The sequence below is a fragment of the Rana temporaria genome, chromosome 5, assembly GCF_905171775.1.
Source record: "Rana temporaria chromosome 5, aRanTem1.1, whole genome shotgun sequence".
Taxonomy (NCBI): Eukaryota; Metazoa; Chordata; class Amphibia; order Anura; family Ranidae; genus Rana; species Rana temporaria.
The window spans coordinates 188,285,942-188,358,030 of record NC_053493.1 but is presented as its reverse complement, the minus strand read 5'-3'; positions in this window follow the sequence as shown (position 1 = coordinate 188,358,030).

Sequence of the window (72,089 nt, the reverse complement as noted above, 5' to 3'; positions counted from 1 at the left end):
CCAAGGGCCAGATGATGAGGATCAAAATAAACTGTGACATACAAGAAGATTACATCATTCAATCTAACATGTTAATGGATAGATTTGAACAAAAAGCATATAGAAGACACCAACTGATTAAGACCCAACAAGAAGTAGGACAAATGGACAGGAAACAAATACTCATTCCCAAACCCAAAAAGATAAACCAATATGTCTTAACATTTTGTACTGAATTTAATCGACAATACAAACAGATAGAAAGTATTATTAAAACTCATTGGCCTATATCACTCAGATACCCGGTCCTGTCCAAAACATTACCATCACGTCCAAAATTCATCTATAGACGATCCCCTACACTAAAGGACAAAATAGTCAAAAGTGTCCCAGACCCCCCAAAAACGCATTTTTCCTTTTTTTGATCAAACAGTTTTTTTCAAATGTGGCAGATGTTTAGTTTGTAGAACATGTAAAGGTGGAAAAAGAAAGATAACCCACTTTAAATCTAAAACCACAGGACAAACTACTCACGTAACGTACCTTTTGGAGTGTGAATGTGGCCTCCAATATGTGGGGAGGACCACAAGAGAACTCAAAGTGAGATTAGGGGAACATGTCAACAATATTTAGAAGGGCTTTCGCAAACATAGTTTATCATACCATTTTCCGAGGTATCATAATAGAGATCCATCCAAACTTATGTTTTGTGGCATAGACAAGGTAGAGAAACATTGGAGAGGCACCAATTTAAAACAGGTTATATCTCAAAATGAAACCCAATGGATTTATCAGTTACAATCTCTCACGCCTAAAGGGTTAAATGTGGACCTGGACATTAAGGGCCAGATTCACAGAAAAAGTTGTGTGTAAGAGGCAGGACTCTTTAAAAGAGAGCGACAGCCTCCCATCTGACATTCTTTTTTCTGTCCTCAAACCTGCAGGATCGTGGATCACCTGCATACAGCCCTAACTATGCCACTGTCTTGGCTCAACCAGTACAGGTTCATGCTCCCCTGTGTATGAAGTCCCATTAAACTTAGGCTGCTAAAGGCGCCAGAAAAGTTGGGGAACCCGTTTTTCTCTGGGAGTCTTTTTGGGGGATCTGGAGTTCAGGTATGATTTTATTCTTGTTGTATTGGGGAAAATGTACTGCTCCATGAATAAAGGCACACTCTCACCTGTTAAAACTTGCGGTGAGTACTCCGTGGGAGGCTGGCAGCATGCATCAGGTTTTTCCTCACCATTCAGGGCTCTGCAGCGCTTCGCGCGCGGCGTCTGAGTCTGATTTATCTCCTCCACTGTCGCACAGTGATGACGTCATCGGCAGCGGCCATCTTGGTACACCGCTGCTTGTGTATTTAACAGGGCAGCTTCCACATACTCCACGCTGCTGGGAAAGGTGAACTCTACACAGACTCATGCATTTTCAACATGGAGCCAGCCCAGGGTGAGAGGCACAGCTTTCACTTCACCTTTGGTATAGTTATGCAGCTGTATATGTGATGATCTGAGGGATCTTTTTGTATCAATATGTTATTATTTTTTCTTCTGTGTTTTATGCATATACTAGCTGAATACCCGGCGTTGCCCGGTCTTCCTATCTTAACCTTTTGGGGAGGAAAATCATAGTAATATAAATATACCCATCTTTTATATAAGGGTGTAGGTAAGGGTTAATTTAACTGTCATATATTTTTATTTGGCATATAAGTAATATGTGTACCAGGTATTATTGAAATATCTCCAGGCGTACAGAATATGGGGGAACATACATTTCCCATTGATTTGCATGGGACTTTAAACAAAAACCCCGACCCTCACAAATGGGGGTAGTTAAGGGATAAATTAACTATCCTATAGTTTAAGTGGACATATAAGTAACATGTGACCAAGTGTTATCGAAATATATACAGCCGTTTGGAAGTTATGAAGTAACATGTATTTCCCATAGAGTTGAATGGGACTTTAAAGGAAAACCCCGACCATGGCAAATGGGGGTGGGTAAGGGTTAAACCACCTATCCTATGTTTGTTGCTGACATATAAGTAACATGTGTGCCAAGTTTCATGTTAATATCTTTAGCCGTTTGGACGTGATGCTGGAACATACATACACACACACGTTGAGTTTTATATATATAGATGGCATGTTTGTGTCTATGTGTGTATATATACAGTCCTGATCAAAAGTTTAAGACCACTTGAAAAATGGCAAAAAATCATATTTTACATTGTTGGATCTTAACAAGGTTCCAAGTAGAGCTTCAACATTCAACAAGAAGAAATGAGAGCAAGACAAAACATTTTTTGAGCATTTAAATAATTGAAAATAACGATTAAACTGAAACAGGCTGTTTTTCAGCTGATCAAAAGTTTAGGACCACATGCCTTTAAAAGGCCAAATCTGTGAAAAGATGTGGATTCATTGTCATTTTCTGTCAGGTAGTCAAAACTCCCTTTTTGAACGTGGTCGGGTTGCTGAACTGCATAAGCAGGGTCTCTCACAGCGCGCCATCGCTGCTGAGGTGGGACGCAGTAATTTGGAATTTCTTAAATGATCCTGAGGGTTATGGAACAAAAAAGTCAGGTGGAAGACCCCAAAATATTTCACCAGCACTGAGCCGGTGGATCCAATTGGCTGTCCGTCAAGACACTGGACGATCCTTGACCCAAATTAAGGCCCTTACTGGTGCTGACTGCAGCCCCATAACAATCAGACAGCATCTGAGAATGAAGGGCTTCAGAAACAAAAAAAGTCTTCAAAAATCTTGTCTCCTTGAACATCACAGAACTGCTCGTTTGGACTTTGCAAGAGAGCACCAAACATGGGACATTCAAAGGTGGAAGAACGTTTTATTCTCTGATGAGAAAAAATGTAACCTTGATGGTCCTGATGGTTTCCAACGTTACTGGCATGACAAGCAGATCCCACCTGAGATGTTTTCTATGCGCCACAGTGGAGGGGGCGCCATAATGGTCTGGGGTGATTTTTCCTTCAGTGGAACAATGGAGCTTCAGGAAGTGCAGGGGCGTCAAACGGCCGCTGGCTGTGTCCAGATGTTACAGAGAGCATTCCTCATGACTGAGGGCCCTCGTCTGTGTGGTAACGACTGGGTTTTTCAACAGGACAACGCTACAGTACACAATGCCCGCAGGACAAGGGACTTCTTCCAGGAGAATAACATCACTCTTTTGGCCCATCCTGCATGTTCCCCTGATCTAAATCCAATTGAGAACCTTTCAGGATGGATGGCAAGGGAAGTTTACAAAAATGGACAACAGTTCCAGACAGTAGATTGCCTTCGTGTGGCTGTCTTCACCTCTTGGAGAAATGTTCCCACTCACCTCATGGAAACACTTGCATCAAGCATGCCAAAACCAATTTTTGAAGTGATCAACAATAATGGCGGAGCTACTCATTACTGAGTTCATGTTTGGAAGTTGGATTTCTGTTTTGGGGGGGTTTAGTTTTTTTTTGGAGGTGTGGTCCTAAACTTTTGATCAGCTGAAAAACAGCCTGTTTCAGTTTATTTGTTGTTTTCATTAAACTGAATGCTCAAAAAATGTTTTGTCTCACTCTCATTTCTTCTTGTTGCATGTTGAAGCTCTACTTGGAACCTTGTTAAGATCCAACAATGTAAAATATGATTTTTTGCCATTTTTCAAGTGGTCTTAAACTTTTGATCAGGACTGTATGTATATATATATATATATATATATATATATTAGGGCTGTGGAAATTAAATATTAATTCATCGATTAATCTTACATTTTTTCGATCAATCACATTTTTTTTGATTGATCAAAATTCTTTTGATTGGTACTCACCTCTCCGCCGGCTTCCGGGCCTTCAGGGAGTTACGTCGGAGTTCCGGTGACATCACGGACACCGGCAGGGCTTGCCGTGTCCATCTGAAGGGCTCCTTTGCTGTGCCTTCATATCTGCATGCCGGCGGGACCTTACTATCTGCCACACGCAAGGGCTGTTACACTTCCCTCTATCAACCTGGGATTCTACAGCCATCCACTGGGAATTGTGATAGTTCCCTTCACGGGACCTCTACATGCCAACGTTAACCTCTCCTCATCTGGATTCAGCAGTGGCATCGTTGTACCCATTTTTATACCAGTATCATACTTAGCTACATGTTTTTATGACTGCTTTTGCTACCTTTTGGTATTACTCGCACCATTTTTACAGTTTATGTAGCTACATCGATTTTATCTCCAGTGCAATATTTATTTTGTTACCTACTTGAAAACTATAACAGTTTTAATGCTACTCCCATCGAGCGCTGCCTTCGTGTTTTTTTGCATCCTGCTATCCATTTTTCCAGTGGTTGGTAGCTGCACTGGGAATCAGCCTGCAAGGAGATCAGCTAAAAGTATTTGGATCTGTATGTGCGTTATAATTAATTGAAATTAGTCAATGAATTGATTAAAAAAAAAATCGATTAATCGAACACATACATTTTAATCAGTAACAGCCCTAATATATATATATGTATGCATCTGCATATGACAGTTCTCATGATCGTCACATATAGTGCAGGTAGTTATATATTTATATAGCTTTATTATACTGTAGTTCCTTGATTGTAAGGTTAACCCTTTTTCTGGGGTTTTCCTTTTAAAAAGCCGCCTCCCACAGTGCAGTAACACAAAAAGACTTTCACCATACCACTAGGTAAGTGGCTGCAACCACCAGGTAAATTCTAATATTTAAAAAAAAAGAAAAAAGAGCATTCGGGTGTTCAGTGAAGAAAAACAGACTCTTTCTGTTATTTCTTTTTTTTCAGCCTGCAACGCCATTCATCCCATATGGAATCACGGGATACAAGGTCTAAAAACCACAACTTGTCAAGAAGGGAAAACTCTTCTTCAGGACATACGTCTTCCAGCCGCAGGTCTTCCCCACATACGGCTAAAAACCTTCCCTCTCCACATTATTCCACCAGTCCCAGGGATAAAGCCTGCTGGGTTTGTGGAAGAGAAGCACTTCCAGGCAAACTAGTCTGTAACACATGTTTTATGGAAGCAGTTGGAGATAAAGAAAAGGAGAAACAGGAGTCCATAGCTACTATGAAAAAATTGATAAAGGAATCAATTCAGGAGCTAGCCTCATCACAGGATTTAACAACCCCTTCATCAAGCAAGGTTGCTATAGAGGCTCCCGCGCAGCATACAAGTGCAGGATTCAGTTCAGATGAAGACAATGATGCCTCAGAAAAACAATGCTCCTCCTTCGATTTTGCTTTAGTCAAACCATTCATAGCTGCGGTAAAAGACGCAATCCAATGGGAAGAGGCTCCTGAACCACCCGCCAAATTGAGGAAGTATTTTCCCCATCTGAGAAAGAAATCACCAACCTTCCTGCTTATGGAATAAATTAAAGAGGTAGTGACAGAGGAATTAAATAAAATATAAACTGTGCTGCATGAAAATAAGAGTGATATGTGACAAAAATTAATGTATCAAAATAATAATGCACATAAGTTATCACTTAAATCAATAATAGGCGTGAACCTAATAATTAGAGAAGTGATATCAAAGAAACCAGTCCAAATGAGTTGAATTAGTCCCAAAAAGGTTCAGAGAAAAGTAGAAGAGAGTGCAAACTCGTCCAAACAAGTGCTGAACAGATCCGAAGGGAATCGTGCCAACCAGCAGACAAAAATTAATGTATCAAAATAATACAAAAAATAATAATGCACATAAGTTATCACTTACATCAATAATAGGTGTGAACCTAATAATTAAAAGAGTGATATCAAAGAAACCAGTCCATATGAGTTGAATTAGTCCCAAAAAGGTTCAGAGGAAAGTAGAAGAGAGTGCAAACTCGTCCAAACAAGTGCTGAACAGATCCAAAGGGAATCGTGCCAACCAGCAAGACAGATGAGATGAGAATAGCCTCCACCACTTATGTCTTAACTGCTTTCCGGAACAAATTAATCTCGATAAGGAGATCGTTTGTGCATGTGGCCAGCAGCCCTGCTCAAGACTTCCTAGGATCCCTTATGTTTGTTTGCATTCATGTCTTGGTGTTGTCAGACATATCTCCTCAATTCAGATGACCCAGAAAGGAAAACACTAACATAGTGTAATAACATCTAGACTGTTTATTAAAGTAAAAAAGGATGCACTCACATGTTGGTAGAATTAATAGTGCGTTTGTTTAAAATTGCTGTAGCCGGTCGGCTATACTATCCGCCCGTCCTTCGGGATAGCAGCGAGGTGAACAGTGGTGACGTCAGCACTGTTTACCTCGCTGCTATCCGGAAGGACGGGCAGGTAGTATAGCCGGCCGGCTACAGCAATTTTAAACAAACGCACTATTTATTCTACCAACATGTGAGTGCATCCTTTTTTACTTTAATAAACAGTCTAGACGTTATAACCCTATGTTAGTGTTTTCCTTTCTGGGTCATCTGCATTGAGGAGATATGTCTGACAACACCAAGGACTGAATGCAAACAAACATAAGGGATCCTAGGAAGTCTTGAGCAGGGCTGCTGGCAACATGCACAAACGATCTCCTTATCGAGATCAATTTGTTCCGGTAAGCAGTTAAGACATAAGTGGTGGAGGCTATTCTCATCTCATCTGTCTTGCTGGTTGGCACAATTCCCTTTGGATCTGTTCAGCACTTGTTTGGACGAGTTTGCACTCTGTTCTACTTTCCTCTGAACCTTTTTGGGACTAATTAAACTCATATGGACTGGTTTCTTTGATATCACTCTTTTAATTATTAGGTTCACACCTATTATTGATGTAAGTGATAACTTATGTGCATTATTATTTTTTGTATTATTTTGATACATTAATTTTTGTCACATATCACTCTTATTTTCATGCAGCACAGTTTAATTCAACAGAAACTGCTCTCCATTAATGTCTGTATATTCCAAATACAGGTTCTCCAATCTGGAAAGTTTAAAAGGCTCCACCACAATGATCCACAAAAATGGAAATAGTGTGATACCGTCTTTTTATTAAGATTACTTACAGGGTAAAAACTTGGGGCCAGATTCACGTAGAAGTGTGGCGGCGTAACGTATCCTAGATACGTTACACCGCCGCAAGTTTTCATCGCAAGTGCCTGATTCACAAAGCACTTGCAATGAAAACCTACGCTGGCGGCCTCCGGCGTAAGCCCGCGTAATTCAAAGGGGCGTGTGCCATTTAAATTAGGCGCGCTCCCGCGCCGTACCTACTGCGCATGCTCCGTTTCGAAATTCCCGCCGTGCTTTGCGCGAAGTGACGTCATTTTTTCGAACGGCGACGTGCGTAGCGTATTTCCGGACGTCTTACGCAAGAAAAAAAAAATTTGAATTTCGATGCAGGAACGACGGTCATACTTGAACATGGGCTGTGTAAAGTTAGGGCAGCTAAAACGACGACTAACTTTGCGACGGGAAACTAGACTAGCAGCGATGTAGCGAACGCGAAAAACCATCGTGGATCACCGTAAGTACTAATTTGCATACCCGACGCTGGTTTATGGCGCGAACTCCCCCCAGAGGCGGCCGCGGTATTGCATCCTAAGATCCGACAGTGTAAAACAATTACACCTGTCGGATCTTAGGGCAAACTATGCGTAACTGATTCTATGAATCAGTCGCATAGTTAGGAAGCCACTAAAACAGAGATACGACGGCGTATCAGGAGATACGCTGTCGTATCTCTTTTGTGAATCTGGCCCTTGGTGTAAACAGGCAGGTATACATGCAGCTTGAAGGGAGACAGTGGTCGGGCTTGTCACTGAGAGCGATACAATCCACGGCATGCGTCTCAGCTGTTTCAATTGGAAAACATACAGCTCCAGTGTCAGACGTGCTGTGTCAATTTTCTATGCATTTTGCGATCCTCCTGTCATCAGAAAAATGGCGCCACCGTCATGACACTGAAGCTTTTATAACATCTAGAGCTAGATCATTGGCACCACTGCCATTTTGCTGTGGTCCATCACAGCCATTGATCTAGCTCTGGATGTTATAATGGCTTTGGTCTTCAGTGTCATGGCGGCAGTGCCATTTTGCTATGGACAATCACAGCCAATGATCTAGCTCTGGATGTTATAAAGGCTTTGGTCTTCAGTATCATGGCGGCGGTGCCATTTTGCTGTGGACCATCACAGCCAATGATCTAGCTCTTGATGTTATAAAGGCTTTGGTCTTCAGTATCATGGAGGCCGTGCCATTTTGCTGTGGACCATCACAGCCAATGATCTAGCTCTAGATGTTATAAAAGCTTAGTTGTCATGACGGCGGCGCCATTCTCCTGATGGCGCGAGGATCGTAAATGCATAGAAAATTGACACAGCACGTCTGACACTGGAGCTGTATTTTTTCCAGTTGAAACAGCTGAGATGCATGCCGTGGACTGTATCGCTCTCAGTGACAAGCCCGACTGCTGCCTCCCCTCAAGCTGCGTGTATACCTGTCTGTTTACAAGTTTTTACCCTGTAAGTAATCTTAATAAAAAGATGGTTTCACACTATTTCCATTTTTGTGGCTCATTGTGTTGGAGCCTTTTGAACTTTCCAGATTGGAGAACCTGTATTTGGAATATACAGACATTAATGGAGAGAAGTTTCTGTTGAATTCAACTGGGGATTGATGCTGTTCAGAGAGAGGCTGCAAGAGATAGGATCCTGTAAGGCCTCGTACACACGCTAGGTTAACCAGAGGACAACGGTCTGAAGGACCGTTGTCTTAGGTTAACCGATGAAGCTGACTGATGGTCTGATGTGCCTACACACCATCGGTTAATGAACCGATCGTGTCAGAACGCGGTGACGTAAAACACGACGACGTGCTGAAAAAACGTAGTTCATTGCTTCCAAGCATGCGTCGACTTGATTCTGAGCATGTGCAGGTTTTTAACCGATGCTTTTGCATACTAACGATCGGCTTTGACCTATCGGTTAGGCGTCCATCGGTTACATTTTAATGCAAGTTCCTATGGGGCCCACACACGATCGGTTTGACCGATGAAAACGGTCCTTCAGACCGTTGTCCTCTGGCAATCCTATCATGTGTACGAGGCCTTAATGAACCCTGTACATGCCTGATGGTCATTTATGGCCATACACATTCGGTGAGCACATTTAATTGCAACTTCTGGTATGCTTATGAAAAAATATCGTAAAGACTGAGTAGAGTGAACTTTAATGTCCAGCAATTGTTACAACACGGATCAGATATACATCCAAAATTCTGTGTGATACAAACAAAAAGTGCCACATTGTACAGTGGACACTGAAAAATATATTTTATGGGTAAATAAAATCTTATATTGCTTATGTTTTACAAAAAAAAAAAAAAAAATACTGTTTAATCTTTTGTTGTTGTTAATAATATTATGGACATGGATCCCTTAAAGGCATTATTTTATTGTTTGGTCACTGAATACTGCAAGTGGAGAGTGGTTTTGCTCTAACGAAATATAAACTAGTATGACATAAAGAAAGGGTTATGATGGTTAACTTATAGTGCAGCAAAATGTCATAGGCCTTAGCAAGGCCTTATTAGCAATAACTCAAGTCCAGTGAAAGGATATGACATTCAAAACTGATGAGCATTAATCCCCAAGGCCTACTTCGATCTAGCCACACTCAGGCCACTTGGTAACCTGAATGACCCAGGAGTCAAACAATGATAGCCCTCTTCAATTTAAATAGCTGCTTTTCCCATAAGTTTAAGTTCTGACTCTGCACAATAAATTTCCCAAAGAGCATAAAGAGCCATCTAGTGTATATCAAATCAATATCACTGTGGCTTGTAAGGATATCTAAAGCTACAGTTCACAAAATAAACTAGGCTAGGGGCTGGAATTTTGCCCTTGGCAATCAATCATACTTGCTGGCTCATAGATTTTATTGTACATTAAAACAGCTCATGTTGATGATATAATACAATACTTTCTTTTGTCTATTTTTTTTATATAACCTAAAAAAGATAAACAGTGGTGAACTTGCTAAATAAAACTGTAAAGAAAACATCATATATTTATTTTTATATGCTTTTAAAATGTTTTTTTTTTCACAAAATGTAAGTAAAATCTAAAATATTCCAGGTAATTCAACAACATTTAAGACACAGCAAGAAACGTTCAACTATTTAAAATGCATGCTCTGTTAAACAATTGCCTAAGCACCATAATTGTTTATAAAAGAACAATGCAGTTTTGACTTTGTCATAAAATTTTTGGCTTGTTTACAATCTATACATAAAATGATGTTGTTTAGTACCCTTTTCTACAATAAAAATAACAGTTCTCAAAGGGTATTCCTTAAAGTTAGTAGCTTGCAAAGGTAGTTTATTGTTAAATGGATTTATGGATTGTTAGATTATGTTAGGAAAAAAAATAGTATTTCTGTTTTCAGCTGCATGAAGCTCTCAAAGATAAATGCCTCATTGCATAAAACACGGCCATTGCTAACCACCTTAAAATATTAGTTGACTGTTTTTTTATGGTGACCCAATGGCTTCAGTACTTTGAGTCACTGATCTGAAAAGAAAAATTACTTGCATATCTAGAGAGTAGGGATGAGCTTCGTAATCGAGTCGATCGTTCGCCAAAATACTAACAAAACGGGTCGTTCGCACCAAATTCGAGTTACGTTTCACAGACCATAATTCACTGCGGCATCGCTGGCTGATGATTGGCCAAGCATGCACTATGACCCGCATGCTTGGCCAATCACAGCGCGCAAGAAACAGAGAGCCATAATTGGCCAAAGCCAGGGTGGCTTTGAGCAATTATGGCTCAGGGGGATTAGTACATGCCCCACACTATAAAAGGCTGCCTGCAGGGCGGCCTTGTGTAGTGTGTTGCGGCAGTTAACAGAGAACAGTGAGAGACAGAGAGAGTGTCATTTTTTGCAGGTAGATAGAGCAGGCAGGTAGGCTAGTCAGTTAATGTTACAGTGTGTAGAATATATATATATACATCCCAAGTGTTGTACATATATTTATACACTGTATAGTTTAGCTATATCAGTTCTTCCTAATTTTCTGGCAGGCAGGTGATTGTGCTATTTAAAGACGTTATCACAGGCATACTATAGACACCCAGCAGGTACAATATTTAAAGAATTTTTTTTTTTTTTTTATTTAAGCATCATTAAAATCACTGCTCCTGAAAAAAACGACCGTTTTTAAAACGTTTTTCCATTGATACATGTTCCCTGGGGCAGGGCCAGATTAAGAACATCATGGGCCTGGTGCTGAGGATTTTGGTGGGGCCTTTTAGGCTGCATTCACACCTCCGCGACAAGTAACGCCGCGTACGCGGCGTATTTTGCCGCGAATAGTGTAACTTTTTTTTTTACAAATCCTTCCTATTGCTTTGTATGGCCGAACGCCAATGCCGCCTGAAAAAAAGGGTCAGGGACTTTTTTTCATGCCGCAGGTGTACGGCGTCTATGAGATGTGAACCATCTCATAGACAGCAATGGGAATTCTCCCCTCCAGCGGCACGAGCGGCCGGCGTCGGGCGTTTTGTCGCGGAGGTGTGAATGGGGTGTAATAAATAATAAATAAATGCGTGGGAATGACATGAACGCAGCCCAGCCAAGGCAAGTGACCAATGGCACAGAACCCAGAAGGAAGACCGGGTGAAGATGGAAGCGCCCGGGCCCCACCTGATTCATCGCAGCACTGGAGGGCTCAGTCTGAAAATGTAAGTGTACACTAATGTGCTAATATGCTGTGCATACTTGTATGTTGTGGCATAACCTACCCCAGGGCCTCTAAAAAGTAGTAATGTCAGGAAAGTTTACTACCGCTTTATTATCACAGGATCCCAGGAGCCTCTCATGGGGCCCCCTACTGACCCGGTGGACGGTGGCCCTTGGGCAGTGCCTAAGTGCACAGTTGCCAACATTTAAAAAATATTTTCAGGGCCACTTTTTTATATAAGTGCTATATTTAGAGTAGCTGAGATCCCCGATGTTCCTCTATACATCATAGTAGTAATCACAAAATTAAATGAGTACTAATAATGGGGCAGAACAAATATGAGAACTGATATTTCCTTTAGTTGAACTAACAAAAGTGTGTCCATTCTAGAGCTGGTAACATTGAGGATATTCAGTATAATTTTAAAGAACTGTTTTTGTGGGTAAGCGACATAGGGGAGGAGTATGGACGGTATATAAGTGGGAAGTATGTGCAGGTGAGGGAGAGGAATGTGGAGGGTCTAACAGTGGGCACTATGTACAGGAGAGGAGTACAAAGGGTACGGAAAAAAGCACTATGTACAGGAGAGGAGTGTGAAGGGTATGACAATGGGCAGTATGTACAGGAAGAGTGAGGGGGTATGACAGAGGGTAGTACGTACCAGAGAGAAGTGTGGAGGGTATGATGGGGCAGTATGTACAGGAGAGGAGTGTGGAGGGTATGACAGTGGGCAGTATGTACAGGAGAGGAATGTAGACAGTATGATAATGGGCTCTATGTATAGGAGAGGAGTGTGGAGGGTATGACAGTGAACACTATGTATAGGAGAGGAGTGTGGAGGGTATAACAGTGGGCACTATGTATAGGAGAGGAGTGTGGAGGGTATGACAGTGAGCAGTATGTACAGGAGAGGAGTGTGGAGGGTGCGACAGTGGGCACTAAGTACAGGAGAGAAGTGTATGACAGCAGGCACTATGTACAGGAGAGGAGTGTGAAGGGTATGACAGTGGGCGCTATGTATAGGAGAGGAGTGTGGAGGGTATGACAGTGGGCACTATGTACAGGAGAGGAGTGTGTAGGGTATGACAGTGGGTACTATGTATAGGAGAGAAGTGTGGAGAGTATGACAGTGGGCACTATGTACAGGAGAGGAGTGTGGAGAGTATGACAGTGAGCACTATGTACAGAAGTGGAAGGATATTTAGGGACTGAGTAGTGGTTAAGCGGGTCATACATGGATTGAAATTACGCCAATTATGCAGAGACCAGCCATAGTCAACCTATGTATGGGCTAGCTGGTTTTACACAAGTCAATCTATTAATCAACTTGAGTACAACCAGCCTGTTTTTTTTTCTTAAAACAATCAGTGCTGCCAGCTAAAGTTAGCAACACTGATCATTGTACGCACTGGCAGAACACAATAACACTGCAGGAGTGATTCCCCCATCCACAGGTCAGCAGGTGAGAGGGTGCGTGGGGACAGGCTGGGGAGAGATACTAGTCAGTGGCTGGGTAGGCACTGGTAGTATCAGATCCAGATACACACAGGTTACATACGCCACGATCGTTAGAGCGAGAACAATAATTCTAGTACTAGACCTCCTCTGTAACTCTAAACATGTAACCTAAAAAAATGTAAAGCATCGCTTAGGATACCAAAAAAAATTGTGCTAACTTAACTAACTAACTGTTTTTTTAATGAATGAAACATTTTTTTCCAAAAAAACATGTTTGAAAAATTGCTGCGCAAATACTGTGCTAGAGCTGCACAATTAATCATTAAAAAAATCGTGATCTCGATTCAACCCCCCTGACGATCTTCAATGCAGAGTTTGCTGATTCTTTCATATAACAAGTGGAGAGACTTTCAGCTGTCAAAAGAAAATATCTGGGCAGTCTGCCAAGTTTTTAACAAGAAACATTGTAACTGACACTTCCTTCTTAGATCAAAGGGATACACTTCTGTGTGTAAAGAAAAAATCTGGGCAGTCTGCGAAGTTTGTAAACAAAATGAAACATTGTAACTAACTAACGTTGTAACTAAATTTAACCACTTTAAGTCCAATACTTGTTTCTTAAGTTAGAAAGCAATATTATTTGCTAGAAAATTACTTGGAACCGCCAAACATTATATATTTTTTAGCAAAGACTCTAGGGAATACAATGGCTATTGCTGCAATATGTTATGTCACACTACATTTTCCCACTTCAATGAATAATAAAAACCATAAAAACAAAACAGTGAAGTTAGCCCATTTTTTTTTTTTTGTTTGTTTTAATGTGAAAGATGATGTTACGCCGCAACAATCGTGAGAGAATCGTGATCTATCTTCTAAGCAAAAAAATTGCAATTATCATTTTAGCCAGAATCGTGCAGCTCTATACCGTGCAACATAAAAAGTGCAAAGACCACCATAGAGTCATTTTCTAGCAAAAAACAAATGATGATTTTTACATGAAGTAGAGAAGTGTCAGAATTGGCCTGGGTGGCAAGGGGTTAATTACCATGAGTAATATACAAATAATTATTATAAGCACTGTGATCCTATCAGTCTGCTGTAGTGTGTCAGCTTGTATTTATATTGGCCGCTCTGAATGTAGCTTCTGACAGGCTGTGCAAGCAGGCCTGTATCTCCGGAACCATAAATGATAGCCGTCCCATATTTTGACCAGTTGTGGGGTAGCTCTTCCCATGCCTACCCCCAAATGTGGGGTTTCTGTGACCTCTGGTCATCGAGCTACAACCCCCCAAATTCGATCTTAGAAAAAAAAAAATTCTTAAAAAAAAAAAATTTTTTTTTTTTTTTTTTTGGGGCAAATGGGCCTATCTTGAGAAAGGGGCCTGGAGCTGCAGCTCCATCAGCCCCATTGTTAATCCGGCCCTGCCCTGGGGCAAGACCCGGTTTCTCAAAGACGTTTTCACAGGCATACTATAGACACACCTGCTGTACAATATTTAAAGGAATTTTTCATTTATTTATTTATTTTATTTAAGCATCATTAAAATCACTGCTCCTGAGGGGCGCATGCGCGGCGCTGATCAAGATGGACGCCTAACAGATCTGCTCCGCACGCAGCGGGACTGATTTAGCATCCTAGGGGCTATTTGGGCACACGCACTGACTTGCTAGAGACTAAGGCCCCATACACACGATAGAATCTATCCGCAGATAAATCCCAGCAAATGGGTTTCTGCGGATAGATCCTATGGTGTGTACTCGCCAGCGGATCTGTTTCCGCGGAGAAATCTCCTCTGGGATGGATTCCAGCAGATCGGATATTTGCTGACATGCACAACAAATCCATCTGCTGGAATCCATTCCAACGGATGGATCCGCTCGTCTGTACAGACTTACCGGATCCATCCGTCCAAAGGGATTCCCCGCACGCGTCGTAATGATTTGACGCATGCGTGGAATTCCTTATATGACAGCGTCGCGCCCGTCGCCGCGTCATAATAGCGGCGACGGCGCGACACGTCATCGCCAGAGGATTTCAGCGCGGATTTCAATGCGATGGTGTGTACACGCCATCGCATAGAAATCTTCTGAAATCCTCGAGAGGATTTATCCGCGGATACGGTCCGCTGGACCGTATCTGCGGATAAATCCTTTCGTGTGTATGGGGCCTTAGAATGACAAACTTGCCCTGGCATATAACGATCTGAGCTGGGAACATCAGAATCTGTCAATCGCTTTTGCCCAACTTCAATCACAAGTCGAGGATCTCGACAATCGTAATCGCCGCCATAACCTACGCCTGCGTGGGTTCCCTGAAACAGTTACAGACTTGATTCCCGCTGTCATTCGGCTGTTCAAATACCTATTGCCCGATCGTGAGGCCGCAGCTTTTACGTGCGACAGGATTCATAGAGCCCTCAGGCCTAAGCCCCCTGCTGATAGGCCACCACGGGACATAATCCCCTGTCAAAATGATTTTCTGATTAAGGAAGAAATTTTGAGGGCTGCTAGAAACCCCACGCGGATCACCCTGGAGGATTTCACGATTCAAATCTTCCCTGATATATCCCCTGCCACACTCGACAGATGCAGAGGCATGAAGGAGGTCACTACAGCCTTGCAAACAGCCCGCATCCACTACAAATGGGGGTTTCCATTTAAGCTGGTAGTTCCCCATAATGGAGCATCATATTCTGCCACGTCTGTCTTTGAGGGTAAGGAGATTCTTGTTAAGTTGGGATTGCTTGATGCTGAAGCTATTCGTCATCCGCCCCTGACTCCCAGACCCTCTCAGATTTGGCATACACCACCAACGAGACGTGATCGGAGGAGGATTCGCTATGAAGAGGCTTTCCCTAGGATCTGACTGGCTCTGTTTTACACATCAGATTCAACAGCTGGATTTTCCAGGTTTTTTTTTTTTTTGGTTTGTTTTTGACGTTCTGTATTTTTTTGTTTTTTTTGCCATGCATCTCTGGTTCCTAGATTCGTATTGGTTGGATGTCCGTCCCCAGGCATCGCTGCATGTTCTTCCCCCCCAGCGAATCCACGGACTGCTGAAGTGAAAAATAACAGTAGTTTTTGTGGCCCTCTAGGTGGCTTCTCCGATTGTCACTGTCTTGGACTCGCTGGTTTTTGAGACGTGGAAGTCTCAGTTTTTTTTTTACCTTTTATCAGGATATATTCTGTTCCTGATCCATCTCTCAATATTTTTTCTCTCTTTTTTTCTTCATTTTTCTGCTATGTTTTATTTTTTTTATTTTTTCAGTCTCATTGGTTTGCTTTCAGGTCACTACAATTGTTTTTTTGGTGCATTTTTTTTACCTATATGACTGTGTTTTTTATACGCTACTTAATGTTTCTGTTTTTGGTCTTAAGTAGGGATGAGCTTTGTGTTCGACTCGAACGTATGTTCGACTCGAACATCATCTGTTCGTACGTTAGACGAATTTCGAACAAAACAGGTCGTTCGCGCCAAATTAGAGTGACGCGTGTCGGCCCATAATTCACTGCGGCATTGCGTGCTGATGATTGGTCAAGCATGCACCATAACCCTGCATTCTTGGCCAATCACACCGCGCAAAAAACGAAGAACCATAATTGGCCAAAGCCAGGGTGGCTTTGGCCAATTATGGCTCAGGAGGTTTAGTACACGCCCCACACTATATAAGGCCGCCTATAAGGCGGCCGCGTGTAGTGTGTTCCGGCTTTGTTAAAGAAAAGAAGTCAGTCAGACAGTTAGAGAGAAAGAGATAGATAGAGACACAGGGCCAGATTTACAAAGAGATACGACGGTGTATCTCCTGATAAGCCGTCGTATCTCTGAGTTCCGTCCATCGGATCTATGCGCCTGATTCATAGAATCAGGTTCCGCATAGATCTCCCTAAGATCCGACAGGTGTAAGTGACTTACACCGTCGGATCTTAGGCTGCAATCTCCCGCTGGCCACTAGGTGGCGCTTCCGTTTGTATACGCGACGAATATGCAAATGAGGAGATCCGCAGATTCAGAAACGAGTGACCAACCGGCGCTTTTTTTTTTTTTTTTACGTTGTTTGCGTTCGGCTTTTTCCGGCGGATAGTTACCCCTGGGTCTATGAGGCGCAGCCAATGTTAAGTATGGCCGTCGTTCCTGCGTCGCTATTTGAAAATTTTACGTCGTTTGCATAACTCGTCCGTGAATGGGGCTGGACGCCATTTACGTTCACGTTTAAACCAATGACGTCCTTGCGATGTCATTTAGCACAATGCACGTCTGGAAATTTTAGGGGCGGCGCATGCGCAGTACGTTCGGCGCGGGAACGCGCCTAATTTAAATGCTCTACGCCCCCTACCCGGCTCATTTGAATTACGCGGGCTTGCGCCGGGGGATTTACGCTACGCCGCCGCAACTTTACAGGCAAGTTATTTGAGAATAAAGCACGTGCCTATAAAACTTGCGGCGGCGTAACGTAAATGTCATACGTTACGCCGCCGCAGTTTTGCACTATTCTACGTAAATCTGGCCCACAGTGTCTTTTCTACTAGATAGATAGATAGATAGATAGATAGATAGATAGATAGATAGATAGAGCAAGAAGGCTAGTCAGTTTAGTTAAATTTACAGTGTGTAGAGGATATATATACATCCTAGCGTTGTACATATATTTATACACTGTATAGCTTAGCTAGATCAGCTATTCCTATTGTTAGGCAGTATATTGTGCTAGATGCAGTGCTCTAACGTGTTGTATTGCCTGCGATGGGCCAGATTCTCAAAGGCGTTACGACGGCGCAACACCATTAGCGCCGTCGTAACACCTCATCTGGCCCCGGGTATCTATGCGACTGATTCTCAGAATCAGTTGCGCATAGGTACCCATTAGATCTGACAAGCGTAAGGCTGTTACGCTGTCAGATCTTAAAAGTAATTTTTTTTCCCGCCGCTAGGTGTCGCATCGTCGCTTTTCCCCGTCGTCTATGCAAATGAGGTAAGTACGGCGATTCCCGAACATACGCGAGGTCGACGCAGCAAATTAACGTCGTTTGCGTAGCGTACCCGACGCGTAAGGTTGCCCCTGCTAATTAGCAGGCGCAACCAATGTTAACTATGGCCGTCGTTCCTGCGTCGAATTGAATAAAAATTACGTCGTTTGCGTAAGACGTCCGTGAATGGCGCTGGACGCCATTTACATATACATCTAGGCAAATGACGTCGGGGCGACGTCATTTAGCGCAATGCACGTCGGGTAATTTACCCGACGGAGCATGCGCAGTACGCTCGGCGCGGGAGCGCGCCTAATTTAAATGGTGCCCGCCCCATTTGAATTGGGCGGGCTTGCGCCGAGCAATCTAACGCTACAACGCCGCAAGTTTACAGGTAAGTGTTCTGAGAATCAGGATTTAAACCTGTAGACCTGCGGCGGTGAAACGTAGAGCTCATACATTACGCTGCCCAGGAGCAACGCTAATGTATGAGAATCTGGGCCATAGTGTTTAGTTTACACCTAAACATAGTACTCAGTGTTAGTGGACATGTACTATTTAATTGCACATACACGCAGTTGCTGTTACTGCACGTGTGCTATATAATTGCACATAAACGCATTAGCTGTTACTGCACGTGTGCTATTTATTTGCACATAAACACAGTCGCTGTTAATGCACGTGGGCTATTTAATTGCACATAAACGCAGTCGCTCTTACTGCACGTGTGCTGTTTTTTAGCCCATGAACGCAGTCGCTCTTACTGCACGTTTGCTGTGTTTTGCCAATAAACGCAGTTGCTGTTAGTGCACGTTTGCTGTGTTTTTGCCCATAAACACAGTCGATCTTACTGCACGTTTGCTGTGTTTTTGCCCATAAACGCAGTCGATCTTACTGCACGTTTGCTGTGTTTTTGCCCATAAACGCAGTCGATCTTACTGCATGGTTGCTGTGTTTTTGCCCATAAACGCAGTCGATCTTACTGCACGTTTCCTGTGTTTTTGCCCATAAACGCAGTCGATCTTACTGCACAGTTGCTGTGTTTTTGCCCATAAACACAGTCGATCTTACTGCACGTTTGCTGTGTTTTTGCCCATAAACGCAGTCGCTCTTACTGGACAGGTGCTGTTTATTTCTGATTTTGTCCTGTGCAGGCTATTAAAATGTCTGGAAGGACAACAAAGAAAGGCAGAGAGTCACGAGGGCAAGCAGGCTCTGCATCTAGAGGCAACGCTGGTGGTGGACACGGTGCATCCTCTTCAGCACGTGGCCGTCTGACATGCTCGTCCTTCTTTTCGGGAGCTGGCCGTGTTGAGCCTCAACATGCAGAGAAATTAGTAGAGTGGATGACCAAGCCGTCCTTATCCTCCTCATCCTCTCTCACCCAGGCTGAGCTTAGTTTATCTGGCAAAGCAGCTGCCAAGGCGTCCTCTTCCCTCTGCACAATGGCATCACACAATCCTTCCCTAGTCCCACCACGTCCTCCTGAGGAGTCCCCCGAACTGTTTCAACACAGTGTTGGGTACATGCTACATGAAGATGCGCAGCGTTTTGAAGGCTCCGATGACGGAACACAGATAGAGGAAGGCATTGATGTGAGCCCAGTGTGAGCGGGTTCCCGAGAGGGACAGCAATCTGGCAGTCATGTTCCCCCAGCTGCAGCATACTGCCAGGTTTTCGACAGTGATGAGGAGGGAGGGGATGATGAGGTCACTGACTCTACGTGGGTGCCTGATAGGAGAGAGGAGGAGCAAGAGGAGGAGGAGGAGGAGGAAGGGGCACAGGCACATCTCCAAAGAGGCAGGATTCCCTCCAGGGGACAGCTTAAGGGCAGCACACCAACTGCATTACATCGCAGAGCTACGCCTGTGCAGGGCACTGCTGTGTTTCAACGGTACTGCAAAAGTTCTTTGGTGTGGGCCTTTTTTGAGACATGTGCATCAGATCGCACCGTTGCTATTTGCAACATATGTCTCAAGCGTATCTCGTGTGGCCAAAACAGCACCTGCGTGGGCACCACATGCTTGACCAGACATATGTTGACCTGCCATGCAGTTTGTTGGCAAGCATACCTGAAAGACCCACACCAAAGAACAAAGCGGACCTCCCCTTGCCCCTCATCAGCTGGGAGCTCCAACCCCACTAGACCCTCAGTCCTCTCTGAAGCCTGCACTGATAGGACTGAAGGTGTAGAAATAGGTGTGTCACAACCTAGTAGTACATGCGGGAAATCTACTGATGGTAGCAGACAAATTTCCCTGCCCCAGCTGCTGCAGCGCCGAAAGAAGTACTATCCCAGCCATCCACATGCCCAGCGGTTGAATGCTAGCTTAGCGAAATTGCTAGCACTTCAACTGCTGCCTTTTCAGTTGGTAGATTCTGCCCCCTTCTGTGAGTTTGTGGAATGTGCGGTACCTCAGTGGCAAGTACCCAAACGCCACTTTTTCTCATGGAAGGCGATTCCCGCTCTCTACCTGCATGTGGAAGACAATGTCCATGCCTCGCTGGACAGGGCAGTCAGTGGTAAGGTGCATCTTACCGCTGACTCATGGTCCAGCAGGCATGGACAGGGACGTTACCTCTCTTTCACGGCACATTGGGTGACTCTGCTGGCAGCTGGGAAGGACGCAGGGCAAGGTACAGTAGTGTTGGAGGTTGTTCCACCACCATGCCTCCAAAACACTACTACTGGTTGTGACACACCTCTCTCCTCCACCCCCTCCTCTTCTTCTTCCTCTTCCTGTGCTGATGTTTCCTCTGAATCAACTGTGCTCAGTAGGCGTACGAGGGGCTATGCAGGAATGCAGGCCAAGAGATTCCATGCGGTGCTAGAGCTGGTGTGCTTGGGAGACAGGAGCCACACTGGGGCAGAGGTTCTGTCAGCTCTACAGGGGCAGGCTCAGAGGTGGTTGACGCCATGCCAGCTTAAGCCAGGAATGGTGGTTAGCGACAATGGCACCAACCTCCTCTCTGCCCTGCACAGGAAAAACTGACCCATGTGCCCTGTTTTGCTCATGTTTCTCAACTTGGTGGTGCAGTGGTTCTTGGGCAGGTACCGGGTTTACAGGATGTCCTGAAGCAGGCCAGGAAAGTCTGTGTGCATTTCCGAAGGTCATACAATGCCACTGCTCGGCTGACAGACCTCCAAAGGGAATACAACCTGCCCAAGAACCGCCTAATCTGTGACATGCCCACCAGATGGAACTCTACATTGGCCATGCTGCAGCGGCTGCACACGCAGCAGAGGGCCATCAATGAGTACCTGTGCCAATATGGCATCAGAACTGGGTCAGAGGAGCTTGGGTTTTTTCCCCACGCCAGTGGACCTTCAGGGATCAGGGATGCATGCACTGTCCTGTCACCATTTGAGGAGGCCACGAGGATGGTGAGCAGTGACAGTGCATGCATCAGTGAGACTGTCCCTCTTATTTACCTGTTGGAGCACACACTACGTGGAATAATGGACAGGGCCCTTGAGGCAGAACAGAGGGAGGAAGAGGAGGAATTCCTTACCTCTCAAGGCCCCCTTTATCCAGACAGTGGTCCTGCATGCCCGCCTAGCACACAGGAAGAGGACGAGGTGGAGGAGGAGGATGGCGGTGGAGCCTAGCACTCAGCATCAGCAGTCTTCAAGGGATCACTAAGAGTCCCAAGGAACCCGTGGACTGTTACGTGGCTGGGATGAGGTGGCTGCGGATCTTGTCGTCCTCAGTGACCCAGAGGACTGTGCCCCGAATGCCTCAGCAAACCTACGCTGCATGGCCTCCCTGATCCTGCAAAGCCTGCGTAAGGATCCTCGTGTTCGTGGTATCAAGGAGAGGGATCATTACTGGCTGGCAACTCTTCTTGATCCACGTTACAAGAGTAAGGTTGCAGAGTTTATCTTGCCATCGCAGAGGGAGCAGAAGATGAAACATCTTCGGGAGGCATTGCAGAAGGGTCTGTGCAACATGTTCCCAGAACCTGGGGGATTACCAAATCCTGTTCCTGGACAACGTGTTGCTGAGGCTTCGGTGAGTCACAGAAGGAGCGGTGGAGAAGGTGGCCGTCTGACCGATGCGTTCAGACAATTTTTTAGTCCGCAGCCCCAAGGTATGACCGGTTCCAGCAACCATCGTCAGCGTTTGGTTTACATGGTGCGTGAATACCTAGGGGCAAGATCAGACTTGGACACCTTCCCCAACGAAAATCCTCTGGCTTACTGGGTGTTGAGGATGGATCACTGGCCAGAGCTTGCACAGTACGCAATTGAGCTACTGGCTTGCCCTGCATCCAGCGTTCTTTCAGAACGCACATTCAGTGCTGGTGGAGGCTTTGTGACCGATCACAGGGTGCGCCTCTCCACCGACTCCGTCGATCAACTGACCTTCATAAAAATGAATCAGGCTTGGATCAACACCAGCTACCAAGCACCTGATGCAGATGTAACTGAATAATTGTTTTGAAATGCCAGATCCCTTGGAGACTGCCTATGCTGATGCTGAGTGACTGTCCGGTTATGCTGCTGACTGAATATCATTTTCCTCCTCACTGATCTTGCTGATAGCTAGTAAGAAAGTTTTTGTTTCTGGGCTCTGCCACCAGTGCCTAAGGCCCAATTTTTATGCCCCTATTTAACAGGGGCGTCTATTAACAATTTTCAATGCAATACTTTGCATGTGGCTCTTTGCTGCGCTCCAATTACAGTATCTGAGGGGTTGCAGTGTTGTGTTGTGCCTAAGGCTCACTTTTTATGTCCCTGTTTAACAGGGGCATCTAATAACAATTTTTGATGCCATACTTTGCATGTGGCTCTTTGCTGTGCTCCAATTACAGTATCTGAGGGGTTGCAGTGTTGTGTTGTGCCTAATGCCGCGTACAGACGGTCGTTTTTTGTGATGAAAAAAAACAGCGTTTTTGAAAACGTCATTTAAAATGACAGTGTGTGGGGAAAACGTTGTTTTATGTCTTCTGAAAAACGACAAAAAAAAAAAATTCGAACATGCTCGAATTTTTTGTGTCGTTTTTTGTGTCAATGAAAATGATAGTGTGTGGGCAAAACGGCGTTTCAAAACAACGTTTTTAAACCCGCGCATGCTCAGAAGCAAGTTATGAAGCTAGCTTCAATGGAAAAGAGTGCCGTCGTACGTGCTGAACGTAACCGCGCTTTGCTAGAGCATTTTAAAAAACGATGGTGTGTAGGCAACATCGTTTTTGAAAATGAAGTTTCAAAAACGTCGTTTTATTTCATGATTCAAAACGTCGGTTTTTTTTATCACAAAAAACGACCGTCTGTACGCGGCATAAGGCCCAATTTTTATGTCCCTGTTTAACAGGGGCATCTAATAACAATTTTTGATGCAATACTTTGCATGTGGCTCTTTGCTGCGCTCCAATTACAGTATCTGAGGGGTTGCAGTGTTGTGTTGTGCCTAAGGCCCAAGTTTTCTGTCCCTGTTTAACAGGGGCATCTAATAACAATTTTTGATGCAATACTTTGCATGTGGCTCTTTGCTGCGCTCCAATTACAGTATCTGAGGGGTTGCAGTGTTGTGTTCTGCCTAAGGCCCAAGTTTTCTGCCCCTGTTTAACAGGGGCATCTAATAACAATTTTTGATGCAATACTTTGCATGTGGCTCTTTGCTGCGCTCCAATTACAGTATCTGAGGGGTTGCAGTGTTGTGTTGTGCCTAAGGCCCAAGTTTTCTGCCCCTGTTTAACAGGGGCGTCTAATAACAATTTTCGATGCAATATTTTGCATGTGGCTCTTTGCTGCGCTCCAATTACAGTATCTGATGGGTTGCAGTGTTGTGTTGTGCCTAAGACCCATTTGTTTTGCCCCTGTTCTAGTACTGTCTAGTACTTTGTTTGATTCTTTTCTAATTTGAGTTCATTCTAGCTTTCTGCTACATTATCATAGTGTCATGTTTATTTTCCTGTACTAAATACTCATCATTGTCAATGTAAACACCACAAATCTAGATTTGTTCTTTTAGGCAGCATTGATATAATAAGAAGCCACACGTTGTTGAGTATCCAAAAATATTTATTGTATCACACTTAAAATGTGTAATTTTCATTTTTTCAAAAAATATCTTAATAGAATTTGTTTATTTTTTTATTTTTTGTCAAGATATATATTTTTGCTTTTAAATACTTGTCTACATCTATTTTTTTTTAAACCCTACCCAGCACATCAATCAGATTCTTGAGGTTTTGGTCCTCCTTTCGGTTGTTCTTTATGATCTTCTCGAGGATGAGGTTTGTGTCCTCTATTTCTGCCCTGCAGGGCATGATCTCCCCAATTAGCACCTGGGCACTGTAGGTGTCTAATCCGCCCCCACTAGCTCGAACACCTCCTGAAATTTGGAAAAAAAAAACATGTATTAAAATTATTCAGGCCTACATGTATTACCTGAAGCTGTGCTGTATGACACTGACCTGATGTGGTGGCATTTTGCACTTCCTGCACATCCGGCGAGGGTGGGGCTTGGCTCTGTGTGGAGTTGGTCGGCTCCACTGCTGCAGCTTGATTGCGGCCTATGAGATTGTAAAAAAAGGGATAGATGAATCAAAAAGATTAGAGGCCTGAAAGAGGAATATCAATCATTCTTTTTAAAAAGTGTGGTACAATTGTCTGTTTTTACAATCCTTCTAAGCTTAACACAGGATTTTACCCATTACCAAAGCTGCTGCATTTCTCTATCTTTGGCCAAGTTTCCTACTTGGAAAAACAACAAGTATACACTGGATCACCTCTGTGTGACACCCTAACTAGGTTGTTCTTGTGACCAACACTCGGTGCCGATCCTGACCTCCCTGGGGCCCGAAGAAAAATGACATGGCACATTAAAAATGAGAAGCGGGTGGCGCTGACGACAGTGACATGTCACATTAAAGAAAGTTGAGAAGTGGGGGGAGGGGTGTTCTGCTGTCAGAAATGACATCTTACATTAAATTGAGAAGCAAGGGGTGCTGAATTCTTGCCTCTTCTCCCATGCAGCCAGCGAGTTGAGAAGCAGGGTGAGGGGGCGAAAATCACTTCTTACCAGGCGGGGCCTCTAGTTATTTGGGGGGCCCTTCGCAGCTTTGCGTGGCCCTAAGCGGCTTGCATAGTGAGCCTATAGGGCAGATCGGCCATGTCAACCATTGTACTACTGAGTCCATATGTGTAATCAACTGCTGTGCTGAGCATACTCTCCTTTTACTGTATATTGACTTAAGTTGGATTATTTAAATCTAGTTAATAACACATCTACATTAAATAAAAAAATGGTCTCACATAAAAAGATCTTAAATAGAATGACCAGCCAATTATTATGCCCACAAACATGAACCTTGAGACATCTATTCTTGAACTGTATATATACACAACATGAAAGAAAAAGCACATGCCACAAAATAATAAAAACAAATAATCAGAGTACACTTTTAAATAACTTACGTCTTCTAAGGACTCTTTGAATTCTCTCGAGCTGCTCCGGTTCTCTTCTTTTGAGGTCTGACCACCTCAACCTTCCTCAACTGCTCCCTTGACCTCTGCACCTTAAATTTCTGATGGAGAGTCCTCTGAACATTCTCTATTATCTTGGCCTTGACCTTCTTGGGGTTCTTGTAAGGCCCTTTCAGACAGTCATAGTTCTCCTTTTTAAGGATGGCAACCATCTCCACCATTTAATCGAAAGCCATGTTGGTGGCTTTGTACCTCCTCTTGCTACTGGTGTGTGCCTGGCCTCTCTCCTTACTTGTGGTTGCAGCTTTCTGTCTCTCCTGAGTGTCCTCCATCATGTCTTCAGTGAAGTGCATTGACCGACCGAAAAGGGGCGTGGCAATTACTAGCACGATCGTCATGGGCGTCATGCGTAGTGTATAAGGGATATTGAGTGAGTGAGAACGTCATTCGCAGTCGGTAGAAAACGTCGGGGAAACGATTGTGCAGTACGACGATACGAAACTTGATTTTGGACTTTATGATCAGTGGATGAGTTTGTGGGTTAGATATGGGGAGAAAGCTAAGGCTTGACTGACATTAGCTTTTTTTGCTTAATTTTGACTTGCAGAAATAATGGAGGCCTTCAGAGAACAGGAGTTTTTCACAGAATTTGTTCAAAGTGGGCCCCGGATGGCAACCCCCCTTTTTTCTAGAATTTTTCTTTCCGAAAAAAAAAAATATTGAGCCAAGATCTGGCATTGTAATGGCCCCCCGCCACCCCTAAAATAACCGACATATTGTTGCCACACAGCACGTGCGCTTTGGGGGGCCAAGCCTGTATGGCCACAGGCTCACGGGCCACCACTGGAACATCAATGGCCTCATCACCAGGCACAAGTGTCATGTAGTTTGTTGAGGGTCTCTTTATGAAATTGTGCAATATGCAGCAGCAAAGTATGACATAGTTCAGATTCTACGTAACAAACCTACAGTCCTTGTCTTGTTTGCACCGCCTGTATACTGCTGTTCAAAGTATATAGGGCCAAAAGGTCTTGTCAGGGCCGATTCTCCCTATAGGCGCACTATGAAAGCCGCTTAGGGCCACACAAAGCTGCAAAGAGCCCCCCAAATTACTAGAGGCCTGCCTAGTGAGAAGTCATTTTCGTACCCTCACCCCGCTTCTAAACTCGCTGGCTGGCCTGAGTCATTTACGACAGCAGAACACCCCCTCCCCCCGCTTCTCAACTTTCTTTAATGTGACATGTCACTGTCATCAGCGCCCCCCCGATTCTCATTTTTAATGTGCCATGTCATTTTGCTTAGGGCCCCAGGGAGGTCAGCATCGGCACTGGGTCTTGTAATGACCTGGGGGGGGGGGGGTGGCGGGGAAACTCATGCTATTTTTTTCAATGATTTTTATCCATATTGCAGGGACCAAACATTACATTAAATTACTTTTTCCTGAGAGTAATCTCATGTTGTGCAGGGACATTTCTAAACATGTGCCACTACTATGGACACCCAGCAGGTACGATATTTAAAGGAATTTTTGATATTTTTTTTCACTTTAAGCATCATTAAAATCGCTGCTCCAGAAAAAACTACGGGCCAAATTCTCAAAAAAGCTGCCTAACTTAACTTTCAGCAGTTAAGTTACACTGACTTAAAATTTCTACCTAAGTGCCTGATCGTCAAAGCACTTACCTAGAAATTACACGCCGTGTAAGTTAAGTGCCGCCGTCGTAAGGCGGTCCTCCTCTCCTGGGGGCGTTTAAAATTTAAATGAGGCCCGCTCCCGCGCCGGCCGTACTGCGCATGCGTGTGACGTCATTTTCCCGACGTGCAGCGCGCGAACGTAATTAACGCCGGGCGGCTTTAAGAATTTCGACGGGACACTAAAGTTGCGACTGGTGAAAAAAAAAAGACGCGCCGGGAAAACAAATAATTTAAAAAAAAAATGACAGCGTCGCTCAGCATGCATTCCTGAGAGGGAGAACTCCATGCCAATTTTCAAAGAAAAAAACGGCATGGGTTCCCCCCCCAGGAGCATACCAGGCCCTTAGGTCTGGTATGGGTTGTAAGGAGACCCCCCCACGCCGAAAAATCGACATAGGGGGTCCCCCTACAATCCATACCAGTCCCGTATCCAAAGCACGCTACCCGGCCGGTCAGGAAGGGAGTGGGGACGAGCGAGCGCCCCCCCCTCCTGAGCCGTGCCAGGCCGCATGCCCTCAACATGGGGGGGTTGGGTGCTATGGGGCAGGGGGGCGCACTGCGGGCCCCCCCACCCCAGAGCACCCTGTCCCCATGTTGATGAGGACAGGACCTCTTCAACCTTATTTGAGGGGACGAGCAAATTCCGATAAGCCCCCTCCCGCAGACCCCGACAACCAACGGCAAGGGTTGTCGGGGTCTGCGGGAGGGGGCTTATCGGAATCTGGGAGTCCCCTCAAATAAGGGGGCCCCCAGATACTGGCCCCCCACCCTAAGTGAATGGATATGGGGTACATCGTACCCCTATCCATTCACCTGGAGGCAAAAAGTACAAGTTAGTAAACACACAACACAAGGCTTTTTAAAATAATTTATTATTCTGCTCCGGATGCCCCCCTGTCTTCTTTATTAGCTCTATTAGCAGGGGGGGCTTCTTCTTCCACTCTCCGGGGGTCTTCCACTCTCCGGGGGGGGTTTCTTCTTCCGCTCTCCGGGGGGGGGGCTTCTCCGGACTCCGGGGGGCTTCTTCCATCTTCTCCCCTCTTCCGCTGTTGACTCTGCGAACCGGTGCCTTCTTCTTCAGCGCTGGCTGCCTGCTATCTGTGTGTGTTAGCTCAATTTCTAACAGGCAGCCGGCGCGGTCTTCTGTGACGTCAGGGTCTTCTCTTCTGTTCTTCTCCCCTCTTCCGATGTTGCCTCGTCGCCTGTTGTCACTGCAATGATTCTTTTTTGTTGCCAAGAAGGATGGTACCTTGAGACCCTGCATTGATTATCGAGGCTTAAACGCTGTTACTATTAAAAATCCATCTGGAGTGATGTTCATGATTTACTCCGGGCAGCTGCCGACAAATTCAAAGGCTTTGCTTACCACCGCAGGCGTAAACAGCCTTCTCTTCAGCAAGGGGACAAAGTCTGGCTCTCCACCAGGAACATTAAACTCTGAGTCCCTTCTCTGAAGTTTGCTCCAAGATTCATTGGTCCATACACTATAACTTCTAAACTGAATCTGGTTTGTTTCAAACTCCAGATTCCCAAAAGCCTCAAAATCGCTAACTCCTTCCATGTTGCCCTTCTGAATCCTTTAGTCCTCAATAAGTTCTCTTGTCCTCTTCCTACCATGGCGCCGGTCTCTGAGGATAATCAGGAATACAAGGTCAGTCAAATTCTGGATTCCCGACTCTGTAGAGGCGCTCTTCAGTACCTTGTTCATTGGAATGGGTTTGGCCCTGAGGAGAGGTCTTGGGTCACTGCATCTGAGGTCTTTGCACCTTGTCTGTTAAAAAAGTTTCATCTGAAGTTTCCCTCTAAACCCGGGCCCAGACGGGGAAGGGGGAGGCCTCGTAAGAGGGAGGGTACTGTCATGGATATGTCATGGATATGCACTAATGTCTGGCAGCTTACCTTCTCCTCCATGTGTTCATTAGAGGCCTGACTATTTAATCAAGCTGTCTTTTATCATCTCTCCTCCCTGGTTGGCTCCACCCCAGGCCATCCCAGGAAATCTATATTAACTAGTGCACTGCAGGTCTGCTTTGCTGTTCAACGTTGTTTGTTAGCTTTGTGTTCCTGCTTGCCGTGTGCTATGTTAATCTCTCTGTGTACCGATTTTGGCTTGTCCCCAACTACTCCTGTTTGCCTGTAACCTTGACCCTTGGCCTGTCCTTGGTTATCCTTGTCTGCCTGTTGCCCCACCCTCGGCTTACCCTTCACGATCCCTTGTGTCCTGATTGGCTGCTTCCCCTCTCTCCCTACGGAGCGTGACCTGGGGGACTCCGGGGGCCGCGACCTGGGTTCAGTTGCAGCGAAGGCCATCCTCACCACTAGAGGCTCTGGTGAACACCCGCTGGACCTTAGACTCCACGCAGTGGGGAATCTTGGGCTCACGCTCCCTTACAACTGCAGCAGTCCGCTATAGGGTTTACTACCTTGCGGTGCATCCCTGACTCCAACGAGGTGCATTTGTCATCTGGCCACAGGTGACCTGACAGTGCCGGCCATTACATGCCCCAAAAATTAGCCGACAGGCATTCACCTGACAGCAAAAAACATTGTATTCTGTGGCTGGAGGTACATTAAGCATTCAACGGATACAGAAGTAAGTGTCGGCCATTACAGGCCCCAAAAATTAGCGCACGGCGACAGGCGTTCACCTGACAGCAAACAACCTTGTATTCTGTGGCTGGTGATACATTAGGCATTCAACGGATACAAAAGTAAGTGCTTCATTTATTTTATAAATGTGAGGTAGTCAACACTGTTGTGAGCTAGGCGAGTGCTCTTATCGTTCACGACCCCCCCTGCTGCGCTGAACGTCCTTTCGGAAAGGACACTGGATGAGGTGGAAGCCAACAGTTCCATTGCAAATTGTGCAAGCTCTGGCCAGAGGTTAAGGCTGCCCACCCAGTAGTCCAGGGGTTTATCACTTCTCAGTGCGTCCACTTAACCCGTTAACCCGATGTAGTCGGACACCTTTTGGTCTAGGCGTTCCCTGATGCTGGACCTGGAGGACAGCTGTCGATGGGTCAGCTGAAAGAATGATCTCATATCATTAGTGACCAAGACATCTTCAAACCAGCCTCTTCTTGCAGGCGCTGTTGGATTGGTACCCAAAACTGTTTCTCTGTGAGTGGAAATTCCTCTGCCAGCGGACGCAAAAGCAGAATGCAGCATTTCTCGAAGCAAGGCCTGGAAGTGCTGCATTCTGATAGCCCTCTGTGATGGTGGTAACATTTCCGCCATGTTTTGTTTGTATCGGGGGTCTAAGTATGTTGCCACCCAGTTTAAATCATGATCTTCTTGCCCCTCCTCCTCCACCCGGCGCAATCCTCCTCTGACTCCTCTTCAGACTCCCGTTGTTGACTTTTCTCAGGTGGAGTAGCCCCCCCTGGGAATTCATCCAGCATTGCGACTTCCTCATCTTCCTGCTCCTGATCCTCGATCAATGACACAACGCAATGCACGCTCCAGAAAGAAAGCGTAAGGTACGATGTCACTGATGGCTGCGACTGACCAGTTTGGTGATCTCATAAAAATGGCCGCAGAAGTCTGCAAGAGTCAAGCATGAGCAGCCATTGGTGCAGTGCAAAAAAATCAAGCTCCCAGAACCTGTCCTGCCGCAGAGTTCGTACAGGTAGTCGTTAACTGCACGTTTCTGCTGGAGCAGCCTATCAAGCATATACAATGTTGAGTTCCATTGCATCGGGCAGACACAAATAAGACATCTGACGGGCAGGTTGTGTTGCCGCTGAATGTCAGCAAGGCAAGTCATGGCCGTGTAAGATCTTCTGAAATGGGCCGAGATTTTCCTGGCCTGCCGCAAGACATCCTGGAGCCCAGGGTATTTGGCAACGAATCGCTGCACGACCAAGTTCAAGACGTGTGCCATGCATGGCACGTGTGTAATTTTTCCCTGTTTCAACGCATTTAGCAGAACGCAAAGCTGAAAGGAGTGCAGTACCAGTGTGGCTCTTGTCTTCCAGGCACGACAGACGCAGCACAGCATGGCAACGTCTCACCTGGCATGTCAAATAGGTTCTGGGGATCTTGGGCGGCTCAGCGGAAGAGACGGTAGCATCAGAAAATGAGGAGTCAGCCGAGGAGGAGAGGGAGGATAGAGTAGGAGGAGGAGGAGAAGAAGAGGCAGGCTTGCATGCAATCTGTGGCGGTAAAACCAAATCTACATGGATGCCACGGGTTACATGCTTAACGGCCGTGAGAAGGTTCACCCAGTGGGCAGTGAAAGTTATATACCTTCCCTGCAGTGTTTCCTAGACCACGTGTCTGTGGACAGATGTATCTTGGCACCGACACTGTGTGCCACAGATACATTTACTTGCCGTGGAACATGACCATATAGCTCTGGGATGCCCTTCTGTGAAAACATTTCCTTCCTGGGACCTTCCATTGTGGTGTTCCAATGGCCACAAATTTTTGAAAGGCCTTCGAGTCCACCAGTTAATATGGCAGTAGTTGGCAGGCTATCAGTTCCGACAAGCCAGCGGTCAACCACTGGGCAAGAGGCTTATCCGGCGTCATTGTTTTTTTTACGATCGAACATTTGGGCCACGGAAGCCTGCCTTTTTGCAGAAAAACATGAGGAAGGAATGATGGAAGCTGGAGTGGAGGACAATTGTGAGCATAGAGGGGAAGGAGAAGGAGAAGAGGCTGGATGGTGAGAGCCTGGAGTGTGGCTTTGTGGGTTCTGATGGCGTTGCTCCCACTGGGCTCGGTGATGGGAGGCCAGGTGCCTTCTTAAGGCGGTCATCCCTAGGTGAGTGTGTTGGGCTTACTGCGACTTATGCGTTGACTGCAAAGGCTGTAGATGGCAACACTATTGTCTGAAACGGACATGTTAAAAAAAAGCCCACACTGCGGAGCCATGGGCCGGCGTCCTGGGAGCGCCAGATGTGACCGTACATGGTTGATGGCTCGCTCCTGATACATTAGGAGTCTGGTTTGTCCTTCCTGTGCAATGTAAGTTCGGCCTGCTTCTCCTCCCTATCTGCTGGTCCATCTCTCCCTCTGAACTCCCTTCCTCTTCCTCTCTTGTGGGCACCCACGTGACGTCTGTGGACATGTCATCATCGACGTCACCTTCCCCATCACTAACAGTAGAAATCTCGGAGAAGGCAGCAACAGCGGGCACCAACCTCCTTGGGCTGATCTGAGTACTGTCGTCAGACTGCTGAGTGCCAGTTGTTGCTACCTCCTCTTCCTGATCCAATGCCAAGAATGGCTGCGCATCCGAAATGTCTTATGATGGATCGGAAAATAATTCCTGTGATTCAAGCGGAGGGTATATGGTGGTGGTGGTGGTGGTGTTGGTGGCGAGCCACTCAACCAAGTCTGGTGCGTCCTTTGACATAATCGAACGCACCTTGTGCCACTTCCCACTTTGGCTCCGGCCTGTTGCTCCTGCCCTACCCCTACCACCCCTGCGGAAGGGCCTGCCTCTTCCTCTGCCTGTCATTTTTTAAATGACCCTGTGACAACAAAAGTCTCTAGAGAAGTGCAGTATATGTGGAAGAAGGTATATAACACCCCGCTTCAATCTGTCATTTTGGGGGGCCACTGGTTTATCGCACCAGTTATGAAACTTTTTTTCAGGATTTTTTTTTAATGTGTGTAGCAGAGGTAACGCAGCGAAAGAGGTAGAAATCCAGCAGTAACCAAATACACCACCAGTAACAACGCTGCACAATACAAATCCACTATAATATGCTTTCTATATTCGAAAGTATATTATAAGTGTATATTACACCTATATACTACAGAGCAAGTAGAACAAGTATACCAGTGCTTGAAAAAACTTTTGTGGACCTGTTAGGTAGCGATTTGTGTCACTAAACTCTGTCCCTGCTTTAAACGCCAACCTCGCCCTACACTGACAAAAAGTATGTGAATGTATTACACACTATCATGTACTGCAGAGCAAGTAGCACACCTATACCAGTGCTTGAAAGGACTTTTGTGGACCTGTTAGGTGGCGCTTTGTGTCGCTAAACTCTGTCCCTGTTGGAAACGCCAACCTCGCCCTACACTGACAAAAAGTATATGAATGTATTAGACACTATCATGTACTGCAGAGCAAGTAGCACACCTATACCAGTGCTTGAAAGGACTTTTGTGGACCTGTAAGGTAGCGATTTGTGTTGCTAAACTCTGTCCCTGCGGGAAACGCCAACCTCACCCTACACTGACAAAAAGTATATGAATGTTACTTAGTTACATAGTTAGTGTGACAGAACCCACTGTCACTGTGTGTTTTGGAAGGGACTGGAGGCTGGCCTCCCACCGACAGACTATGGGCCAGAAAAGATACTGGAGACCTGGGACAAGCTGGCATTGAGTTAATGTAATGTAATGTAATTCTACAGCCCTTCTCCCCCCATCCCCCCCCTCTTGTTGCTGTGTCTAATTGTGTTGATTCATGACACATAGACAATGGTCTGTACTGGAGAGTGGAGAGGTCTCTCCGCAGGGGGTGTGTATTGAGAGACTGCCTGCTTAGCATAATCTCATTAGGTTATCTGTAGCCTGTTTCAATGTACAAATGTTCAGTTCCCATCGGTTGCTCCTTGTCCCCTACCCCCTCCCCTCTATGACAAGGCTAAGGGGAGTGCCCCTAACTGTGTGTAAAACTGTATGTCTTGGAATTTAATAAACAGTTTAAGCTCTGCATGTTTAACCCCTTAACACCTGTGTGGATTGTCTCGTGATTGAGGGGTTAAGGGCTGGTGATGGCGAATCTGCAGGCTGTGGGTGCGTTTGGAGGACAGGAGACACAGGTCTGGCGGATGTGCCCACCTGGGGTATCTGAGATCCGTCACAGTGGTGGCAGCAGTGGGATGTCTCCTGCAGTTCAGGACATCCAAACCACCACCAGGATTCAAGATCTGGGCAGCTGCCGAGGAGCGATACGAGGACCAGCCAGCATGAGAGCGGAGTTCGGGAGGAGGCTGCAAGGCATGCGGAAGAAACATCAGGGACCAGCGACGGAGCGCACCATGCTCGGCTGGGAGGGTGTGATCCGCCGGCAACTCTGGCATGACGCGCTAAGCCACGAGTGGCACCATCAGGGGAAGATCCTTCCCTCCTCCACAGAGATGTACTGGACGCAGTATCGTGTGCGAGAGGTGTTCCTGAGGGAGCGACCGCGAGATGAATGGAAGACGGAGCTCGGAAGATTGGTCCAGGAGGAGATGAAGCTGGACGCCAGCTACAGAGCCCTCCGGTGGTTCGCGGCTCAACTGTGGCCAAGTACAGTAGATGGCAGCCCGACAGAAGGCGTGGGGCTGCTCCATCAAAAAATGTACAGAGACCCAGACTTTGGGAGCGATGAGGAGTGGCGGCTGGAAAACATCCTGGACTTCCGAGATGAGGTGCTGGACCTCCCCGAAGAGACATGTGACCTGGAGGAATTGGAGTTCCTGGTTGAGCAGGATTGGGAGCTCGAGATTGCCTACAAGCGGCTGTTTGACGGTGATCAGCAGCCTGGCATGGCTCCTGTTGCCTGGGACTGTCCTGGAGAAATAGCAGACAGTCACAAAGATGAAAAGCAAATGGGGCTAGGGGTGCCCCTGTGTTTTGCCGTCCTAACCGCAATGGAAGAAGCAGTGATGATACAGAGGGCACTGTGTGCGCTAGAATGTCGGAACGCACCAGAGGTCCCCCAGGCAGCGAGACAAGCTAATAGTATGAAGGCCTCAGAAAGGGGAGTTGAGACAGGCGCTGGAAGGCTGGGAAATGGTGATCAGCAGCAAGTCCAGAGTATCACATCTGGTGCCCCAGCAGAAGCGCTGGCTACAGGGCAGAGTGCCCCTGGCGTCTGCCCAGCATCAGAAAAAGAGTTGGATCCGGAGAGTCTGAGAGATGATCTGCGTATGCTGTTTTCCCAACAGCAGATATCCCCACCGGGAGTAGAGGAAGCAATTCTTCCTCCCCAGCAATTGGACACTACCCCAATGTTCATCGCCCCAGCAGAAGCGCTGGCTACAGGGCAGAGTGCCACTGTAATCTGCCCCGCATCAGAAAAAGAGTTGGATCCGGAGAGTCTGAGAGACGATCTGCGTAACCTGTTTTCCCAACAGCAGATATCCCCACCGGGATGTAGAGGAAGCAATTCTCCCTTCCCAGCAATTGGACACTACCCCAATGTTTATTCCCCCAGCAGAAGCGCTGGCTACAGGGCAGAGTGCCACTGTAATCTGCCCCGCATCAGAAAAATAGTTGGATCCGGAGAGTCTGAGAGAGGATCTGCGTAACCTGTTTTCCCAACAGCAGATATCCCCACCGGGATGTAGAGGAAGCAGATCTCCCTCCCCAGCAATTGGGCACTACCCCAATGTTCATCCCCCCAGCAGAAGCGATGGCTATGGCGCATAGTGCCGCTCGCCTCTGCCCACCCTCAGAGTTAGATCCAGGGAGGACCTTAGTGAGCTGTTTCCCCAGCACTTGGACACTACCCCAGTGTTTATCCCCCCAGCAGAAGCGCTGGCTACAGGACAGAGTTCCGCTGGCCCCTGCCTAACCCTCAGTATGTTTTTGGAAGGTTTGGGAGACAGCCCCTGTCAGAAGTAACCCCAGTGGATGGTCACAGAACCGGCAGGGGAGAAAACCCTTCCCCCTCTCCAGCGTCTGAACCCAACTTTTGTATATGTCCCCCCGGCAGAAGTGCTGGCTACAGGACAGAGCGCTGATGGTCTCTGCCCAGCATCGCAAAAAGTGATGGAGAATCCGGGAGATAGTCCCTGCAAGATACCTTCTCAGCGGTTGGAAACTACACCAGGAGAAAAGCAAGTACCATTTTCTCCCCAAATGCATAGCCCTACCAGCCTACATTCCCTACCAGCTGAATCTCTGGCATCAGGGCAGAGGATTATTCAGCTCCCCCCAATATCTGCTACCAGCCCCGGATCAGAGGAGTGCAGACAGCTGTTCACACTCTGCAGCAGCTGTTTTTATTCCCAGGAGACTGTATGTGCGGTTTTGCTCCCCAGCGCCAGAGTCGTATTTTTACTTTTCATGTTTGCCTGGGGTGGAAGTTTGTGACTAACACAGGACCAGACCAGTTGAAGGTCAGGAACCTGGTTAGTCTGTTTTTAAAAGGGGAGAAATATGACAGAACCCACTGTCACTGTGTGTTTTGGAAGGGACTGGGGGCTGGCCTCCTACCGACAGACTATGGGCCAGAAAAGATACTGGAGACCTGGGACAAGCTGGCATTGAGTTAATGTAATGTAATGTAATGTAATTCTACAGCCATTCACCCCCACCCCCACCCTTTTGTTGCTGTGTCTAATTGTGTTGATTCATGACACATAGACAATGGTCTGGACTGGAGAGTGGAGACGTCTCTCCGCAGGGGGTGTGTATTGAGAGACTGCCTGCTTAGCATAATCTCATTAGGTTATCTGTAGCCTGTTTCAATGTACAAATGTTCAGTTCCCATTGGTTGCTCCTTGTCCCCTACCCCCTCCCCTCTATGACAAGGCTAAGGGGAGTGTCCCTAACTGTGTGTAAAACTGTATGTCTTGGAATTTAATAAACAGTTTAAGCTCTGCATGTTTAACCCTCAACACCTGTGTGGATTGTCTCGTGATTGAGGGGTTAAGGGCTGGTGATGGCGAATCTGCAGGCTGTGGGTGCGTTTGGAGGACAGGAGACACAGGTCTGGCGGATGTGCCCATCTGGGGTATCTGAGATCCATCACAGTTAGTCAGGTTGAAAAAAGACACAAGTCCATCAAGTTCAACCACAAGAAATAAAACAATAATAATATCGTACAATCACATATACCCAATTCTATACCCACAGTTGATCCAGAGGAAGGCAAAAAAAAACAGCAAAGCATGATCCAATTTGCTACAGCAGGGGAAAAAACTCCTTCCTGATCCCCCATAAGGCAATCGGATATTCCCCAGGTCAACTTTACCTATAAATGTTAGTACCCAGTTATATTATGTACATTTAGGAAAGAATCCAGGCCTTTCTTAAAGCACTTTACTGAGCTGGCCAGAACCACCTCTGGAGGGAGTCTATTCCACATTTTCACAGCTCTTACTGTGAAGAAACCTTTCCGTATTTGGAGGTGAAATCTCTTTTCCTCTAGACGAAAAGAGTGCCCCCATGTCTTCAGTGTTGACCGTAAAGTGAATAACTCACCAAGTTCACTATATGGACCCCTTAAATATTTGTACATGTTGATTATATCCCCCCTTAATCTCCTCTTCTCAAGAGTGAATAAATTCAGTTCTTCTAATCTTTCCTCATAGCTGAGCTCCTCTATGCCTCTTATCAGTTTGGTTGCTCTTCTCTGCACTTTCTCCAGTTCCCCAATATCCTTCTTGAGAACTGGAGCCCAAAACTGAACTGCATATTCCAGATGAGGTCTTACTAATGATTTGTACAGGGGCAAAATTATATCTCTTTCTCTGGAGTCCACACCTCTCTTAATACAAGAAAGGACTTTGCTCACTTTGGAAACGGCAGCTTGGCATGCCATTATTGAGCTTATGATCTACCAAAACCCCCAGATCCTTCTCCACTATGGATCCCCCCAGTTCTACTCCTCCTATTATGTATGATGCATGCATATTCTTAGCCCCCAAGTGCATAACTTTACATTTATCAACATTAAACCTCATCTGCCACTTAGTCGCCCAATCAGACAGAGCATTTATTTCGGCTTGTAAATTGGAGACATCCTGTAAGGACGTTATTCAACTGCATAGCTTGGTGTCATCTGCAAAGACAGAAATGTTACTTTTGATCTCAGACCCAATATAATTTATAAAGATATTAAAAAGTAAGGGTCCCAGCACTGAACCTTGGGGTACACCACTGATAACCTTGGACCATTCAGAGTATGAATCATTAACCGCTACTCTCTGAATTCTGTCTTTTAGCCAGTTTTCTATCCATTTACAGACTGATATTTCCAATCCTGTAGACTTTACCCTACACATGAGCCGTGTGTGCGTAACTGTATCGAACACTTTTTGCAAAATCCAGGTATACCACGTCCACTGCCACGCCTCTGTCCAAGGTTTTACTTACCTCTTCATAAAAAGAAATCAGGTTTGTCTGACAACTTCTGTCTTTCATGAATCCATGCTGTCTGTTGCTTAAATAGTTTTTTTCCAGCAAGAACTCGTCTATGTGGTCTCTTATTAATCTCTCCAGTAACTTTCCAGCTATAAAAGTTAAACTAACAGGTCTTTAGTTACTTAGTAAAGACTTTGTTCCCTTTTTAAATATGGGCACTACATTGGCTCTGCACCAATGCAGTGGTACCATTCCTGTCATTAATAAGTCCCTAAAAATTAGATACAGTGGCTTTGGAATGACAGAGCTCAATTCTTTTAGGATCCATGGGTGGATGCCATCAGGCCCAGGTGCTTTATCCACCTTTATCACGTCTAAATATTTCTGGACCATATCACTTTTGAGTCATTGTGTATCATTTGGGGGCTTTGTCACTACCACCCCCATTATGGACACGAGCTCCCCCATGCTCTTTTGTATACACAGAGCTGAAGAAAGTATTTAATACATTAGCCTTCTCTTTGTCCCCAGTCACCCACTCTAGATTATTTTGTAAAGGGCCTACATGCTCAGACCTGACCTTTTTACTATTAATATATTTGAAGAATTTCTTGGGATTTGTCCTACCTTTTGCAATCTGTCGTTCATTTAAAATTTTTGCATCCTTGATTTTCTTTTTACATACATAAATTCTTTGTAACATTTAAACGACACTAGTTTTTAAAAGCCTTTTTCTTATAGTTTATAGCTTTTTTAAGCCATGAGCCATAAAGGTTTTATTTTCAGCATTTTAAACTTATTGCCCATGGGAATATACTTTGCAATGAGTTCACAAACAGTCTTTTTGAGGAATTTCCATTTCTGTTCTGTGCCCATTGAGGCCAATATTCTCTCCCAGTCCAATGCCGCGTACAGACGGTTGTTTTTTGTGATGGAAAAAAAAACAATGTTTTTCAAACTTCATTTTAAAAAACGACGTAGCATACACACCATCGTTTTTTCAAAAAGGTCTAGTAAAGCGCGGTTACGTACAGGACGTACGACGGCACTATAAAGGGTCATTTCTATACGGAAGACGGCCTCTTTTGCTGATATCGTGTTGCTGCGTATTAGTAAAAGTTTGGTGAGAGACGATTCGCGCTTTTCAGTCTTCGTACTTGAAAGTTGGTGCTTTTGGGGTCAGATCTGTCTTACAGTGCTTGTATTCAGGACGTATTTGTTTTGGTAGTGCGTTCTTGTGTGCACGTTCCTGTTTTGCAGGTCGTTCTTCAGAGGCCTTTCTGTTCTTCAGGGCTTTTTTTTTGTCCGATCTGATTTGACGACCATTTTCTAGCCATGTTGCGGGAACGTTCTCGTCGCCGAGATCGTGCTGTGCTTGTTGTTCGGATGTGTGCTGCATCCCATCAACGGTCCATGAACAGGGTGAGGAGGAGGTTGTGGACCAAGAACTGGTTTCTTCGCAGGGACCAGTTCTCTCATATGCCTCTGCTGCGGGAAATCCGAGAAAACAACCCTGATGATTTCAGGAATTTTCTCAGAATGTCTGACCCCGTATTTCAGCAGCTTTTGGCTTCGGTGTCGCCTTATATCACCAGGCAGGACACCTTTATGCGGGAAGCCATCACTACTAAGCAGCGGCTAGTTGCTACGTTGTGCTACCTGGCAACAGGGAGAAGTCTGCAGGACTTGAAGTTCTCGACGGGCATCTCCCCCCAGGCTCTGGGCCTCATAATCCCGGAGACCTGTTCTGCCATAATTCAGGTTCTGCAGGAGGACTATGTTAAGGTAAGTGGTGTCCTTTCAATGCACAAACTATGTATTTATTGCATGCTTTTTCTTGTTTTTTCCAAACACTCCCTAATTAACCTGTTTGTAATATGCTGTGAATGTTCTGATTTTTTTAAAGTTTGGGCCTACATGCATCTTTTATATAGCCAACCTGTCCAGCATTCTATTTTGTGGCCAAACACACCTAGCCTAGTCCCTATATCCCCTTTTTTGGTGGCTTCCATTGTAGTGCTGCATTTTGTGTGTCCCTTTATCCCCCTTTATTTGTGGCCTCCATTGTAGTCCACGCCCAACCCCCCCCCCCCCCATTTTCTTTTTTTATTATTAACTGTATAATTAAATTTTTTTTTGGGGGGGGTGGTTTTTGAGGTCAGCAACTCATCTTGGGCCCCCCTCCCCCTAAGCTTTTATTTTTCACATCAGAGGTGGTGATTAATCTGCTTATTGATCCCTTATTATTTATGTATCTTAAAATAATACTTGAAATGACTTTTTTTTTTTTTTTTTTTAGGATCTCCGAATGTTTTGTGATATTCTGTTAGCAATGTTTGTTTGGCTTTCTTTTTTGTTTCTTTTTCTCTACAGTTCCCCACCACGCCACAGGAATGGCAGACTGTGGCAGCGGACTTCTCCCAGCGTTGGAACTTTCCGAACTGCGGAGGAGCCATTGATGGCAAGCACGTCCGCATCGTGCCCCCACCCCATTCCGGATCCCATTATTTCAACTACAAGGGGTTCCACAGCGTTGTGCTGATGGCGGTGGTGTCTGCCAATTATTGTCTTCTCTACGTGGATGTTGGGAAAAATGTCGGACGGCGGGGTCTTTGCTCAGTTCGCCCAATGGCTTCAGTCAGAGGACCTAGGATTGCCACCTGCGGAGGAGAACGAAGAGGGTCTGCCCTTCGTATTTATTGCAGATAAGGCATTTGGTTTGGGTCCCCACCTCATGAGGCCATTTACCCAACGCACCCTCACCCGTGAGAGGAGGGTTTTTAATTATCGGCTGGCCAGAGCCAGACGGGTGGTAGAGAATGCATTTGGCATCATGGCCAGCCGATTCAGATTGTTTTTGACTGCCATAAACCTGGCAGAATACAAATGGAACCACATCATCTTATGTTGCTTCATTCTCCATAATTTTCTCCAAAGACATTCGTCAAACTATTTAACTGTATTGCCTGATGAGGCACTTGATTTAGCTCCGGAGGCGGCCCGTGAGGCTAGCCATACAGGCTTGGCCCCCCAAAGCGCACGTGCAGTGCGGCAAGCCTATGTGGATTATTTTATGGGGAGGGGGGCCATTCCAATGCCAGATCTTGGCTAAATAAAATATTTTATTTTCTGCGAGAAACAGTCTAATTTGCTTGTTATTTTAATTAATTTTTAGTTTTGTGTATTGTAGCTTTTTCCTAGGTTCTCATAGAGCATGTGTTTGGGATGTACTAAATACCCATCATTGTCAATCTTACCACCCCAAATATACCTGAGTTCTTTTATTAGTCAGCATTGATACAAAGAACTAGCCACACATTTTTGATCTTACAAATATGTTTATTGTTTAACAGAGATCCAGGTTTTTTTTTTTTTTGTTTTTTTTTTTTCATTAATACAAAAATACAATCAAGTTTTTTTTTATATTTTTTTTGTTTTTTCATTTATACAAAAATACAATCAAGGTTTTTTTTTTGTTTGTTCATTTATACAAAAATACAATCAAGGTTTTTTTTCTATTTTTTTTTTGTTTTTTCAATTATACAAAAATACAATCAAGGGTTTTTTTTATATTATTTTTTTTTCATTTATACACAAATACAATCAATGTTTTTTATATATATATATATATATATATATATATATATATATATATATATATATATTTTCATTTATACAAAAATACAATCAAGGTTTTTTTTTTTTTTTCAATTATACAAAAATACAATCAAGGTTTTTTTTTTTTTTTTTCAATTATACAAAAATACAATCAAGGGTTTTTTTTTTTCTTTTTTTCAATTATACAAAAATACAATCAAGGTTTTTTTTCTTTTTTTTTTCTTTTTTTCAATACAAAAAGACAATCAAACCCTCCCCAGAACATCAATAATATTTTTTAATTTAATTTCCACCCTTCTCGTTCTCTGTATGATTTCTCTGCTAGCTATATTAACCACTTAAGCCCCGGACCATTTTGTTGCTAAATGCCCAGGCCAGGTTTTGCGATTCGGCACTGCGTCGCTTTAACAGACAATTGCACGGTCGTGCGACGTGGCTCCCAAACAAAATTGGCGTCCTTTTTTCCCCACAAATAGAGCTTTCTTTTGGTGGTATTTGATCACCTCTGCGGTTTTTATTTTTTGCGCTATAAACAAAAATAGAGTGACAATTTTGAAAAAAATGCAATATTTTTTTACTTTTTGCTATAATAAATATCCTATTCTACCTATTTTTGGTAAAAAAAATCGCAATAAGTGTTTATCGATTGGTTTGCGCAAAATTTATAGCGTTTACAAAATAGGGGATAGTTTTTTTGCATTTTTATTAATTATTTTTTTTTACTACTATTGGCGGCGATCAGCGATTTTATTCGTGACTGCGACATTATGGCGGACACTTCGGACAATTTTGACACATTTTTGGGACCATTGTCATTTTCACAGCAAAAAATGCATTTAAATTGCATTGTTTATTGTGAAAATGACAGTTGCAGTTTGGAAGTTAACCACAGGGGGCGCTGTAGGAGTTAGGGTTCACCTAGTGTGTGTTTACAACTGTAGGGGGGTGTGGCTGTAGGACTAACGTCATCGATCGAGTCTCCCTATAAAAGGGATCACTCGATCGATGCAGCTGCCACAGTGAAGTACGGGGAAGTTTACGCACGGCTCTCCCCGTTCTTCAGCTCCAGGGAGCGATCGCGACAGAGCGGCTATAAACTAATAGCCGAGCCGTCGTCCCGGATCACTCCCCGCGGGAATCCGCCCGCCGCACGCAGCGGAGGGGGTCCCGATCGGACCCCCGACCCGCTAGAAGGCAGGGACGTATATATACGCCGTCTGCCTGTACGTGCCATTCTGTGGACGTAAATAGGCGTGCAGCGGGCGTTAAGTGGTTAATATCCTCAATCTCGGCCCTGCATGCCAACACATCCGAAATCAACATACTGTGTCTTAATTTTGAGTATTAAAAACTAGTTAAGAACACATCTACATTAATTCCACAATTGATCTCCCAAAAAAAAAAAAACATGTCCCAAATTTCTGGTTTGTGGGCACAATATTTTCTGAATGAACGACGACTTTTACGACAAATTATTGGGCCCACAAACATGAAATACATACAGTACAACCTGAAAGAAAAAGCACATGGCGCAAATAGCAAAGACAAAAAAGAATTTCACATAAAAATTACTTACTTCTTCTAATCTCTCTTCTGATCTTCTTCATCTGGTCTGGCTCACGCAATTTGAGGTCCGACCATCGTTTGCGTAGTTGTTCTTTGCTTTTTCGGACCCCAAATTTCCGCTGGAGACGTCACCACCTTCTCCATGATCTGTGCTTTGAGTTTGTTGGGAAATTCATATGGGCCATGCTTGCCATCATAATCTTCTTCCTTGAAGATGGTGACCATTTCTACCATCTGACAAAAGGTCATGTTAGACGCCTTATATCTCCTTCTCCTGGTGGATCTGGAGGTGTCAGCGGAAGCCTGGCCTGTCTCCTGTGCTGATAATGGCGTGTTGGGGTGCTGGGGTGATGCTGCCATGTTCTCCATGATGATGAAACGAGAAAGAAGGGGCGGGGAAAGGACGAGACCGAACGTCAGGGGCGGGGTATCGTGCAGAGAACAACAAAACCCTGGGGAATGCCCAGGGAAAAACCAAGCCTACTTACCGACCAGCTTGCAGAAAACCAATTAACCTGTCTACAGTATGCGTTAAAAACAGGGGTTCGGTCCGCACGCATTTGCAAACGCATGCGTGAGCCACAGAGCCGCGCCAAGGCACCCTGTAATATCTGTGGTCCTAACACTAAACAATGAGCGTCCCCACAGTGGAGGCACATGCATTTTAATGGATAGACAGGGGCAGGTGAACTGAAGGGAAGCCACCCCTCCTTTAACCAGTTAACCACCAGCCGCCGTCCAAAAACGGCGGCAAGGTGGTTGCTTAACTGGGGGTCGCCGTTCTGAAACGGCGCCCAGCAGAAGCAGTAATGCGCGCCGCCTCGGGCGCGCACACAGAAAATTCTGTGCGCGCCGGGTCTATGAGACCCGGCGCTACACAGATCAAGGTAATTGACCAGTAACAGCGGTCTTTTACCATATGATCGCGCCGTCCAATGACGGCGCGATCACATGTAAACAAACCAGCGTCTTTTGAAGACGCCGGTTCCTCCCTCCTCTCTCTGTACCGAGCGGAACAGTGTGAGAGGGGGAGCGCGGGTGTCAGCAGCGCTGTGGATGGATCTGTGACTATTGCAGTCACAGATCCATCCATCCCTGCTCAGCCATCCCTGAAACCCCCTGCAATACTGTGCATTACCCACTACAATACTCTGCAATACCCCCCCTGCACAATACTCTGCATACCCCCCTGCGCAATACTCTGCATACCCCCGGCAATACTCTGCATACCCCCCTGTGCAATACTCTGCATACCCCCCTGCGCAATACTCTGCATACCCCCCCTGCGCAATACTCTGCATACCCCCCCTGCGCAATACACTGCATACCACCCCCTGCGCAATACTCTGCATACCCCCCCTGCGCAATACTCTGCATACCCCCCTGCGCAATACTCTGCATACCCCCTGCGCAATACTCTGCATTACTCCCCGGCAATACTCTGCATTACTCCCCGGCAATACTCTGCAATACCCCAGCGCAATTACTCTGCAATACCCCAGCGCAATTACTCTGCAATACCCCCCGCACCAATACTCTGCAATACCCCCGCACCAATACTCTGCAATACCCCCGCACCAATACTTTGCAATACCCCCGCACCAATACTCTGCAATACCCACGCACCAATACTCTGCAATACCCACGCACCAATACTCTGCAATACCCCCGCACCAATACTCTGCAATACCCCCGCACCAATACTCTGCAATACCCCCGCACCAATACGCTGCAATACCCCCGCACCAATACTCTGCATACCCCCCTGCGCAATACTCTGCATACCCCCCTGCGCAATACTCTGCATTACTCCCCGGCAATACTCTGCATTACTCCCCGGCAATACTCTGCAATACCCCAGCGCAATTACTCTGCAATACCTCCCGCACCAATACTCTGCAATACCCCCGCACCATACTCTGCAATACCCCCGCAACATACTCTGCAATACCCCCGCACCAATACTCTGCAATACCAAGCGTGTGCAATTTTGAAGGGTGACATGTTGGGTATCTATTGACTCGGCGTAACTTCATCTTTCATATTATGCAAAAACATTGGGCTAACTTTAATGTTTTTTTTTTTAAAAGCACAAAAAAACGCATTCGAACAATTGCTGCGAAAATAACGTGCGCGATAAAAAGTTGCAACGACCGCCATTGTATTGTCTAGGGTTTTTGCTAAAAAAGCATATATAATGTTTTGGGTTTCTATGTAATTTTCTAGCAAATAAATGATGATTTTTCCATGTTTGAGAGGAATGTCAGAATTGGTCTGGGTGCTTTAGAACGCCTGATGGTGCTCCCTGCATGTTGGGCCTCTGTATGTGGCCACGCTATGTAAAAGTCTCACACATTTGGTATTGGCATACTCGGGAGGAATAGCAGAATGTGTTTTGGGGTGTAATTAGTGGTATGCATATGCTGTGTGTGAGAAATAACCTGCGAATATGAACATTTTGTGAAAAAAAAAAATCTTGATTTTGCAAAGAATTGTGGGAAAAAAATACAACTTCAAACTCACCATGCCTCTTTCTAAATACCTTGGAATGTCTTCTTTCCAAAAAGGGGTCATTTGGGGGGTATTTGTACTTTTCTGGCATGTTAGGGTCTCAAGAAACGAGAGAGGCTGTCAGTACTTCAGGTGAGATCAAATTGATCAATTTTCAGTAATTGGTACCATAGCTTGTAGACCCTATAACTTTCACCCAGACTAAATAATATCCAAATTTTTTTTTTTTAACCAAAGATATGTAGCAGTATACATTTTAGGCCAAATTTATGAAGAAAAATTCATTTTTTGCAAAAAAAAATTAATAGAAATGAAGAAAAATTCATTTTTTTACAAAATTTTCGTTCTTTTTTCATCTATAGCGAAAAAAATAAAAACCGCAGAGGTGATCAAATACCACCAAAAGAGTTATTGTCATTCAAAATGTGAGAGCACCGAAAGCTGAAAATTGGTCTGGTTATTAAGTGGGTTTAAGTGCCCAGTTGTCAAGTGGTTAAAGGTACAAGAGCACACCAAGCACCCAGCATATAGCACAATGGCTGCAAAGGTGTTGGTGCACTGATGGACCAATATAAACACCACAGGTGAAGCATAAACATGTCCACTGCCGCCATCTATAGCTGGCCATAACAGTAAGTAGCATTGGAAGGCTAAAGCAGATAACAACAAAAACCTGGGGAATGCCCAGGGAAAAACCAAGCCTACTTACCGACCAGCGTGCGTAGTGTAAAAAGGCATCCGGCGTGTTTGAAAGCAGCGTTCAGAGTCTGTGGAAGAAGGCGGAAGTCAAGATCGTTTCATACGACGGTACGTAACTGTATTTTTGTCTTTATTATAGTGAACAGTGGATGAGTTTGTGGGCTAGATATGGTGTTAAAGCTTATTAGTAGTAGTGGCTTGACTGACATTAGGTTTTTGATTTTATCTTTGACTTGCAGAAATAATGGATCCCTTCAAAGATGCCGAGTTCATGACAGAATTCATCCAGAGATGGAAGGAACATCCTGTTCTGTGGCAAACTAAAAACAAAATAAATAAAAACAAAGATGCCAGGAATAACGCAAAGGAGAGCCTGCTTGGATTTGTAAAGACAAGGGTCCCCAACGCCACAACAGACACTGTGAATGCAAAAATTAATTCCATCAGGGGCACCTACAGGACCCAACGGGTACAAGTCCTGGCCTCAATGAGGTCTGGGGCTGTAGCTGACACCATCTACAAGCCTACCCTGTGGTACTATGGTCAGCTGCAGTTCCTGGACGACCACATTGAGGCCAGGCTATCCCTGTCTACCCTTCCCCCAAAAGGTAGCTTCCATCTTCCCTGCAGGCAATCCTCCAGTCTTCCCTGCAGGCAAGAGCAGGCAAGCTCGGAGGAAGAGCAAGAGTTCCTGGAGGACCCTGATTGTGACCCATGGAGCCAGGTATTGCATTTTGATACCAATTTTGAAAAATCAAAGTATAATAATGATGTCAAAACATGATGGGGACAAGATAGAAAAATGAAGGGGTCTGAATGATTGTGTGTCATTTTCTGTTACGCCATTAGGGGGGTAACGCAATACACCTGGAAGTGGTCCCGGATGTCAAACACCCTTTTTGCCACAAATACTTTTCTATTTTGGGTAAAGGCCCTCTACTTCCCTATTTCAGCTGGCAGCAACCCCCCCCAGCTCCAGGGGGACCATGTCTGAATCTGTGTAAGGGACCACATAGTTATGGATGGCGACCCTGTGTGTAATATATATTAGCATACAATTTGCATATGTCATGATTTTCAAAATGTGTGTGATTAATGAAAACAACAAATAAACTATGTCCCTTTTTTTATAAACACAGACAGAGCAAAGCCAGGAGGAGGCAGGCCCCACATGGAGCCAGGGGGAGGCAGGCCCCACAAGGAGCCAGGGGGAGGCAGGTACAACTGCAAGGCAGGAGGTGGCAGAACCCACTGGGAGCCAGGAGGTGGCAGGCCCCAGTGGGAGCCAGGAGGCACGCCGGTGTGATTCCATCTCCAATATCCCTCCTCTACAATAAGAGGAGGAGACCCAGGCCATGCTTCGCGAAGCAACTGCGGCCATCCGAGAGCCACCCACTGAAGAAGAGGGGTTTGCAGCGCTCATTGCAGCCAAGCTCCGAAATCTGGAGCGCTGCGCTGCGAACTCATCATCTTCAAGGCCATAAGCATGGCGTCACTGGGGCAGCTCGATGACGACACTGACCTTGTGCGGATTGCTCCTCCTGTCCTTGCTACTCCTCCTGCTCCTGCTCCTTCTCCTGCTTCTCCTCTTCCTGAGTCTGCTCTGGCTCCTGGCACTACCTCCAGGAACCCAGCCCCCGAGGACTCGGGCTACAGGGAAGACTGCAGGGTAGGCTACAGGGAAGGCTGCTGGGAAGACTGCAGGGAAGAAGAAGTCCAAGAAATGAGATGGTGCCCCTGATGGAATTTATTTTTGCCTCACAGCCTGGATTGTTGGCTTGGTGGACCCTTGTCTTTTTAAATTCAAGCACGCTCTCAAGTGCTGCCTGACATTAACAAGGTACAACAACCTCCTTGTGGGTAAATTCAAAGAAATAATTATGTTGTTGTGGTCACTTCACACACTCCAAAATCAACCCAAAATATATATTTAGCAAGTTTTGGCCAAAAAATCCCCAACGAAAACAACAAAAATAAAAATCCAAATATATATTTTGAATTTTGGAGATGGAAGATACGCTTAAAAAACACAACACAAAACAAAACATTATATAACAAGAAATAATAAAGTAAAAAGCTTGTCATTACTATGTAACAAGATCAGCCGCAACAAACGAGCATTTCAGTGTAGCATTTAAAAGCACAGTGTAATGCAGCGCATTCTTTTCTTCTATAAGTTGAAAACTAACTAACAAATGTGCTTACTCCATTTTGAACAGTAGTTTTACCAGAACGAGCGCTGCCGTCTCCTAACTTGATTCTGAGCATGCGCAAGCTTAAAACGTCGTTTTAGCCTACACACGGTCATTTTTTATGACACAAAAAACAATGTTTGGGAAAAACAACATAAAAAATTGAAGCATGCTCGAAAAAATTTTTTGTCGTTTTTCAGAAGACATAAAACGACGTTTTCCCCACACACCGTCATTTTAAATAACGTTTTTAAAAACGTTGTTTTTTTCCATCACAAAAAACGACTGTCTGTACGCGGCATTAATCCTGGAGAGCAGCCCTCATCCTTGGGAAATTTGCTCTCTTGAAATTAAGTGTTTTTATCTTTCCCGTATGTGGTTTTTGCTTACAGCTAATGTATTAGACATCTATATACTAGAGCAAGTAGCACACCTATACCAGTCCTTAAAAGGACTTTTGTGGACCTTTTAGATAGCTATATGAATGAATACAGCCTGTCCCTGCTCCAAACAGCACCCTCTCCCTACACTGACAAAAAGCAGAATGTAAGATGGCCGCCAGATTAGGTCTATTTATAAGGTAGGGGGTATGTCCATGTGCTGAAATGTCTCAATTGGCTGTCCTGCACCACCTGATGGATGTGTCATAGGTCTAAGTTCTTACCCATGTAACATTGCGGACCGACGGGAACATCGCCAGATGTCCGCCAGTTTGGCGGACCGCGAATGACCAAAGTTTGCCATGAAACGACCGCCGGGCGAACCGGCAGGCCATCTCTACTCCTTAGCAGACTTGGCACCTGGATCTCCCTCAGCCTCTCAGCATCCGGTTACCTTGTTCCCCGGTGGATGGTCAAAACCCTCTTGGAACACCAGCCTCTCTTGGCACTCCTCAGGCGGACTGTCCACCGAACAGCTTCCTCTAGCAGGACTAACGCTTGGGACCTCTTTAGATTTGGGCCCCAGCCACAGCTCAGATGTTCCGGACAAACGTGGTCCCTGAACCAGGAACATTGCGTGGCACGCACAGCCTGGCCCGGAAGGCCATTTTGCCAGGGTGCCTTGGTATGGCTACCCTGAAGGTGGGCGCCACACGAGAAGAAGCCCAGACCAATAATGGCGTCTGCCTCATAAATACCCCCTCCTAGCATGCACAGCAAGGGAAAATCCTCCTGATAGGCTGCTGGGAAAAAGTACCCAATCCTTGACTCCACTGCTGCCACCTGTCGGCTTGGGGTGTTATCAGCACCCCAGAAATGACAGAATGAGCCCACAGCACAGCAAAAGCTGAGACAGAAGCTTCAAATTTGAACCAATTAAGGTGGTCAGAGTTACTTAACTCTCTGACCCCATCTAAATTTACACTAGCACCGGTTCTGGAAAGTAACCAGGCGCTACAGTTGTTTCTCTGTCTTTGCAGAGCTTGAGCCTTCCATGTTCAAAAAGGCGAAGCCTGGGTCATTGCGCATTTTAGCTTGATTCATGATGAACTTTGCAAGGAAGGAGAACGGTGGAAATGTCACTCGATGATCTTCCTTGTATTTTGATGCTTGCATGATCCATCTTTCTTGTAAATTGTAAGGAAGTTTCTTTATTATCGGGTTGACGCCATGTACTGTATACAAATATAAGAGGCCTGGCAGGTATCCACCAGCTTTTGCTGGTGACCCATAGCAGTCTTACAATCGTTGCCATACCATTGTAAGCCCTGCTGTTGCATCATGGACATGTACTGACCTGATTCTTTTGGGTTGCTCAGAAGACTCTGGTCCAAGCCATTTGGAGAATAGATCAAGCTTTTCTCTGTCTGTCAGATTTAAGTCTTGGTTGCTTCTTAGAAAAGATGACTTCCAGGTCCAATAGTTTTCTGGATGACCAGAGCTCACCATTAGGGATGAGCCCGATGTTCGAGTCGAACATAAGTTTTGACTCAAACATCAGGCGTTCTCCTGTTCGTCGAATAGCGAACATTATGCAGTGTTCACGGCAAATTCGAAAGCCGCGGAACACTATTAAAAGTCTATGGGAGATTAACATGAAAAATCAAATTGTAAAAAATTTTTTTTAAGAGCAGTGATTTTAATAATGCTTAACTACTTAAGACCCGGACCATTATGCAGGTTAAGGACCTTGCCTCTTTTTGCGATTCGGCACTGCGTCGCTTTAACTGACAATTGCGCGGTCGTGCGACAAGGCTCCCTAACAAAATTGGCGTCCTTTTTTCCCCACAAATAGAGCTTTCTTTTGGTGGTATTTGATCACTTCTGCAGTTTTTATTTTTTGCTTTTAAACAAAAATAGAGCGACAATTTTGAAAAAAAAACAATATTTTTTACTTTTTGCTATAATAAATATCCCCAGAAAACATATAAAAAAAAATATTTTTTCCTCTGTTTAGGTCGATACATATTCTTCTACTTATTTTTGGTAAAAAAAAAAATCAATAAGCGTTTATCGATTGGTTTGCGCAAAATTTATAGTGTTTACAAAATAGGGGATGGTTTTATGGCATTTTTATTAATCTTTTTTTTTTTACTACTAATGGCGGCGATCAGCGATTTTTTTTTTTCGTGACTGCGACATTATGGAGGACACATCAGACAATTTTGACCCATTTTTGGGACCGTTGTCATTTTCAAAGCGAAAAGTGCTATAAAAATGCACTGATTACTGTGAAAATGACAATTGCAGTTTAGGAGTTAACCACTAGGGGACGCTGAAGGGGTTAAGTGTGACCTCATATGTGTTTCTAACTGTAGGGGGTGGGGCTGTATGTGTGACGTCAGTGATCATCTTTCGCCTTGAGACGATTAAGTTCGCATTTGTTTGCGCTATATAAGTTTCTCACTCACTCACTCACTATATCAGGGAACAGACGATTACTGACATTGCCCGGTGATTGGGTCCCCGCGGGTCTACGGGTGCGGTCACGGAGTTCGGACCAGGTTGCGAGCGCGCCGGCGCGACCGCGACCCCACGGCTGGGCCTTAAAGAGGCACGTACAGGTACGTGCTTGTGCCCAGCCATGCCCTTCTGCCGACGTATATAGGCGTGGAGGGTCCTTAAGTGGTTAAAGGGGTTGTAATGGTACAATTTCTTTTCCTAAATAGCTTCCTTTACTTTAGTGCAGTCCTCCTTTACTTACCTCATCCTTCGATTTTGCTTTTAAATGTCCTTATTTCTTTTCAGAAATCCTCACTTCCTGTTCTTCTGTCTGTAACTCCACACAGTAATGCAAGGCTTTCTCCCTGGTGTGGAGTGTCGTGCTCGCCCCCTCCCTTGGACTACAATGAGTTTTGTCTGTAAAAACAATATTCCAAAAACAAACATATATGAAATAACAACGAAATACTGTAGAAACTAAATAATAAACTATTTAAATGCATAAATAAGTGAACGTGATAAACCACTGTAAATAATACAAAAGTCTCAATAATCCACAACTGAATGTGCCAAGGGAATTCTTCATATATATGAACTGTGTGGTAAAACCAAAAAAAAAACACTCCTTCCACCAGGGGGGGACACCAAAGTGCTGTTAATGCAGTCTCCTTACCAGAAGCTGTGACCACAATCACAGCGGTCAGTATGTGCCTGGGGTGTTTAACATCTCCCAGAAGACTCATGGTTAAAACTGGATGTATGCAGACGATCGGATCAATAGTTTCTCAGAAAAATAAGAAAAAGAAGATCCATAGTGTATACTGCGATAAAATAGGTTTAATGAAAAAGATTGCACTTACAAGAGCAAGTAGGGAATGCGGGTGTATATGGGTACAAATACGACGTTTGCCGGCATCTCCTCCAAGTCTCCTCCGCCAAGTTCGTCTGCCGTTTCACAGAATCTCTGTGTGGAGAGGCGTAATGTCAATGGGAACGCAGACACCCTACACATTTCGTCACAAGTGGATGTCATCTGGGATTGACTGCTGCGTGCACAACATCACGCAAGCCCTTAAATATCGCCGCAGCGCCAGTCTTGGATAGGGGCAAAGAGTTGAAAGGCTGAACTAAAGTATAACAGGCACCCATTTCGAATAAGGGATGCTCTAAAGAAAGCGGATATGTAGGAAATAAAGGAGACTGCCATCTTGTGGTAAAAAGAAGGAATTACATATAACCAAAATAAAATTTGAATTTAGGAATATACGGCCAGACTTACAGAGCTAAAGGGAGTTGGAGGAGAAACCGAGGTACAAATACAAACAGGATAATACTCCTAATGTAAAATGCAGCATCTATAAAAGCTATTCATATTAAAATTTGAATTTAATAAATTAGGAAAATAAATGTAAAGTAAAAACATGATATTAAAAAATTGTTTTAGACAGTTTAAGCATTATTTAAAAAACAGTTCATGTCCCAATCAACGTTGAGGCCATGCGGTACATAAGAGTTCATGTCAAAAATTCATTTAGTTTCAATCTTGGAAATGGAACGGACCCTATTAGTACATCTCCAGTGTGGATTCAACTTTTCAATTGGGACAAAGAGAGTTCCATCATAGGTATAGACAAGAACAAACAAGATCCCCATGGAATTTTGATAGGAGAGACCAACCACGTTTTTATCCCTTGGCCCACATTCGACCCAAAAGAGGACAAAACGAAAGAGAGGCACCAGAGGCAGTAGGAGGGTCCAATCCAAAAAAAAGGAAACAATAAATATTAACGGAGTGTTTAATCTCAGTACTGTTCAACTATCACGGGGAGAACAGGCGGTATTAAGTCAGGGTCCAAAATTTGCTCCATCCCGTCAATTGAACAAATTTGAAACATTTATAGACGCCCATAAATTTATCCGCAAAATGAGTATCAAAAGGCATTTTATTCTTAACCCCATCGGGAATGATAGTCGCACGTTCCAGTTCTGAGCTCCGGAGGTGTTCAACCTACCCACACTGTTCCAGTTTTGAGCTCCGGCGGTGTTCAATCTACCCGCACTGTTCCAGTTTTGAGCTCCGGAGGTGTTAAACCTACCCCTCAGTCTCTGACTATACCTCCGTAAAACGGGGAGAATTCTATTTTGATTAAACATATCAACCTCTCTAATGCATCTACATACAATCCCCCTGGCTTCACTGCTCCATCCATACAGATTTTTAAGGAGATGGTTCTCAAGGATATTGTTTCACTTAAGACTCCTCATTTTAGAAATGATCGAGATTTTCAGAGTAACCTTAAATCCATTTGTGCACGCAATGATATTGTGATTCGCCCAGCGGATAAATGGGGGGTGTAATCATCTTGAACAAAGATGACTACCTGACAGAGATGAACAGGCTCTTATCTGATAAAGCCACCTATACTCGACTGGCATGTAATCCCACAGTCAAATATAAGAAGAAGCTTTCACAGTTAATCAATGAAGGCTCATCTTTGGGTGTTTTAAATAAAAAAAGAAAAAGTTTATTTGATACCATCTGCTCCGAGAGTTCCAGTGATATATTATTTACCTAAAGTTCACAAAAGCTTGTCCAATCCACCAGGTCGCCCTATAATTAGCGGTATAGACTCTGTTACAGCACGTATAGGTAAATATATTGATGAATTTCTCCAGCCTCTAGTCACCCTTACCCCGTCCTATCTCAGAGATACTACACAGGTTATTAATCTTTTGGCTGATCACAGCTGGAAAGACGGTTCTATTTTAGCGACAGCAGATGTCACTTCCCTCTACACAATAATAACCCATGAGCACGGTTTAGAGGCAGTCCGTTTTTATCTTCAGCAAGACCTTTCGTTATCTATTTTACAGAAAGATTTTATTATTAATCTTATCATTTTTGCCAATGACACACAATTACTTTTGGTTCGGGGGTGATTTCTATCTACAAAGGTGCAGTGTTGCCATGGGGGCTAAGTTTGCCCCCAGTCTTGCTAACCTATTTATGGCATATTGGGAGAGGCAGGTCATCGATTTCAACCCTCCTAGGGAATTACGTTTATGGAAAAGATACATCGATGATGTGTTACTCATATGGGAGGGTGACCTTGCCTCTCTTGAAACCTTCTTTCTAAGGCTCAATAGCAATAAAAGAGGGATTTTCCTAAAACATGAAGCTTGCCATACGGGCATACATTTTTTAGACCTCAATATTTGTGTGAAGGACGGAACTTTTACCACTAGCACATATTTTAAAGAAACAGACCAAAATGCATTCATCACTCTCACCAGCTGCCACCATCCTACCTGGCTTAGTGCGGTACCCAAGGGCCAGTTTCAGAGAATTAGACAGAATTGTTCCACTTTATCTGATTATCAGCAACAGGCTCCAACTCTGAAAACAAGATTTTTTGAGAAAGGGTATGTTGAGACCGACATCAATGATACTATTCAAAAGGTTGGTGACATGGATAGAAATGTGATGCTGGCTGGGAACAAAAACACAAACCAAGTTTTAGAGAACCGATTTGGTTGCTCCATGATCACTGTTTTTTCAAACCAATATTTTTCAATAAAGAAGATCTTTAATAAATATTGAAATATCTTAAAAAATGATAAAATATTAGGTCCAGTTATTCCTGACCGACCCATTGTCATGTTTAGGGGAGCACCGTCTCTACGTCACAAATTGGCTCCAAATGTCATTGATCCTCCTAAGACCATATGATTTTTTAAAACTATGAAAGGATTTTTTCCCTGTCGGAAATGTAAAATCTGTCAAGTGAATCACTTCCAAGGGCGTAAGTGCAAGTCTTTTCCGTTCGACTCAAACACAAAGGTCTTACCCTATTGATTCTTTTATCACATGTTTCAGTGAATGTGTAATCTACCTCATCCAGTGCCCATGTTCAAAACAGTACATTGGACGAACAAAGAGGGCTCTACATGTACGTTTGGAGGAACATGTGGGAAATATTTAGAAAGGTTTCCCCAAACATAATCTTTCCAAGCATTATGCTAAATATCATGACAAAAAGCTTGATGGAACTCTCTTTGTCCCAATTGAAAAGTTGAATCCACACTGGAGAGGTACTAATAGGGTCCGTTCCATTTTCAAGATTGAAACTAAATGTACCGCATGGCCTCAACATTGATTGGGACATCAACTGTTTTTTAACCACTTGCGGACCGCCGCATGTACATTTACGTCGGCAGAATGGCACGGACAGGCACATTGGCGTACCTGCCTAGACGTGGGTCGGGGGTCCTATTGGAACCCCCCCGGTACATGTGGCGGGTCCCGTGGCTGTCCGAGCGATCTGGGATGAGGGGGCGGCTGTTAGTTTTTGTCCGCCCCCTCCGGATCGCTCTCAGCCAATCCGCGTGATCCCCCTGCGTGTCACTTCCTCCTCCTGTGTAAACACAGGAAGAGGGAAGTGATGTGATCTCTCCTCTCGGCGGTATTTTCAACCGCCGCTGAGGAGAGATCACATCACACAGTGAGTCTGCACAACACTACACTGACACCAGTACACGCAGGCACATTTAACCCCTTGTGATCACCCCCCACCCCCCTGTCACAGTGTCACTGAATGCAGTGATCATATATGTACTGATCACTGCATTTAGTGTCAGTGTGACAGGCAGTTAGTGTTAGGTTAGGTCCAGGGTAGCCCCCGTACCCCCCCTAATAAAGTTTTAACCCCTTGATCACCGCCCTAGTTAACCCTTTCACTCCCTATTGCCAGTGTCACTAAGCGATCATTTTTCTGATCGCTGTATTAGTGTCGCTGTTCCCGCTAGGTAGATAAATACATTTTGGCCTAAATATTTGACTAAAATGTAGTTTATTTGATTTTTCTTATAACAAAAAGTAAAAAATATTGTGTTTTTTTTCAAAAATGTCGCTCTATTTTTGTATATAGCGCAAAAAAAAAAAATCGCAGAGGCGATCAAATACCACCAAAAGAAAGCTCTATTTGTTGGAAGAAAAGGACGCAAATTTTGTTTGGAAGCCACGTCGCACGACCGCGCAATTGTCTGTTAAAGCGACGCAGTGCCGAATTGTAAAAACCCCTTGGGTCATTTAGCAGCATATTGGTCCGGTCCTTAAGTGGTTAAATAATGCTTAGACTGTCTAAAACAATGTTTTAATATCATTTTTTTACTTAGATTTATTTTCCTAATTTATTAAATTCAAATTTTAATATGAATACCTTTTATAGATGCTGCATTTTACATTAGGAGTATCATCCTGTTTGTATTTGTACCTCGGTTTCTCCTCCAACTCCCTTTAGCTCTGTAAGTCTGGCCGTATATTCCTATATTCAAATTTTATTTTGGTTATATGTTATTCCTTCTTTTTACCACAAGATGGCAGTCTCCTTTATTTCCTCTATATCTTCTTGCTTTAGGGCAGGGATATGCAATTAGCGGACCTCCAGATGTTGCAAAACTACAATTCCCATCATGCCTCTGCCTTTGGGTGTCATGCTTGTGGCTGTCAGAGTCTTGCTATGCCTCATGGGAGTTGTAGTTCTGCAACAGCTGGAGGTCCGCTAATTGCATATCCCTGCTTTAGGGCATCCCTTATTCAAAATGGGTGCCTGTTATACTTTAGTTCAGCCTTTCAACTCTTTGCCCCTATCTAAGATGGCACCACTGCATTATTTAAGGGCATGCGTGAGGTCGTGCACGCAGCAGCCAATCCCAGACGACGTCCGCTTGTGTCGAAACGCATAGGGTGGTCTGCGTTCCCGACGACATTACGCCTCTCCACACAGAGATCATGTGAAACGGCCGACGAACTTAGTGGGGGAGACTTGGAGGAGACGCCGAGAAACGTCGTATTTGTACCCATATACACCGCGCATTCCCTACTTGCTCTTGTAAGTGCAATACAATCTTTTTCATTAAACCTATTTTATCGCTGTATACACTATGGATCTTTTTTTTCTTATTTTTCTGAGATACTATTGATCCGATCGTCTGCATACGTCCAGTTTTAACCATGAGTCTTCAGGGAGACGTTAAACACCCCAGACACATACTGACCGCTGTGATTGTGGTCACAGCTTCTGGTAAGGAGACTGCATTAACAGCACTTTGGTGTCCCCCCTGGTGGAAGGAGTGTATTTTTTGGTTTTACCACACAGTTCATATATATGAAGAATTCCCTTGGCTTATACACATTCAGTTGTGGATTATTGGGACTTTTGTATTATTTACAGTGGTTTATCATGTTCACTTATTTATGCATTTAAATAGTTTATTATTTAGTTTCGATTTCATTGCTATTTCATATATGTTCCTGGTGGAAAGCTCAAATTAGTCGTGGAGCATGTAGGTTCCTCGAGGGTTCCCAAGAATTATCCTCAGGGGGTACCCCTTCCATTTGATTAGGTACTGAAGTTGCCTCCCTCTCTTCCTGCAGCCCAAAATGGAATTTCACTTAAAATTCCTTCTCCCCCTGAATTTCAACTGGTGGAGGCGGTAGTTCTTCTCTCAGGGACAACTGGTTTCAGCAGAGAGGCATGGAAAACAGGGTGGATCCTATAGGAGTTAGGCGGGGTTAGTTCAAAGGCTACAGAATTGATTCTCCACTTGATTTTTTTTTTGTTTACAAACTTTTTTATTTGGTACAAAATGGTGGTACAAAAAGCAAAATGGCATACAAAAAAAGAGTACACATAAGAAAATGTCCAGGAGTCAAAAAATATACACTAGTAAACTATACAATCTTATGTAACATTAATAAAACATCGTTCTAAAGAGTAGAGAATTAAGATGAGGGTCAAAAAGTAGATATAAAACCATAAGTGTTATTAGGATAAACAGATCAGCAAAAGGAATTATGCGATTTAGATGGGATTAAAGAAAGTAGCAGAATGTTCAAACCATGGGTCCCATTTTTTATTATATATATGGATCGAATTTTGAACAATGTGATAGATTTTTTTCCATAATGTTTATATTGTTAATTCTCGTTTTCAATTGATCTAATGGAACTGTGGGGGATTTCCAGTGAAAAGCAAACAGCCAGTGGATCGCAACACGGATTGTGTGGATTAGTCTCATGTGCTGTATGGGGAGGCCTATAATAGGGGAGAACAGAAGACAGTTCTGAACTGTCAGTTTGACATTGTAGTTTGAAATATTAGAGGCAAATTTCTCAAGTTGTTTTCATATATATGTGATTCTATCAAAGTCCCAGAAAGTGTGTGAGAATGAACCGATGGAGTTGCAGTTTCTGAAGCATAGTTGTGAAACGGTAGGAAATATTACATGTAGTTTAACTGGGGTATAATACCATCTGGTGAATAGTTTCAGTGCAGTTTCCTTAATAGCAATTGATCTAGTGCATTTGTGAAGGTTGTTGATAGATTCTTCCCAGTCATCTGGGGAATAAGAGAAGGATATCTCCTGTTCCCATTTCTGCATGTAAGAAAGTTTCAGAGAATCTGTGTTATTGATGAGATTGGGTACATCTCAGAAATAAAGCCACGTTTTCTAGGGGATTTCAGACAAAGTTTTTCAAAAAAGGAAGGTGGGTTTGTGTCTGTAGTCTGAAAGTATGTGTTAAAGAAGTGTCTAATCTGTAGATAGTTGTGCAATTCTGTGTTGGGAATTTGATATTTAGATTTCAACGAGGAGAAGGGAATGAAGTTATTGTTTTCTAGAAAGTTGAATAGGGAAGTCTGATTATTACTGATCCACCAAGAAAAGTCTCCTAAGCCCTTGGTGTATTGATGAAATTTCGGGTCACCAATGAAGGATGCATGTGGGGGATATTTAGTGATGAGATGGTATTTTCCAGGGAGCTGCGGTGGCTCAACGCGATTGGCACTGCGCTGACAAGCCATTCACCTCTGCAGCTAGGGGTTCGGATCCCGATCTCGGTTACATGTGAATTGAGTTTGGTGGTCTCAGCCCGGCTCCCGGTGGGTGTGCTATGCGAGGTAAGCCTGCGCTTAGTACGCCCACCCCCCTCCCACAAAAAAACACCACACTTACACGCACTCAAAATTGGGTTAACATGCACACACTTTGACCACGCGGTCTCTAAAAAAGAGAGGCAAAGGATTAACGGGGCTGGTTGAGCGGGCTAGATCCTCTCACTCCCTTATAGGGAGTCCCTCTGCCCTGTTGGGCTTCAAAGCGGAGCAGGTAGGGCAGGCTGTGTGGGAGGACCCCCTCACACACCCGCCATTGCCACCCGGAGGAGGCCTGCATACTCCCAACTCCTGCGTCTTTCGAGTACACGCACAAAATACACTTTAAAATAAAAAAAAAATAAAAAGATGGTATTTCCATAATTGGTATGATTGTGACACTATATGGTTAAGGGATTCTATAGCGTGATTAGGAATTTTATTTCCCCAAAGGATGCCGGAAATAGAATAGGGAAGGATCGAATCTCTCTCGAATGCTACCCATGGGAGATTAGGGTTGGAAATGTGCCATTTGAGACCATCTGGCGGCTAGGTAGTATAGCCAAAAATGCGGGAGGCCCAAACCCCCATCCTTATTTTGTAATCAGAATTTTGTTGATTCTAATTGGAAGTGCTCGAAACATGTAAAGAAGTCTCGGCAATATTATCATTTTTATTGCTGTGATTCTACCAAGGAATGAGATGTTGAAGGGTTTCCACATTCTAAGAGTTGATCTCAGTTTCAGCAATAGCGAAGTATAATTCTTAGAAGCTATGTCTTTAATATTGGGGGTAAGAAAGATGCCTAGATATGGGAGTGACTCCATTGACCATGAAAAGTTAAAAGAGGACCGCAGTGATTCTAATTGAGCTGAAGGGATATTAATAGGCATCCCTATAGACTTGGATACATTAACTGAAAGACCTGATAGTGACGATTCTCCACTTGATTTTAAAGGGACCAATGAACCTCGCACCCAACTTCCGTGAAGGAATAGGTAGTTTAAGGTTGATGGCTGACAGCCAGACCTCCTCCCCAACTTTCAAAGCTGGGCAGTCCTTCTTCCCCCTATCATAGAACTTCTTGTAGTCCTTCTGGGCCTTCAGCCCTTGTCTTTGTGAAAGGATAGCCCCAGCGGCTGTCTCTGAGGCATCTATGAATGAATGAATGAATGACTTGTATAGCGCAACTCATGCGAACTGAATCGCCTCTGGGCGCTTTTTCCAGCCAGAGTCTGCTTGGCTGGTGTGGTCATTTTACCCCGTAGGATCGTGACACGCTTGGGACACACAGTCATACATATATATACTGGGCCAATTTGGACAAGATCCAATTTACCTACCAGCATGTCTTTGGAGTGTGGGAGGAAACCGGAGTACCCGGAGGAAACCCACGCATGCACAGGGAGAACATGCAAACTCCAGGCAGATGGTGTCGTGGTCGGGATTCGAACCAGCGACCCTTTTGCTGCTAGGCGAAAGTGCTACTCACTGCACCACTGTAGTATGAAGGGCAATGCTGGGTCCGGATGTCGCAAAATGGGTCCATAGGTGAACGCGGTCTTGAGCTTCAAAAAGGCTTCCTGGGCCTCTTGTGACCATTGGAAGCGGTTACCCTGATGTGTTAGTTTGGTGATAGGTGTTACAATAGAGGAAAATCCAATGATAAATCTCATGTAGAAATTGGCAAAACCAATGAATCGTTGCACCCCTTTCTTGTCCACTGGAGCTGGCCATTCTTGGATAGCTTTGACCTTCTGTGGATCCATACCCCACTGGTGGAATTATTGAAACCGAGAAATTGCACAGTGGTTTTCTCAAAGTCACACTTTTCGGCCTTGAGATACAGCTTGTGATCCCTGAGTATGGTGAGGACGTTTTTAACGTGGACTCGGTGCAGCTCAATTGAAGTGGAAAAGATGAGAATATCATCTAGGTACACAACTAGGAAATCATCCAGGTGTTCGCAAAGGATTTCATTGACCAGGTGCTGAAAGGTAGCTGGCGCGTTACAAAGTACAAAAGGCATCACAAGGTATTCATGAAAATTTTAGCTGATCGAAAACATTGGAATAACTCTGGAATAAGGGGCAACGGGTATCTGTTTTTAATGGTTTTCTTATTCCGTTCCCAGTAGTCTATATAGAGCCTCAGAGATCCGTCCTTTTTTTCCACAAAAAAGATTCCTGCTCCAGCTGGAGAGGAAGATGGATGGATAAAACGCTTCTCCAAGTTTTCATCAATGTAGGCCTTGAGGGCCTTTAGCTCAGTTTCAGACAGTGGGAAAATACGGCCACAGGGAACTTCGAAGCCAGGCAGGAGGTCAATGGGACAGTCATAGGGTCGGTGAGGTGGTAGGCGGTCGGCCTGTTGTTTGTCAAAAACATCCCTGAACTCCAGATATACAGGGGGAACATGTTGAAGATTCTCTGGTGAGGTTGTTATGGTAGAGCATGTGGCAGTAACAGACGTGAGGCAGTGCTGAGAACAATAATGGGAAGTGAAGCTGACATCTTTCTTGACCCAATTTATGTAAGGTTGAGGTGCCTGTAGCCAGGGGAGGACCAAAAATAATGAGAAACAGGGGAGAGGGAATAAGGTCCAGTCATAGGAACTCTTGGTGTCCAGAGTCAGTGGTGACAAGAATGGATTCAGTCTCTTGAGTAATTAACCCAGAGCGAGGGAGAGAACCATCCGCTAGGTGTACCTGTAAATGATAGTTCTTGGTACGGAGAGGGAAATGCAGCTTCTGAGCAAGGGTGGAATCCAGGAAGCAACTGCAAGCTCCAGAATCAATAATAGCCGATAGGCGGGTTACTCCTTCCAGAAGCTGTAAAGAGATAAAAAGGACAACGTAAGTCTGTGGAACACTGGAAACGTGGTAGTTCAAAGCAGGTTGGGGTTTAGACTTACTGGGTCTCACTGGGCAATTGCGGAGGAAGTGGCCAGTACCCCCACAGTAGAGGCATAGGTTGGCTTGAGGCCTGCGCTGTTTTTACTCAGGGGTAAGAGGAGCTCGGACTAAGCCAAGTTGCATAGGTTCAGGATCAGAGGCAGAAGTGGCTAAAGGAACTGGGAGAGGCGGATGTACAGGAGCTGGCCTCGGAGGGGTCCAGCTAGGACGAGTGCTTGGAAGCGTTCGAAACGCCGCTCCCGTAAGCGCCTGTCAAGTTGGGTGGCTGACTGAATTAGGTCTTCCAAAGAGGCAGGAGTCTCAGTTCTCACTAGCTCATCCTTGAGAGCTTCAGAAAGTCCTTGGCGGTATTGATATTTTAAAGCCGCCTCATTCCAGCCAGTATCGGCTGACCATTTCCGAAACTCTGTGCTGTAATCCTCGACTGGCCTCCTTCCTTGGTTTAGGCTATGGAGAGTGGCCTCAGCCGTAGATGTACGCTGAGGGTCATCATATAGCTCTGCCATGTGTTCAAAAAAAGTGTCCACAGTCTTCAACACTGGGCTTCTTTGCTCCATTAAGCCATGGGCCCAGGCTTGCGGCTCCTTAGCGAGGAGGGATATGACAAAACCCACCTTCCCAACTTCTGAAGAGAAGGTCCTGGGCTGGAGAGCAAGGTATAAGGAGCAGGCATTCTTAAAAGCCTGGTACTTCCTGCGATCGCCTGCGAATCGCTCAGGTGTGGGGACCCTAGGTTCGGGGTGAGTCACCATTACGACTGGGTCAAAGCCCCAGTAGGAGGAGCCATGGTTGGAGCTGAGGGTCCAGGTGATCTGGTTAATTGCTGAAGGTGGCCATCAATCTGGGTGTATCCTTCCTGCAATTTTTGCACTGCTTCAGTGAGTGCAGAGACCTGCTGGCAGAGGGTCTCAAAAGGCGAGCGCGCCCTGTCGGCCTCAGACATCTGGCTGGTTTGTACTGTCAGGTATGTACTCACTGAGGCCGAGATGCCGAGAGAGGCTCACCTTTGTGACTTGGGGCACTCCGCCCCCTGGAGGTGAGACAGAGAGAGGATGGTGCGAAGAGGCATCAGTTACCAGCAGGGAAGCTGAAGCTTGCTAGCAGATCAGGTGATGCTAGACAAAGGACCAAGTTGGTGAGAGGTCGCTGAAGACAGGCCGTGGGTCAGGTACCAGAGACAGTTCAGTAAATCAGAGAGCAGGTTCAGGGGCTAAGACTGGAGACGGAACCCGGGATACAGGCAGAAGGTCTGGAGAAGGTAGCAGGTCCTAGTTGCAAGCCAGAGGTCAGGGACTGGAGACAGCAACAAATGCATAGAAGCGAGCCAAGGATCAGGTTCAGGAGAGAGAGAGAGTCATCAAGTCAATCCAGGTCAAAACGAGTTCAGGCACAGGTACAGGAAGTCTGGTAGGCAGGAGCTGACAACAAACCAGCAACCCGTCATGGGACTTGGGCTGGTTTAAATAGGCTGGTCAAGTTTCTGATTGGTGCGCGTGTGTGCAGCCGTGTGCGCGTGTGCACGCGCCGTGCCGCGCATGCGTGCGCGCCGTTCATGCACGGGTATGCACCTTAAGGTAATCACATAGGACAAGGGGGCACTCTTTACATCTGGTGGAAAATAAATTTAATAATCTCCAATTACGGAAAGGCTTGTTGACAGTAAGAGCTGTGAAAATGTGGAATAGACTCCCTCAAGAGCTGGTTTTGGCCAGCTCATTAGATTGTGTTACAAAAGTCCTAATTATTTTTCTAAATGAACGCAATATAACTGGATACTAATATTTATAGGTAAAGTTGATGCAGGGAATATCCAATTGCCTTGGGGGATCAGGAAGGATTTTTCCCCCGCTGGAGCAAATTGGATCATGCTTTATTGGGGGGGGGGGGGTTGCATTCCTCTGGATCAACTGTGGGTATAGGAGAGTTTTCTATTTGTGTGTTTTCTGTTTTGTTATGTTTTCTATGCTGGTTGAACTGGATGGACTGGTGTCTTTTTTCAACCAGATTAACTATGTAAGATCATACCTGAACTTAAGCTTTAAATATAATTTAATATTAAATCCAGCAAACACAAGAGACTGAGAGAATTGGGGACAAGCTGACATTGAGATAATGTAATATAATGTAATGTAATGTAATGCTACATCCCATCTCCCCCATCCCCCCTCTTGTTGTTGTGTTTAACTGTGTTGGTTCATGGCACGTAGACAATGGACTGGAGACATCTCTCGGCAGGGGATGTGTAAGGAGGGGCTGCCTTCTTATCATAATCCCTTTATGTTTCAATGTACAACTATTGAGTTCCCATTGGTTCTTTCTTGTCCCCTACCCCTCTCTATGACAAAGCTAAGGGGAGTGTCCCAAACTGTGTTTTTAAGGTGTATGTTTGGTACTTAATAAACAGTTGATGCTCTGCATGTTTAAACTTCAACACCTGTGTGGCTTGTCTCGTGATTGAGGGGTTAAGGGCTGGTTATGGTGAATCTGCATTGGGAGGACAGGAGACACAGGTCTGGCAGGTGTGCCCACCTGGGGTATCCAAGATCTATCACAGTGGTGGCAGCGGTGGGATGTCTCCTGCAGTCCGGGACATCCAAACCACCACCAGGATTCAAGATCCGGGCAGCCGCTAAGGAGCGATACGGGGACCGGCCAGCATGAGAGTGGAGTTCGGGAGGAGGCTGCAAGGCATGCAGAAGCAACATCAGGGACCAGCGATGGAGCGCACCATGCTTGGCTGGGGGGATGTGATCCGCTGGCAACTCTGGCAAGAGACGCTAGGCCACGAGCAGCACCATCAGGGGAAGATCCTTCCCTCCTCCACAGAGATGTACTGGATGCAGTACCGTGTGTGAGAGGTGTTCCTAAGGGAACGACCGCAAGATGAGTGGAAGACAGAGCTTGGAAGATTGGTCCGGGGGAGATGAAGCTGCACGCCAGCTACAAAGACCTCCGGTGGTTTTGCGGCTCAACAGATGGCAGCCCGACAGAAGGTGATGGCTATGGCAGCGTGGGGCTGCTCCATCAAAAAATATATGGAGACTCAGACTTTGGGAGCGACAAGGAGTTGCGGCTGGAAGACATTCTGGACTTCTGATATGAGGTGCTGGACCTCCCAGAAGAGGCATGTGACCTGGAGGAATTGGAGTTCTGGGTTGAGATTGCCTACAAGCGGCTGTTTGACGGTGATCAGCAGCCTGGCATGGCTCCCATTGTCTGGGACAGTCCGGGAGAAATAGCGGACAGTCACAAAGATGTGGAGCAAATGGGGCCTGGGGTGTCTCTACGTTTTCCCTTCCTAAACGCAATGGAAGAAGCGGCGATGATACAGAGGGCACTGCGAGTGCTAGAATGCCAGAACGCACTGGAGGTTTCCCAGGCAGCGAGACAAGCCAATAGCATAAAAGTCTCAGAAGGGGGAGTTGAGACGGGCACTGGAATGCTGGTAAATGGTGATCAGCAGCAAGTTCAGAGTATAGCATCTGGTGCCCCAGAAGAAGTGCTGGCTACGGGGCAGAGTGCCGCTGGCCTCTGCCCAGCATCAGAAAAAGAGTTGGATCCGGAGAGTCCGAGAGATGATCTCTGTGAGCTGTTTCCCCAACAAGCAATTCTCAACAAAGCAATTCTCCCTCAAGAGCAATTGGACACTACCCCAATGATCATCCCCCCAGCAGAAGCGCTGGCTACAGGGCAGAGTTCCGCTGACTTCTACCCACACTCAGAGTTAAATCCAAGCAGTCCAAGGGATGACCTCAGTGAGCTGTTTTCACAGCAATTGGACACTACCCCAGTGTTTATCCCCCAGCAGAAGCGCTGGCTGAGGGGCAGAGTGCCGCTGGTCCCTGCCCAGCCCTCACTATGTTTTTGAAGGGTTTGGGAGACAGCAGATCACAGAACCGGGAGGGGAGAAAACCCTCCCCCCTCCAGCGGCTGAACTATACCTTTGTATATGTCCCTCCAGCAGAAGCACTGGCTACGGGGCAGAGCGATGTTGGTCTCTGCCCAGCATCAGAAAAAGAGATGGAGAGTCTGGGAGACAGTCCCTGCAAGATACCTCCTCAGCAGCTGGTAACTACATCAGGAGAAAAGCAAGTACCTTTTCCTCCCCAACGGCTTAGCACTACCAGCCTACGCTCCCTACCAGCTGAAGTGCCGGTACTTTTCCTTTTCCTGTTTGCCTGGGGTGGAAGTTTGTGATTAACATAGGTCCAGACCAGTTGAGGGTGAGGGACCTGGTTAGTCTGTTTTTAAAAGGGCAGAAATGTGACAAAACCCACTGTCACTGTGTGCTTTGGAAGAGACTGTGTCAGGACCTGGGCTCGACCTGGGACCTCTGTGTCTGGCATTGACTCTTCCCACTGAGCTATCTGGGATGCTCGACAGTTCTCTGCCTGATCTGCTGGATAAACCTATCTGATCCATTAGACTACTCTGCTTGGTGTCTTGATTGCTGTTGAACCTTGAACCCCTTGCTCCTCCCATGAACTTCCTATAAAAGCCTTGTCTCAGCACTTCCTCTTTGCCAGGTTATTGTGCCTTCCCTGCCAGTGCCTTGCTGTTGTCTTTCCTGCTGCCATCTGTACCTGCAACCACCCTTTTTTGACCCTTGGCCTGTTCTTTGACTACTCTTCTGCTTGATCCCAACCTGCAGCCAATCGTGATTGATCCCTTGGCTTGTTTACTGACCACGCTGCTGTTTCATCCTTGTCTGTTTATCTGCTATTGGACCCCAGTTTGCTCACCCCCTGGTGGGGCAAACTTGAGGACCGCGACCTGGTACTAGCTTGCAGCTAAATCCATCTCCAACATCAGGAGCTCTGGGGAAAAACAGCTAGTAGTTAGACACCACACCTCAGGGGGGCCTGTATCATCTTCCAGAAGTGACTGCCTGTATGCCTGTCCTGCCACTGCTATTGCAATTGGTATTCAAGCCCGACGCCTGATCGTAACAGACTGTGGGCTGGCCTCCTGCCCACAGACTATGGTCCAGAAGAGACTGAGAGACTTGGGGACAAGATGGTATTGAGATAATGTAATGTAATGCTACATCCCCCCCCCCACTCTTGTTGCTGTGTTTTATGCCGCATACACACAATCTGGCTTTTGCCCGGCCAAATCACATTGGAATTCCGACGGAATTCCATTGGAAAAAAAAAAAAATAGAACATGTTCTATATCTAAACTTCAATGGAATTCATCAGAATTTCAGATGAATAAACTCTGATGGGGCTACACACGATCGGAAAATCCGATGGAAAAACTCCATCTGACTTTTTCCATTGGAAATTCAGATTGTGTGTACGGGCATAATTGTGTTGGTTCATGGCACATAGACAATGGTACGGTTAAGGAGGGAGGGCGTTCTCTTGTCCCCTCCTCTTTTCCTGCGGCCTGCCAGGTTGCGTGCTCAGATAAGGGTCTGGTATGGATTTTTGGGAGGACCCCCCACGCCATTTTTTTATTATTTGGCTCAGGGTTCCAATTAATGTCCATACCATACCTGAAGGGCCTGGTAATGGAATTTGGGGGGACCCCCACACATTTTTTTTTCAATGACCCGACAATTCAATATAGCCGCAAGTAGTTTTAAATTACTTTTTTTCCTTTAGAAATGTCATTTTGTGAAGAGAATGTTATAAACACAGGAAAAAAGCACTACTTTACAGGCATACTATATATACCCCCCAGGTTTTTTTCTAATTTGCCGCAAACACCCCAAATTGTTCGCTGTTCGGCGAATGGGTAAACAGCCAATGTTCGAGTCAAACTCATGTTTGACCCGAACATAAAGCTCATCCCTAGTAATAACCCATTTTTGCTATCTTTATCCCATTGGGGATATTTCCCCTCTATTAGTGCCCGATGTCTACCCAAAATGTAGTAATTTCTTTTACTTTCACTTTCTGTGATAAGGAGTAACAGTAAAGATAGAGAGAGTGAAGCTCCATAATGTGAGCACAGACAGCAATAAAAACTGTCAGGTGTTTTATTTCCTTTTCATTGTATCCTTCCCACTGAATATGACATTGAAAAAAAAAATGCATGCCTCATTTTATTAGTGTTTTACCTCTGATCTTAAAGTGGAAAATAAATTTTGTGAATTTAGCCCATTAGATTTATTGTATTTTGCCTGTATATTTTCAATATAAAATCAGATGACAGAAGTTATTACAGAAAAAATTATAATAGTAAACTGTAACTTAGCATTATTATTAATTTCCAAAAATATAGTGAACACCCAAGGGCACAAACAATTCAGTGCACGCCGGTTATATTTTCTTAAAACACATATTTCCTATTAGGAAATTAATAGGGATTCCTGTATCATAATAATGTACTGACAAGTGTGAAATGCACTTCCTGAATCAAATATTTATATATATATATATATATATATATATATATATATATATATATATATATATATATATATATATATATATATAATGCATTACATTAATTCGTATTGTCATTTTTCTTTCTTGAAAACTTTTTTTGCACAGTATTGCATGCATGTAATGCTAAATTCTAATCAAACTGCTTTCAGCCTGTCACTCTTATGCCGAGAGGCAGAAGAAATACAACCGCAAATACACAAAGAAAACAGAAAGCTTTGAAAAGCTGAATAATTGGTATGCTTGCCAGTACTGATATATTATGCACTGAAGGTCATAAACAACAAGCAAATATTCTAAAAAGCAATAACTCATTTGCTTTTTAAAGAATCATAAAAAGCAGCTTAACTTAATTAAACTGTATACCATGAAAAAATCATTTCTAATTATTTTAAGTAATATTTAGATCAATTCATAGTAATCTCATTATCTTTCATGTTTAGGGTCTGAATTAGATTACTTTTTTGTTTGTTTAAGTTCCTTTGCTTCTTAGAACCCTTTTAGGATGTCAGCTTTAAAGATGGATTGGACATGATTTAAACTAATGAAAGTCCTTTGTTGATAGAGCAGAATATGCAAATAACATGTTATACAAATAGTGGTAATGCAAAGCCTTTTCCAGATTACAATGTATAAATATGCTCTTCGTCAATAGCCTTTCATGTATATATTACTTTAACTTTTTTCTTTCTTATATCTTATTTCATTTTTGTACAGATTAATGTAATACATTCTTTAATTTCTACTATATAAAGTACTCTGTAAATATAAAAAAAAAATAAGCTTCCTTTTTTTTTTATTTCTACTGTTATAGTATTTTTATTTTTATTTTGGAGTCATCAATGTGTAATAGATCGCAATAATCCTGGCTACAGATGCATATTTTATAGGGCAGAACACAGTGCATAGACAATATGCAAAATGCATTAACCCATAGAAATAAACATTTTCTTGACTGATCGACTCTCTTGACTCAAGTAAATCTGATTCATAGCTATATGTTTCTGCACTTTGCTTACAATCAAAGTTAGGTTCTCATCATCCTCATACATTATGGGGTTGGTTCATTAAAGTTGAAGTTAAGAAAACAAGAACTGAGGTGGTTGATGCTCAAAGAGACCAAACATAATTTTTATTTATTTAGTTATGTTTACAGTAAGTAAAATATACTTTAGGGGGAGCCATCAGAGAAGATGGAATCTATGCATTCAGATCTCATAAAAAGCTAAGGAGGCCACAGAGAGGGGCAAAAGGGTGCCACTGCCATCCACTAACTACAACACATGACTTCATCAGACCTGATAGACCAACAGTCCTGTGAGTGGGGCTATTCCATCACAAGGAAACCTATATCCATTTGTGCCATCATTTGTCACATAAGACACCCCTGGCAGAGGTAAGGCAGACACGTTTCCAAGCACTTGATTTTCTAAGCAGGGCTGGAAGCGAACCACATAGATCAACTTTCTTACCTAGTAATTGGTAGCTCTGATCAAACCTTTTCTGCAGGTAAATTCTACCAGAGGGGGCTTGTATAAAGGGCTCAGTCTGAAGATTCGCGGTCCAAGGGCCTAGACTATGGAACGCTTTACCAACCAGCATTCGGTTGGAGGAGAATCACTTAGCATTCAGAAGAAAGATCAAGACTCATCTCTTTTGATACCAAAGGAGACAGGAACAACAAGCGCCCAGAGGCGATTAAATTCGCATGTGCTGCGCTATATAAGTTTTCATTCATTCATTCATTCATTCATTCATTCAAGACAAATGTATGAATGATCAGAACACCTACAACACAAAATAAGACATGGAACTGACCTTCTTCTCAGCTCCAAAATCAATTAGGCTTAACTCTTAGGCTAGATTCACATATATGCAAATTGGATGCGGGTTTCCCTACATCCAATTCTAAATAAAAAAGTAAATGTTTAACCACTTCAATACAGGGCACTTTCAGCCCCATCCTACTCGCATTCCAGGTATCCTTTGCTAATCTCTATGTATTTGTTACGCCCTTATCCCCTCACCATGTGGGTCACTGTTTGATGGACCTATTCATTCATTCATTACAGATACCTACCTGTACTATGAGGATACACTTTAATTTTATTTTACCCATGGTCGCTGTGCTGTCTGGGAAGGATGCTTTATGCGCTCTGTTGTTTGCCTGCTGGTCTGCCACCTCTGTCCCGGGACGGCATATGTTTGGTCTTAATTGTATTTACATTACCACTTTGGCATACTATGTAAGTAACCAGAAATGACTTACTACCTATTTTTTGGTGGATCCAATTTTAATACCTTGATCACTAATCAAATCAATATTCCAGATATCCCACTACATCCGCCCCTGATGAGTGTTTTTCATATACACGAAATGCCGCATCGGGCTTACAAAGATGTAGCTATACGCGTTTATGGGACCCATTCTGATCAACCAGTACTTTTATGATCTACAGTGGGTGACCGCGATATTGTGTCAATCTTGCTCCCTTTCTCGGCGAGATTGACCACCTACGAGCCCCATCGCGGGAGCCAGCGCCGAGCTGGCTTGCCGCGATGGAGACAAAGCCTCAGGATTCATACCAAACGCCGCACACGTGTAGAATTGGCGGGAATCCAAGTCGGATCCCCGTCGCTTCTATGACGCACTCGCTGGAATGTGCTTTTACTATTCCAGCGAGTGCGAGATGTCGGCACCCTGTCGCCGAGAATCAGCGCGATGCTGTCGTGCTAAAAACACATTCTCGGCGGCAGGCACTGTATTTACATTTTATACTTCACCTATTGCGTGGTTATGCTCAACCTCTATGTGGTTATATATGTTGTCATCGACTGTTATTTATTCAATGTATTTTTATAGCAACTATTGTATTATGTATGAAATGTATGTTCTGTACTTTTGTACAAGCTATTTGTTTCTACCAAATATTCTATTTTCTATTTTCTCAATACATGAACATTTCATCTATGGTTTGTTTAATTACTTTGTCCCCATTTAGCCCACTGTTTCATTTAAAGTCCCAAACTTCCTTTGTTGCAATTTTTCGCATATGGGATGGAGATATAGTATGGATGTAATCTCCTATAAAGTCCAGACACAAGGATGGAGAT